This window comes from Panicum virgatum, chromosome 9N (assembly GCF_016808335.1).
Source record: "Panicum virgatum strain AP13 chromosome 9N, P.virgatum_v5, whole genome shotgun sequence".
NCBI classification, from domain to species: Eukaryota; Viridiplantae; Streptophyta; class Magnoliopsida; order Poales; family Poaceae; genus Panicum; species Panicum virgatum.
Window position 1 is genome coordinate 22,196,929 of NC_053153.1, and position 59,876 is coordinate 22,256,804.

General features: G+C 48.1%; 6 protein-coding genes across 6 annotated transcripts; 2 read left to right on the forward strand and 4 right to left on the reverse strand.

The window, feature by feature from the left end:
- Positions 1 to 9,141: 9,141 nt before the first annotated feature.
- Positions 9,142 to 10,197, reverse strand: LOC120688853 (BTB/POZ and MATH domain-containing protein 5-like). Its single transcript, XM_039971213.1, has 2 exons — positions 9,459 to 10,197; positions 9,142 to 9,239 (listed from the first exon to the last, which is right to left on the reverse strand). The coding sequence occupies exons 1-2, from the start codon at positions 10,195 to 10,197 to the stop codon at positions 9,142 to 9,144; spliced, it is 837 nt and encodes a 278-aa protein (XP_039827147.1).
- A 4,204-nt stretch (positions 10,198 to 14,401) lies between these two features.
- On the forward strand, positions 14,402 to 15,840 carry LOC120688854. The gene is made up of 4 exons (XM_039971214.1): positions 14,402 to 14,627; positions 14,714 to 14,935; positions 15,034 to 15,126; positions 15,212 to 15,840. The coding sequence occupies exons 1-4, from the start codon at positions 14,402 to 14,404 to the stop codon at positions 15,562 to 15,564; spliced, it is 894 nt and encodes a 297-aa protein (XP_039827148.1). The 3' UTR covers positions 15,565 to 15,840.
- A 1,495-nt stretch (positions 15,841 to 17,335) lies between these two features.
- Positions 17,336 to 17,936, reverse strand: LOC120689716 (BTB/POZ and MATH domain-containing protein 1-like). The gene has a single exon (XM_039972100.1). The coding sequence runs from the start codon at positions 17,911 to 17,913 to the stop codon at positions 17,344 to 17,346; it is 570 nt and encodes a 189-aa protein (XP_039828034.1). The 5' UTR covers positions 17,914 to 17,936; the 3' UTR covers positions 17,336 to 17,343.
- Positions 17,927 to 18,432, reverse strand: LOC120688855. Its single transcript, XM_039971215.1, has 2 exons — positions 18,016 to 18,432; positions 17,927 to 17,959 (listed from the first exon to the last, which is right to left on the reverse strand). The coding sequence occupies exons 1-2, from the start codon at positions 18,430 to 18,432 to the stop codon at positions 17,927 to 17,929; spliced, it is 450 nt and encodes a 149-aa protein (XP_039827149.1).
- Positions 18,433 to 30,051: 11,619 nt separating this feature from the next.
- Positions 30,052 to 30,519, forward strand: LOC120688856 (BTB/POZ and MATH domain-containing protein 1-like). Its single transcript, XM_039971216.1, has one exon. It carries the CDS (start codon positions 30,052 to 30,054, stop codon positions 30,517 to 30,519), a length of 468 nt encoding a protein of 155 aa, XP_039827150.1.
- A 13,684-nt stretch (positions 30,520 to 44,203) lies between these two features.
- LOC120691225 (probable protein arginine N-methyltransferase 6.2) lies at positions 44,204 to 49,920 on the reverse strand. The gene is made up of 13 exons (XM_039974246.1): positions 49,667 to 49,920; positions 49,007 to 49,072; positions 48,816 to 48,884; positions 47,377 to 47,412; positions 46,711 to 46,776; positions 46,417 to 46,485; positions 46,240 to 46,317; positions 46,067 to 46,145; positions 45,860 to 45,954; positions 45,596 to 45,680; positions 44,989 to 45,182; positions 44,751 to 44,869; positions 44,204 to 44,636 (listed from the first exon to the last, which is right to left on the reverse strand). The coding sequence occupies exons 1-13, from the start codon at positions 49,874 to 49,876 to the stop codon at positions 44,594 to 44,596; spliced, it is 1,209 nt and encodes a 402-aa protein (XP_039830180.1). The 5' UTR covers positions 49,877 to 49,920; the 3' UTR covers positions 44,204 to 44,593.
- Positions 49,921 to 59,876: the final 9,956 nt, after the last annotated feature.

Here is a 59,876-nt window from a genome sequence, read left to right on the forward strand (position 1 = left end):
GCTCATACATTCATGTCGAATCTAACGATTCTTCGTGGTCCACTTTTGTAGGTTGTCAAGGAATGGCTTGCCGTGCTCTGATGATTGGCTCACCAAGATGCAGCCGTGGGTGGACCAATGGGAACAGGCAGACGAGCACTTGGTCCATCCAACAGGACCACACACAGACAGCTCCTTTAGGTCTTACCTCACCTGGTACTTACCCCGGACTCGGGCTCGTCTGGTTTATGTTGACACTCACCCGTAGTCACACCAGGCGAGGCCTCAGGATGGCTATGCCTGGCACCACGTGGAGGCACTAGCTGGCGCGGTGAGTCTTTTGATCATATTTGCATATATATATTAATATTCATAAGATAATTCATGTGTTTCTAACTGTTCCTTTACTGAATGGATGCAGTTTCGCCTTTGTAACATGATGGAGACGGACTGCTCGACTTACCTGACGAGGGTACGTGCCGGATCCCCAATGACCCAGTTTGAGCAGACACAGGCATGGTTGAGGCAGCGTGACCAGTTGCGTCAGGTAGTGCACAACTTGGGAAGCCGTGTGCAGTACGAAGACAGCCACGGGTCGTCCCAGTCCTCGTCCTCGTTCCCGTGTCCGTCGACCGTGCACGGGCCGACGTCGCAGTTCTTCCCAAGCGCAGGTAACGTACATATCTCTTTAAAATTAGATCAAGTGTTCCTATATATTTACTAATATCACAAACAGGATACGATCTAGCTACTGCGTTCGGCCATATTGGAATGTTTAGAGGGACAGCACCAGTTGGCGGACCGTATCCAGGGATGGTACCGGGGCCACAGATACCGGACTACACAGGTTAGTTTATGTTTCGTATTTCGGTTTCTACATGTCATGACGAAAGACACGAGGGAACGCTAACATCTGCATTTTATGCGTAGGATTCTACCCCGATGCGGGCGCCGGACCTTCTTCTTCCTCCTTTCGACCAGATAACGAGGGTTTCACCTTAGACGACCTCGGCAGCTTGACTCCAGAAGAGCCTACCGCCCAAGGTGACCCCGATGTCTTGGGGTATTCACAGCTTGGAGGAGCACCACTTGGGATCTCTCAGCAGCAGACACCGCAGCCCCATGCGCGTCCTGAGCGACAGGTGAGGTCTCCGGATGTTCTCACCTACTCCGAGGGCCATGTCCGTGCCCAGCAGAGGGCTAAGAGGGTCCGACGCCCTAGGGGTGGTTAGATATATGTGATGTTTGTATCTCTGATGTTTATTTGTAATAAGATAGCTGTGGACCGCTTATTTGTATCCGATGTTTATGATTGTACTAGTTTACTTGTCATTTGTTTCTATAGATACTATTGATGTGAACTTGTTATGTTTGTGGGTTCCATAATGCTCGTGAAATAAGGGAAGTTCTTGCGAATTTTTTCCGTGATTTAATGAAGGACAAGTTAGGTGCGGTAGGAGTTAGCGGCCGAGATCCTGCCGACGATGATGATGACTACATGGTCGAATAGCTCAAAATAGGAACCATAGTGTATCTAGCTGCGAGTACGAGATCACAGGTTGCCACTGCTCAGCACGGCGATCACGGGTTTCCCAAATGTCGCATTCTTTGCCCAGACATACGTGACAAAAGACGACAACCCAATAGCAGTGCCCTACCACCTTTTCAAAAAGATGTGACAACACGGCAACCACACCAGCTCACCTTCAAAGCAGTCTCTCTGGCGAGGACGACGGACCTGTCATTCTACAGCGAAGGTCTGTGGCGTGTAGTGGGGAAGGCGGCATCTAGGCGCGATCGATCGAGCGGCAGCAATGCAGTACTGTGAGTCAGCATGCACAGAGATGCATCGAGTAGTCATTTCGAGAATCGAATCTAGCCTTTTCAGTGTTAGGTCATCTAGCCTCTTCACTGTGTTGTCATGTAGGCTTTTTAGGTGCATTTACACTCCACACTCCGGGTATCAGACCATTGTGCGCCTATAAATACTCCGAAGTTTGTGAACTCCCAGCAGCACTCAAACACCAAAGCTCATTGTATACCCAATGTCTGGAGGTGGGTCTAGCGGGAAGAATTACTACGGTTTTGGGAAAGGAAAAGGGGGAAGAAAGGGAGACCCCATAATATGGGAGGGACCTCTTGGACCCGATTCCTTTCCGGAACCAGTGTTTGAGTTTCCGCCACAGCAAAAGAGTGAATTTACCAATGAAACTCCTCTTCGACAGTACGATAACCGTAGAGAACCGTGGTCAAAATGCAGACATGGTGAGGACTGCTTAGTGCAGATGTGCACCGACGGGATGGATGGCGGTCGGCGTTTCCTTAAATGTCCACACGCATGGGTAATACTCGGTTGTTTCATTTCTTTTTCTTCAATGAGACACCTTACATGAAATTTGTTTTGCAGTCTTCCGATGCTTCAGAAAACTGTGGTTTTACTAGGTGGGTCGATCCTGCACCAATTGATTCTGTTCAGGAGTTCATCGAGTACCTACAGATAAAGATCTTTGATCTAGAATGCAAGGTGAACCATTATGAGGAAGTGAGCGAGGGTAACAAAGATGATGAAGTTGATGATATCAGCAATGCTGCCGGCTCACAGGATGAACCATGCACTATTCCTTACTGCAACTGCCCTTGTCACAAGAAGAAGGGCCCTGCGCCTCCGGCACCACCGCGTGCACCACCTGCAATGGGTGGATACTGCGGAGAAGGCTCAACGCAGTTTGCTACGTGGGGGGTACGGCTACTAGGACTACCCTAGTGCTAGTGACATGCTGCATCGTTGTGTTTGTTCTGTTTTTTTTAAAATTACCTAAGGCATGTTAGGTTAGTCCGGAATCTGTTTACCGTAGTTTGCAATGGGTTCTGCCATGCCACTGCATGTGTGATGTGTGTTTCATTATCGTTGTATTATGATGTAAAATTTAATGGTTCACATTATGTAATGCATTTTTTAGTTCTTATTTCTTATCGTTATATTAATTAAATGTGTGCTTTTTAGTATTCTAGTGACATGAAAAGCTCCTAGGGCCATGTCCGTGCCCAGCCGAGGGCTAAGAGGGTCCGACGCCCTAGGGGTGGTTACTTATATCTGATGTTTGCATCTCTGATGTTTATTTGTAATGAGATAGCTGTGGGCCGCTTATTTATACACTTCAATGTTCGCCTCTGATCACTCTCGTATTTTCCATTACATACAATAGATGGTATGTTTATACATCGATGCTCCATTACGACTAAGTACGATTCAAACTAGACATTATGTACATGTCCAGTGAATGCAAAGTTAGGTACGAGACATACAAACAAGCATAATACAACATTAACAATACTAAATGCGAATACATCTTAAACCGATGAACATCATATGTTATAGATCATGACATGAAATCATCTAGGTCGTCATCCCATTTGACAGATGGTGGTGCTGCAGGTGGTGTAGTATGGCTCGACGAACCTCTTGCCTTTCCCTTTCTCTCTTTTCTGGATCTACGTTCATGTACAGGGGGAGGAACATCATGTGTTGGAGGCCATGGTTTGGGGGGCATGAAGTCATCCATGTCGTCATCCCAGTTAACACAAGTTTGTGCTGCAGGTGGTGCAACATGACTTGACGAACCTCTTGCCTTTCCCTTTGTCTCTTTTCTAATTCTAGGTTCATGTAAAGGGGGAGGAACATCATGTGTTGGAGGCCATGGTTTGGGGGGCATGAAGTCATCCATGTCGTATTCCCAGTTAACACAAGTTGGTGGTTGAGGTGCTGAAGCATGACTCGACGAACCTCCGGGCATCTGTTCTTGCGCAGGCCAAGTACTATCACCCGAAGATCTTATCCACCTCCTTCGTCTAGTTTGCGGCATAAGTCCACCGAAGATACATACCAATTTACGGAAATTTGGTATCGTTTTGTTAATCAACTCCGTGTCCTCGGGGTAATCCTAGCATATAATTAAAAAACAATGTTACTGTTTCATAAATATGGATTCGAAATGACGGATGGGATTACAACTGAATGAGAGTTACCTTAATGTGCATCTCATGCACCTCTGGCCGCATCCATATCTTACAAGAACTTTGTAAGAATCCAATGATATTAGGATGATTCGCAAGTTCACATACTCTCATGTATATCTTCCGACGTTCTAGCAGGTGTCCCTTTACATCTTGCATCGTAATACCTCGAAATAATGTGAAATCTTTAAACTCTACTACTTTGGACAACACCATCTCTATCGTACCATCCGCTAACGGATCCAACTTCTTACTGATAACAAGATGGGTCATGATATCAAGTATTATACTAGATTTTTCTTCGGTCCATGAAAATCCTCCACAATTGGAGGCAGCCATTGCCTTATGCTGCAATATCAATAAGGTACTTTCATAATTCTATTGTTACATGATGCATTAGCGCACTTTTAATTTTACTTATTCGGAATGCAGAGGTCCTGGGCGCATGCGCAGGTTAGACGCGCATATCCTGAGTTTGTTTCGGAGCTCCACATGCTGACGCCCGAGGACGTTGTCTGGGAGCCTTACAGCCCAGAGGCTGTGGCTACCCGTGCACCAGCAGGCCTGTCTTCGCACTGCTCCGCGAATGCGAGCCTGTGGCTTACTACCGCCGTCTTGGTTTATGACATCGCGGTTGAGGCATATTGCCCATGGAGAGTCAGGAGACAGTTTGGGCAGCGCCAGGAGTTTCCGGTGCCCACCGCGTTGGAGCGTGTCAGTCGCCAGGACCACAGGTAATTATGAATGAAGTTGGCTCATACATTCATGTCGAATCTAACGATTCTTCGTGGTCCACTTTTGTAGGTTGTCAAGGAATGGCTTGCCGTGCTCTGATGATTGGCTCAAGATACCGGGTTACCTGGACACGGTTGAGCGTGGTTGGCGTTGCCCAAACAACATCACTGATCCTTTCCAGCGCGTGGATCTGCTCCTGAAGAACACAGCCAGGGAACTCCAAAGCTGGAGCCAACGACGCATTGGGCAGATCAAGCTGCAGCTTCTTGTAGCCAAGGAGCTGGTCCTCAGGTTCGATTGCGCGCAGGATCGGCGACAACTCTCCAGCGAGGAACACCAATTAAGGAAAGAGCTGAAGTGCAAGTGCCTCGGGCTAGCCTCCTTGGAGCGGACTATCGCGAGACTGCGCTCCAGAATCACATACCTTCGTGAGGGTGGTGCCAACACAAAGCTGTTCCACCTGCAAGCAAGCCACAGAACCAAGAGGAAGTTCATCGCGAAGCTCGAGGATGATTCCGGATTGGCAACCTCACACGATGAGAAGGCTGACATGCTGTTTCGCCATTTTTCCAGGATTTTAGGTGTGGATCCACAACGTTGTGCCACACTGAATCTTCAGTATTTAGGAATCCAGCCGGCCAATCTCGACCACTTAGAGTACCCCTTCTCTGAGGAGGAGGTTTGGCAGACGATCAAGTCTCTACCGGCCGACAAGTCGCCGGGGCCTGATGGGTTCACCGCAGAATTCTACAAATATGCTTGGCCTATCATCAAGACCGACATACTGGCTGCGTTCGGAGCTTTCTACCTCACCAACAGGACGCAACTGCAGCGGCTGAATGGGGCCCTGATCACTCTTCGGCCAAAGTGCCAAGACCCGAAGCGGCCAAGTGACTACCAGCCAATTAGCTTGATCCACAGTTTTGCTAAACTGGCCGCCAAGTGCCTGGCCAACAGATTGGCACCTGAGCTAGACAATCTGGTGGGGGTTAACCAGAGTGCTTTCATCAAGAGGCGTTCCATTCATGACAACTTCAAATTCGTGGAACAAGTGGCACGATTGTTGCACAGGAAGCGAAAGCCGACCCTTTTGTTGAAGCTTGACATCTCCAAGGCGTTCGACACCGTGTCATGGCCATTCCTGCTGTAGGTTCTGCAATGTTTGGGATTTGGCACACGTTGGAGAGACTGGATCGCCTCCCTCGTCTCAACTGCTTCGACAAGAGTCATACTAAATGGCGATCCAGGGAGGCTGATTTGCAATGCGAGGGGTTTGCGGCAAGGCGATCCGCTTTCACCTTTGCTCTTCATTCTCGTGATGGAGATGCTTCAGCGCCTTTTCATGAAAACAGCGGCACTTGATGTCCTGGTCCCACCAGCAAATCAGGTTATTCAGCACCAATGCTCTCTCTATGCTGATGATGTTGTGCTCTTCATCTCCCCAACTGCACAAGATTTGGTCACCACAAGGGAGGTTCTGGCCTTGTTTGGAGAAGCATCCGGTCTACACACAAACCTGCAGAAGAGCCTGATCGCTCCCATAGCGTGCAGCGATAGCGACGTTGCACTGGCTAGCAGCCTACTCCCAGCTGGGATATCTAGCTTTCCTATAAGATATCTCGGTCTCCCTCTCACCATTGGACGGCTGCGCAAATCACACCTGCAGCCCTTGGTGGATCGCATTGCTGCATACATTCCGACTTGGAAGGCATCACTGATGAACAAAGCAGGGCGGCTAACTTTGGTGAAGGTCACAATGTCCGCTGCTTGTGTGCACACTCTGATCTCACTCAAGGTCCCAGATTGGGTTTTCCAGGAAATCGACAAGAGGAGGCGCGGTTTTCTCTGGGCCGGCAAGGAAAAAGCAACTGGAGGTCAGTGCCTGGTTGCTTGGCCGATTGTCTGTTTACCGACAGAACTCGGAGGTTTGGGAGTTGTCAACCTCCGATTTGCTGCCTACGCCCTGTGGCTAAGATGGATTTGGCTCAAACGGACTGATGCTAACAGACCTTGGAAAAACTTGAGCCTTGACTTCGGTAATGATCCTGAGGTAAAAGCAATGTTCAATGCCTCTATTGACATCGAAATTGGAGATGGCTGCCTCACTTTGTTATGGTCAGATCATTGGCTCGGCCAGAACTCACCCTGTCTGATCGCGCCTGAACTTTGCAACCTCGTCAGACCGAGGTTCAGGAACTCAAGGACAGTGGCGGCGGCGCTGAGCGACAAGCGCTGGATTCAGGACATTACAGGGACCCTCACAGCTCAATCACTTTCTGAGTACCTTATCCTCTGGCAAATCGTTGAAGCAGTTGAGCTGAGGGTGGGGGTCGAGGACATCATCAGGTGGAAGTGGACTACAGATGCTACTTATTCTGCCCGATCAGCTTACCTAGCGTTTTTCCAAGGCACCATCCACTTTGAGGGAGCAAAGCCGATTTGGAAAACTTGGGCGCCACAAAAGGTGAAATTCTTTATGTGGTTGGCAGTCAGACAACGCATCTGGACCTCAGACAGGAGACACCATCGTGGGCTGACGAGCGATGCAATGTGCCGGCTGTGCGACCAAGAAGAGGAGACGGCTGACCATCTGCTCTGCACCTGCAGCTTTACCCGGCAGGTTTGGCATACCCTGCTCTCGTTCTTGGGATCCAAAACTCGCCGTCTCCTGCCGGCCTCAACTTTTTGGAGTGGTGGCTCCTCCTGCGGCAAGGGCTGTCGAAAGAACATAAGAAGGGGCTAGACACTGCTGTAATGCTAGTGTCTTGGATGATTTGGAAAGAGCGCAACGCCAGGGTCTTCCATGGCACCCAGCAGAGCTTGAGTCAGCTTGTTCAAGGAATTCTCGAAGAGGGAAGCAATTGGATTCGAGCTGGTGCAAGCAAGCTTGCGGGGGTAGGTTGGCCTCACCAGTTGAGAACGAGTAGTTTTATTCCTGGGTAGGCTGCTTTTTCATGAGCCTCTCGGTTGTATTGTAGTGCCGTATAGTCTTATTTTTGCTTGTTGAGGTGTGCGTGCGCCCCTTATGGCCCGCGCTGTAAAAAAAAACTCATTTCTTTTCTTCTTAATGCAATGATACGCAGCTCTCCTGCGTATTCTCGAAAAAAATGTGCATTTATCTAAGGTGGTCCACTATCTAAGATGCCACTTTTTCGGACGCTGTTGGAAGTAACTCGGGTTACTGCAAGTCGATTAGTCACATAAGTCCCTTTCCATATCTTCTTCTTCCACCCCTCTTCTTCCTCCTACGCCTCTTCTTCCTCCTATCTCCCCCGCCTCTTATCCACAGCAACGACCGTCATCGGCTACCGCCGCCACCCCACCCGCCCACCCACCACCCACCGTCTCATCACCGCAGCCACGATCTTCTTCTTACCCCCGCCGCCAGCCACCGCTGCCCCGACCTTCCCTCTCATAGCCGCCAACTGAGGAAAGTCGTCCCCAACCTCGGCTACCCGAAATCCTAAGGCCGCCGCCAGTGGTATCTTGATGGCGCGACGAGCGGTGGCGGCAGTGGGTCGTTGTTGGGTCCTGTGCGACGAGTCGACTACCACCCGGCACCCGCGCACGTGATCCCTAACATTTGCAAAAAAAATTTTGGGCTTTCCTAGTATGTCGGAATTGTAGTCTAAGACTGCGAGAGTAGATATCACTTATTTCTAGATGATGAAATACTTTATGCGCCCCGAAATTGGCAAATGGCTCACTTGATGGACCTGGGCTGCAATTCAAACTAAAGGGCTTGGTCCATTATGTGGGCTGTTCCAAAGCCCAGGCAGCAATTATCTTCTTGTTTGAGACTTTCTCTTTCTTTCTTTCTTTTCTTTTTCTTTTTGTTCCTCCCGAGTTTTGCAACTGGTAACCGACGATGGTTTATCCTGCATCTGCTGCTACTCCGACTGACGATGGTTTTCCCTTGTGAATACGAGGAAACTTTTTTTTAGGCGAAATACGAGGAAACTCTTTGGCTGTCCTGTACGATTCCTGATTAATTGTTGGTGCTCACTGTTCAGTTTTGTTCAAGGTGCGGGCTAATGTTCAGTTTTTCTTTGTTATATTATTATAGGAGAGGATGTGAAGTCGTGAAAGACATCCACTTAATTAGTAATAGTTTTCATTCAAGGAATTAACGTTGCACGTCATTGCCTATCACGGTAGTAGCATATTATGCTCGTGTAAATGTATATTAACTAAATGCACAACAGATTACCAGCAGCCCAAGCTTGAAGGATTAAAAATCACGTGAGTTCAGATTCAAAAGTAACAGTAAATCTCGCGCCATTCAGATCAATATCAGAAAAAGAGTGTAACGAGAGAATCAATAAATGCACTGTGCATGCTGTTCTTAGTGACTTGCAAATAAATGTTTGGTAATAATGAGCCAAAGGCTAGTGCCCTAACTTTTCATGTGTATCAACGGGCAGCCAACTTGGAGATCAAGTCCTTCAAGAGAGCAGGGCAGCTCTTAACAAGATGCTCAAAGCCATCGGTCGCCATGACCGCGTTCAGTGCCCGGGGGCATTTCAGAAAGTCCACACAGGCCTCCCTGAGCCAATGGCAGCGGTGCTGCTGAGCAAACAGCAACATGGCTACAGCCGTGTCGACCTGTACGAGCCTGCAAAGTTTCTCCTCGCAGATCGGCCTCAACCTCGGCACGCCGTACCTGCCCGCCGCCTCCAACAAACGCTGGGCCATGAAAACACCGTCTTGCCCTGGCTCCTCCGGCAGCGAATCGGTGTACACGAAGTGCAGCAGGGCCTCGAACACCTGAGGCGCCACATCGTCGATCCTTACGCACGCCGCCGCGGCCGTGCCGGCGGAGAGCTTCGCCTTCAGCACCGGAGAACGGGCTGCAACGACGCTCCTGTGAGCGCTGAACGTCTCGCCGGCGACCTGGAACGTGACGTCGGCGCCTTCTCCCGACGCGAGGAGGTCCCCGAGATGCCGGCGCAGGTCGGACGGCGGCGCATCCGGCCTGGCCTCGGTGTGCCACTGCCACCGGACGGAGACGTCGCACCTGATCCTGAAGCATTCGTCCACGAGGTGCCCCGACGCCTCCAGGAAGTCCCTGGGGATGAAAGCAGGGACGCCGTGCCGGGCGCCGGCGGCCGAGTACTCGTTGAGGCCTGTGGCGTGGGTGCACGACGGCACCGGTCTCCCCGCCTGGTCGAGCAGGTGGAAGGTGGCCTCCGCGTAGGCGGGCTCCGGGATGCTGTCGTCGAGGACGAGGAAGAGGGAGATGTAGAGGGCGGCGTCCCCGTCTCCGTCGTCCTGGTCGTCTGCTGCGCCGCGAGGGTAGTACCAGATGCACCACGCGCGGCCCCCGACGCTGAAAGATTGGGACGGGATGGACTCGCCGGCGAAGAGCGCCTTGGTGTGCGAGTAGCCCTCGATGTGCAGCAGGTGGCGCCCGGTCGACCTGGCCCCTACGGCGGCCGAGGCGGCGGTGTAATTGTCCACCGTCGGCATGGCGCGTGGCGGGGGATTTTGACGAGATGAGTTGGGACAGCGGCGACGACTCATGAGCAGCTATGGAGACTTGCTAGGGCAGCTGGTGTTGCCTGCTGATGGGCTGGGCCACTGTCCCGGCCCTGCCTGGTGGGCCAACCGCCGATCCTCGCGCTCGGTCGAGCCACCCAAATACCCAATTGATGCTGGACAGGGCCCATGCTCTTCCCGAGGATGGTGATTTTTATTTTATATTTTATGAATTTTTAAAATATATATCCAACCAAAAAATTTGCAGATATATACCACTACCGCCAAATAAATTGGCTATAGCCAGACGAAACGACGGTAGCTACACTGTAGTAACCTTACCACCAGTTCATCCAGCGGATTTTCCCTAGCTTGGACAGCCTATTTTCAAAAAATCATAACTATATGAACTCGGATGAAAATAAATTTTATATGAAAAATGTAGACCTCGATGAGATCTACAACACTAAGTTTAAATGTTTTTCATCTGGAACCATATTAGGGCTCAAATAATCGATATAAATTTTATATCTAAAATTTAAATTTTGGTCTAAACACCTCACTGCCCATATATAAAAATATTAATTAATTTATATGAACTTTATGTAGATAAACTTTATACAACCATTATAGATCTCGACAAGATCTATAACTTTGTAGTTCAATTTTCTTTTATTCGGAGCCATTTTGATGCTCAAATAATTGACACAAGTTTTAGATCCAAAATTAAATTTTCCATCAAAAGCTTTTATTTTTTATTTGAGCCCCGGCTCCGAATGAAAACAATTTGAACTAAAAAGTTGTAAATCTCATCGAGATATACAATTTACATGAAAAGATTATTTTCATCTAAGTTTATATAAATTAGTTATGATTTTTTTGAAAATAAGCTGCCCAGGCCACAGAAATTTTGCCGAATGAACCGGCGGTAAGGTTGCTACATTATACCTACCGCCGTTTCATCCGGCTATAGCCAATTCATTTGGCAGCAGTGGTATAGATCTACAATTTTTTGGTTGGATGTTTATTTTTTGAAAATTCATAAAATAAAAATTTAAAAAAATTAAAAAAAATCGAGGATGGTTGGCGACTCACTCGCCGCTCGGTTCAGGGGCGCTACTCGCAGCGCGTCACAGAAGTGGAGACGGACCAGCCCAGGTCCACCTCACGGGCTATACTTGCATAGGCCGCAAAATGGCGATCCATCGCCTGAACGCTCCGCGCGCCGCTCTTGGGCTGGATGTTTGTTTATTGAGTCCAATACCGCTTGAACGGAGCAACAGCCCACATGAGCCAATCTACTGCTACGTTTTATGGTGTTGTTTTGAAGATTTTGTCATCCCAAAGATAATGATGTAATCGGAATTTAATTTGGATGTATATTTTAAGGTTTATAGATTTTTTTAATTTGAAATCTCTTTGCATGGGGCTGATGTCAGTGATGGCACCCCTCATCCCTATAGGCGATGGTTCCAAGAACCATTACATGGAGCAATACATAGTCACGCCCCAACCAAGATTTTCTCAAAAGGTATTTTAAAAATCTCGGTGGTCACCGGTAAACGGGAATATCGGATATATCGGTTCTATATCATTCTTTTTGTTCAGACAATCATGTACATCAGTTCTATATCATTTTAGATAAAAAAGCAAATGTACACATACTATAAACTACCAATTCAATGATATTTATATGAATAGTCCAGTCCTAAATATTAAAAGTCCACCATAGTGCCAAATATTATATAATATCAATGCACAATCCAAAATACAACAAGCAGCACCATAATGGGTTAGGAACGGGTTTTTATTGTGTTCCAATTGCTTGGCGGGCTCGCACAACATTAGAGCCCAATTTTTAGCGCGCACAATTTCAAAATGCCAAAAATTTTGGACGGTACCAGCAAAATACCGGGCACCACCGGTAGACGGGAGATTTCGGAAATTTCGGAATTTCTCGGCCGGTAGAGAAAACCCTGGCCCCAACTCCTTTGGCTTTGTGGCGTCGCTCCGGCGGTCTCCGCGCGCCCCCTCCACTGCGGCCATTGCTAATTTTGTCGTAGCTCCACGCCCCTACCACCATCCCTGCTCGCTCGCCATCTCCCACCGTCCCGACGGCCGGTGCCGGCCCTCCTCACTGTCGTCTCAACCCCACAGCCACTCCGATAGCCTCCGGTGATCCTCTCTAGCTCTAGCAGCCTCCAGCGACGACGACTGCGCGAGGTTGCCAGAGTGATAGTGGGCTGTGCTTTGATTTTTTTTAATTGCACAATACAACTCAGACCTCATAATACACATACACTCACTGCATATGTATGCAAACCATACCTCTATGAGTATATAGGAAGACTGAGCTGGTAAATCTTCGAAATTGACCAAGTCACCACATACGTTTCTCTGTCGACAGGAACGTTGCCTATCACTGATAATGTCGTTAAATCCTATAATATTCACTCACACGGGGAGTCGAACCGACCTAAGGTGCTACCAAGAGACTCTTGTAATCACTAGGCTACATGCGCTTTCACGTCCTCTAGTTCTTTTATAAGCTTCTCATGATAGATTAAACGGTTGTTACATGTACAGTGATTCTGTTTTTATGGGTTTTAGGCTTCTAGCAGAGTTAGATGTTTGTGCCAAGTAATGCAGTAATTTTATGTGATGATGGGAGAGTAATTTGACTCAGTTGCGTCCTCTGTTTTGACTTAACAATCATCATAGAAAATATTGGTTTCAGTCTTTCAGAATTATTTTGTTCCTGCAACCTTTGATGATATATGTGTGTGATGGTAAATTCTCCCGGTTGATGGTTTATCTTCCTATAACTAAACTGTAAACGGTGTCGGATATGTTTTCCCAGGAAGACGTTGTTTTTATTTGCCATGCTGTTAAACTGAAACTGCATAAATGGTGTTTCGGTTGTTTCTCTCAGCCTCTGAAAACAGAAGCACAACTACCATAATTTCCCCTTTTTTATGTCAGTATAACCGTGCAAATGAAATTCGAGGTCCTCCTATTACTGAATTTACCAAAGAAAGTGTATGCTCGTATAAGGACTGCTCAAATTCCTGAAGAACATTCCTTTCTTTATTGACGGTGTTTACAATTCAAGACCTGTTCCTCAATCCTCATCAGCAAGGTGTGCATTGCATTGCTCTCAATTCCATCGGGGCAAATATAAAAAAATCCCATTGGGACTTCGATAAGAGCTGATATTAGACATAACTGAATTTGATGCCTGATAATTCTGTAACTTTTAATAGCCAGTTATATTGGTTCATTAAGTGCAGAGCTTGTTTGTATTTTCTAGGAATTCTGTAGCTCTAAATAGCTCACGCATCGCTTTGAATAACCAGGTAGCTCTTGACCTATTATGAAAGGTATATCTACAATTCGGGAATTTCTGAGATCAGACTACTTCTCATGACAAAAAAGGACAGGCTGATTTGAAATACCATTTATATTTGCATTGGACAGAGATCAGATTTTATTTGAATGTAGTCTGTCCACTTTGGCAGTATTTGGATCATGTTTCTTTTTAATAAGCAGGGAGGGGGGACCCCTACCAGAAATTTCTCAATCCATATATTCGAGAAAACTGCGTTTATGGCTCAAGGTAATTCAGGTTCTTGATGTTGGCGACGTTGTTTTTGCTCTTCATTCAGCTAACCTGACAGGGAGAAAGGCCCATGAATGAATACAAGTTGGACACCTTTCAGTAGAAGTTGCAAAGCGTGCAGCCCATGAATGAATGCAGGTTTCTGGCCTGTTTGAATAGAAGTTGCTAAGCAGGCTCCCTTGTGACCCATCGGTCGAACACCGGCAGCCCAGCAGGCTCCGATCCCTCCCAAAATCGATTTCGCCTGCACGCGGCGCCAACCGCCTCGCCGCAAACGGCAACACCAGTTCTGGCCTTCTATAAAGCCTCGTCTCCCACCGTCGTCGTCATCGCAGCGCCTCCCCCCTTCCTATTCCTTCTCCTTCTCCCGCTTGGTAGACGCAAAGAAGACGAAGGTGTTCGAGCTCGACCGATCGCAAGCCCCCACGCCGTCGGCGACGGTGAGAGGAGTCTAAGGGGGCGAGATGGCCGACCAGGACCCCAGGGACAACAAGGGCAAGCGGAAGGCGAACGAGTACGAGGACGGCGAGTCGTCGGCCGTCCTGAGGAGGGAGGCGAGGGAGCTGACAAGGCAGGATGGCAGCGGGGACGGCAACCTGCCCATGGGAGGACCAGGACCAGGTGTGCGCCCGAGAAAACCCGAGCCCCGCCTTGTTTCTTGCTTCCCGGCCTCTTCTTGCTGTTCTGAGTTGTGGTTCGTTTCTTGGTTTCGCTGCAGGGATCCCCGCCCAGGACGCCCCTCACCTCGCACCGGTCGTCAACCCGCCGCACGGCCACCTGATGGGAGGACAGCACCACGGAGGTGGGTTGGGTGCCCAAGAAAACTGACTTGCGCCGCCTTGTTTTGCGCTGTTCTGAGTTGTGGTTCGTTTCTTGGTTTCGCTGCAGGGATCCCCGCCCAGGACGTCCCCCGCCTCGCACCGGTCGTCAACCAGCCGCACGGCCTCCCGACGGGACAGCAGTCCAGCGATGCGCCCGGAGGTCGCGGCTCAGGTCCCCACGGTCTTCCATGGCAGGCGCCGACCTTGCGGAACTTGCAGCTTCCGCCGCCCCCCTTGTGCCCGACGTGCAACAGCTTTCCTTGCATCTGTCATCCGATGCGATTCCGAGGTGTGTTCCTGACAATATCGAGCGCGCCTTCGTCCTTGATTCCTTTTTTATTTTGCAGTTTCTGAGTTCTGAATTTCAGATTACTTGGTTTGTTTCAGGCAAGAATCCACCGCCGGCGCAGCCAATTTCTCGGAAGGCGATGGACTGGGGCGAAAGAATGGCGGCGAGAACTGGGAAACTGACGTTCCGAGGTGGGTGCCCAAGAAATCCGACGCGCGCCTTCTTCTTGCGCTGTTCTGACTTCTGAGCTCTGGTTCGTTTCCTGGTTTGCTGCAGATGACAGCGTTCCAGCGAGCACGGACCTTCCGCCTCCTCAACAGCACCCGCAACCTCCTCCACCCGTCGGTGCCGGCGTGCAGCAGCTCCAGTATCAGCCCGCGGTCGGCGACCACCCGGTGGGGCAGCACGGTGAGGCGCCCGGAGGGGACGCCGCCCAACTCGAGCATCCGGTGCTCCCCGCCGACCAGCCCGGTCACGGCCCCAACGATGAATTCGACATCTGCTCGGGCTGCGAAGAGCGTCCGGCGGCGGTGCGGCCTCAACCACGGTGGCATGTCTGCCTGTGCTCTCACTGCGTCTCACTCGGCGTCAAGTGTGTGGTGTGCACCTACAATCTGCCTGTGCTCTAATTGCGTCTCACTCGGCGTCTAACTCCAGGTTTCTGTCTGAAGATTGCGTCGTCAATGATAGGTTTCTGTGGTTTTGGAACTGATTAGGCTAGGCAGTGGTTACGTTCCTGAAGTAATTAGCTCTTTCAGATGCTTTTTTTTTTGTTTCTGTCAGAGTTAATATGTTTGCGATGCAATATCGTTTGGGGGAATGCAGAGGTTAGGTGATTTTTATGGATGCACTTGTCTCTTTGGATTCTCTTTTTTCACATACTAAATCATCATCGGTCAATGCCATATGTGTGTGTGATTTTGATTTCTGATCAGCTAACTTCCTTAAGACTGTGAATTCGCTTATTGTCAGTCTGTCACTAAAAAGAGAAGCACAGTTATGATACTTGTTGCAATATGTCACTGGAATTGAACAACTGATATGTAACTGACATCTGTTTTTTCTGACTGAAGGTGATTTTTGGTTGTTTTGAATTGGGTTTCAAGAAGTCTCATATTCTCATCTCATGTCCCCTCTCTGACTGAATTACAAAAGTCATTCTGAATGTTTTTTGACAGACCAGTAGGCTCAAAATTTGTAGGCCTGCTACAGTCTGGGAGACCGATTGCAATTCATCTTATGTTTCTCTGAGATTTTTTAGAACAGATTAAGCAGTTGTTACGCCTGTGCAGTGATGCTGTTTTCTGGTGTGTTTTTAGACTGCTAGCAGAGTTAAGACACTTTGTGCTGTAGCACTGGATAATGCAGTGTTTTGATGCATTCTACTAACAATTGTGAAAGCTGTGAGATTAGTTGACTCATTTGTGTCCTCTGTTTGACATAAATCATGCCTTGCAACTTAATCCAAAAAAAGAATCATGCCTTGCAACTTAATCCAAAAATTGCAAACGTGTCTGGTTGTGATTTCTGAATGCCAAGGGTTAATTTCCTTCTGATTGTACTGCATGTGCCATGTGGTTTCCAATTATTTTTTTGAAAACAAGTTTCCAGTTATAAAATAGTCTGTTTCTTCCACGGAATAGAGGATCAGAGTGATGTATTCATCATTGTGATACAGTATTTTGGTTGTTTGGCAGTTTGAGAAGATAGCCTCTGAAATGAGAAGCACAATTACCGTAATGGCAATTTTATGTCAGTGTTAATTGCATTTGGCTGTGGTTGGGTTGCCTGGAGGTGAAGAGGTCCCATACTCCCATTTCATGCCCCTCTTTACTGAATTCCAGAGCCCCGGTTCCGTCTTTGTTGGGAATGTCAAGTCTGAAGAATTGCAGTTACTGAAGAACGGTAGTACAGTAAGTTCAGCGAAGCTCCAAGACCAAGTCGCCGTTGCTGTGAACTTGTTGCCGACTTAGGACGTGCACAGGAACTTGTTGCTGTGAATCCCGTCGAATAACAGAGGAGGAAATGTATAAAATGTACATAACATAAGCCGAGATATCAAACAACATTTGTTTTCTAATTTCGTTCACCTATATGAATTCTAGGGGCAGAAAAGTATGAAGCATGAAGTTGAATTGTTTGGTGGTTTAAGTTGTATATATTGAACTAAAAACCAGATGAATGCCTATTCTGATGTTGCACATGTAGAGCACGATCATTTGTCATCCAATAGATGATTAAAAAAACTTCAAAACCGCTGCAGACAGTCGAAGCTTCAGGTTTAACACGGTTCAAATATATAATATCTTTCAAGAAAAGAGCAAGGAGACAAAGTAGATAACGAGAACACGCGTTGATCCATTACTGAAACCGCCGGCTAGGGTCCTTGACAGTCTTTTGATCATGTCTCAGCGGGCAGCGAGTTCGGAGATTAACTCCCTCAAAAGAGCAGGGAAGCTTCTGATCAGATGCTCAAAGCCACTGGTTGCCATGACCGCTTCCAGGGATTGAGTAGATTTAAGGAACTGAATGCAAGCCACCTTAAGCCTGTCACAGCAATGCTGTTCAGCCAGCACCAACGTGTTTGCAACTGTGTTCATGTCTAAGCACCCGCATAATTTTTCCTCACAAATCATCTTGAGCCTCTGCAAGGCGTACCTGTCTGCCGCTTCCAACAAATGTTGAGCCATGAGAGCCTCTTCTTGCCCAGTCATGTCCGGCAGTGCATCAGTGTAAATGAAATGCAGCAAGGCACCGAACGCCTGGGGCTCGATATCATCAATCCGTACGCAAACCCCTGTGCCGATGCTCTCTCTCATGGCGCCGAAGAGCTGTGCCTTGAAGACCGGCGACCGAGCCGCCAGGATACACCTGTGCGCGCTGAACGTCTCGCCGGCGACCTGGAACGTGACGTCGGCGCCGTCCTTGGCCACGAGGAGGGCGCCGAGATAGTGGTGCAAGTTGGACGGTGGCGCCATGGACAGGGTCGTGTCAGTGGACGCCCAAGCAGATCCCCTCTTCTCCCTGCGGAACTGCTTCAGGACCGTGACGTCGCACCGGAGCCTGAAGCAGTCGTTCACGACGAGGTTCGGCGACGCCTCCATGGCCGCCTTCTCGATGACGACGGCGACAGCCGGGGCGGCGGGGAGCGAGAAGTCACGCCAGCCTACACTCTGGGTGCAGGCCGGCTCCTCGTTCCCGGCCTGGTCGAGCAGAACGAACCTTGCTCGCGCGCACACGGGGGAAGGGATGGTGTCGACGAGGATGAGCCCGACGCCTATGTGGCCGGGGTACCTTACGTCCAGGGGACACGGGCTCGGGACGTAGCGGAGGAGCCACGTCCGGCCCCCGACGGTGAAAGATTGGGAGTCCGCGGGCGCGGTCTCGTCGGGGCGCAGCAGCAGCTCCTTGGCGCGCGAGTAGCCCTCGATGTGGAGGAGGTGGCTCCCGGTCACGCTGCTGCCGATGATGGCCGAGGCGGAGTCGCACGTCGGCATGCCGGCGAGAGCTTTGGCGACCGGCGGCAGCGTCGGCGATGGCGACGGCGACGGCGGCGCTCTTCTCGACTCAACTATAGAAACTTGCTAGGGCTGCGGCCGATGGATTGGGCCGCTACTACGCCCAGTCCGGCCTGGTGGGCCAACCGCTGATCCTTCCCCGTGCCTGCCTTGCCTTGCCTTGCCGGTTCAGGGCTTCAGGGAGACGGGCAGGGTCACGCACGGTGCCTGCTTCTCCTCGCGATCATGGACGCTCCTCAGCCCCACGATGGGCATCAACAGCACCCGCGACGTCCTCCACCCGTCGGTGCCGGCGTGCGGCTGCCACCGCAGGCGAATCCTGTGCCCGGCGCCGACGGCCAGCCCGTGGTACCGTGGGGGCGGGGCGCCACGGGACTCTTCCTGCATGAGCCCATGCCAGTCCCCGAGGACCTCAGGTGCGCGTCCTGCCGTGCCTATCCGGGATGGTTGGCGATCCACTCGCCGCAGCATGTCTGCCTGTGCGACATCTGCCGCTTCTACGGCGTCGTGTGCCGGGTTTGCGCCTCCGTTCAGGCGGCGGCTCCGCAAGGGGGCTTCTAATTCTAGACCTGCCCGTCGCAAAGGGCTTCTAATTCTTTGAACAGAATAAGCAGCGGTTACGTTCCTACAGTAATTGCCACTTTATGATGGGTTTTTTAGGCTTCTATAAGCAGATGAGCTAGTATGTTTGCGCTGTAGCTTGTGGATAATCAGATAATGCAGTAGTTTCGAACTTTCTATGCATACAGCTACTATGTGATGCTATGGAGACTAATTTGACTATGTTGCATCCTCTGTTTTTGCATAACAATCATCTTCCGAATATTCTAATTTGACAAGTATGTTGTTCCTACATCCTCTGATGATATATGCTTGTGATTGTGAATTCTTTTGCCTCAAAGTTTTTTTTTCTTGTAACTGAACCTGAACTAGGCACTGAGTAATGGTTCATCTCTCTCCTCTGGCGAGCCCCCAGGGCTTCCCGCCGCCGGCCTCGTCGCCGATGACGAACCCCTGACAGGGAGCCGCTGCTACGCGCTTCATCAGGGTTGCGGACACGCCTCACGTGTCCGATTCGTCCCCGACAGGAGGGCCCGATCTCGGACCCCATGGCGGGACGCGTGGCACCATCTCAGGTGCAGGGGAGCCTCGTCTCCCTCCACCGACTCCTGGGCCATGGGAGTCAGCGAGACGACATCTCTGCAAGGGAGGTAAGGCTACCTCCAACGGTGCCCTGTAAACCACCCCCCACCCCACGTAGGGGGAGCTTTGGGGGGAAATCCGATCCAACGGTTCCCCCCAAAGCTCCCCGTATATACAGGGGGAGTTGAAACTCCCCCCATATATAAGGTGAGTTTCAACTCCCCCTATATCTCTAATCACACCGTTTCTTCGCGATATTAATCATGTTTGAGCCCCGTAACATGATGATAATGCGTATTATGACAGTATAAATACTGTATGATTTTTTTTAAATTCAAAAACGATAAATAAATAGTTAGTTAATGAGTGATAGTATATAGAGGGAATAGATATGGGGGGAATGGTTGGAGAGAAGGAGTTATAGGGAGAGGAATCTTTTGGAGGGAGGTAGTAAAATATAGTAAATAGTACGTTTGGGGGGAGTTGGATGGGGGGAATGGTTGGAGATAGCCTAATCCACCTCCACCCCCACACCCGTCTCCCCCCCTTTGCTGTTCTCCAACCTCCCTTCCAAACCCTAACCCCTCTCCTCAGGCGAGCCCTCTGCGCTCGTCGCAGGGGATTAACCCGCAACCAGCTGATCTGAAGAAAAACCCTATGTGTTCTTCATCCAGAGTTGTTAATCCTGTTCTGGAAGATCGCCTTCAGCATCTCTGGAATAGGAGTGATTCCGTTGGGGCTTTGTTCTCAAATCTCAGTTCCTACACCTTCGCTACCAAATTCGGTTCCCCTTCGTGGTTCCAATTCGGTGTGGTGGTCAACTCTAGGAGGGGATTAGCGTTCTTTTGTTGAAGTAGTCCGCGGGAAGAACTCTGCGATGGCAGGCGGAGGCCCTTTTGGTGCGCCACATGTGCCCGGAGGTCGTGGTCCGACTGGGCGCCATCCAGATTTGAGAGGAAGTAATGCTCAAAGGCCTGGACGTGAGAGTAGTTTCTTCAGATCTGAGAACAACTCGTACCAAGGGCGACGCCCCATGGAACATGACAACTTCAGAGAAGGTAGGACCTTTTCATCTGTCTGGCGACCAAGAGGACGGGGTAGGAATAACTTCCAATCCTTTCCCCGGGATTCATCCTTTGACCTCAGGGAGAATCTCAAACACAATAGGAAATCTGATGAGAGTGCCAATCTGATGCATGAAGATGAAAATCTCAGTGAGGAAAATATTCAGGCTGACCCTGCTAAGATGGATACTAAGGATAAGAGCAAAATTGAGCAAGAGAAAATGGATGAATCAGTGTTCATAGATAAGAAGGATAGTGCAAAGCCACCTCCGAAAAATTCCTCTAATGCTCTGGGTTGTAATAGATGTGGCAAATTTGGTCACAAATATGAAGATTGCCTGAAACCTATGATATGTGGTAGATGTAAAAGAAAGGGTCATGTTCCAAGAGTTTGCACTGAAGTAATGCCTTGGGACTGCATAGCACCTTTTGTCGGTTTTGCTGCACCTGGACAAGGATTTCATTTAATCCAAAATGAAGGTCATGAGGAAAGTGGGAAAAAAACCTTCAATTGTGCTCTTATTAGAATTATTAGTGATGATGTGTCAGCAAAACAACTAGAATTGGAATTTAAAGCTCAAGCTGGACCACAGTCGACTTGGAGGTGGTTTGCAAAAAAGATAAATGAAAATTTGTACCAAATGAGATTCCCTACTGCAAAAAAGGTGGATGATCTATCCTTTTTCCTAGGGATGCAAATGGCAACTGTACCTGGTGCTTCATTTAAGGTGGAGAAATGGAATCCAAATGCTGGTGCTAAAGGAGCTTTGGAAATTGTTTGGTTTAGAATTTTTGGACTGCCAATGGAATTGAGAACTGAAAGAAAAGCAAGTTTTGTGGCATCTTGTGTAGGTTTACCTTTAGAAGTTGACCAAGTAAACTTGAAAAGATGGGAATATGTGAGAGTTAAAATTGGCTGCAGAGATATGAGAAAGGTACCTGCAATAGTGGAATGTCTACTAGATTTATATTTCTATGATTTCACTTTTGTCAGAGAGGTCCCCTCAGAAGTTGCCGGTACTTCTACTGGAAATAAGTGGACAAGAAGTACTGACATATGTGAAGAAGATAGCCCTTCCCCAAAAAAAACCCAAATGGGGTGAGAGGTCTCACCATAATGAAATCTCAAACCCACAATCCAACACTTTTGTTGCTGGAAATCAAACAGTGAGCTAAGAGAAAGGTAAAGAGGTAGCAAAAGAACAAATGGTCACCATCTCTGAAGATAACCTAAGGAAAGAAGAATTGCAGATGGCAGATTCTACAACAATAATTTATCCTCACATGGGTGATGCTGGTCCTCAAGATGGTGGAGTTGTCAAGGATACATCAGCAGGAAATAACAAGGATAAAGGGAATAGCGAAGAAGATAGTGAGGATCAAGGTCTTAAAATTGATGACATTATTTCAGCAGAGGGAGATCATCTCATTTTTGGAGATTTCTCAAGCAATGAAGTTAGAAGTCTCTGTTCTGTGCAACTCAAAGAAAATAAATCAGCAGTCATTAATGAATATGGGTCAAACATGATCAAGTCCAAGATGGATCCCCTGGTTGTAATTGAAGCCAAGAATGCTCTTGCAGTTGGAGAATATTCTGAACTGACACACTCTGAGCTTATGATTGACACAATGCATACTGCTACCACTGTTCCAGAAATTACCCCTGAAGAAGGTCAGCACATCCTTGAAAATACAGAGAAAGATTTAGAGGACACCCAAGATGATCAGGAAGAGAACATATCTTACTCCCAGGAGATTGAGAGGGACTTTGCCAGTATTACTGATCCTAATTTGAAATCAGACAAGGATCAGGAGGAGCCTATTGTCAGCTCTTCTGAATTGCTTGATTGGGGGACATCCCAGGAGGATAGTCAACAGCTGGAGGAGGATGTACAGCTTAGTCAAGTTGGCACAGAGTTGAATACTGCTGGCCCTGTGACTTCAGAGTCTGCCCATGCCTCTCACAGGGAGGATGCTGCTGCTATCAGACAGAGTGAGAGATTGAGGAATCAAACTTCATATGTGAAAGTGATCTAGGCCCCTAAGTGGGTTTTGGTGTTAATGACAAAACACATGTGCATTTAATTGTGTAATTGAGCGCGTGTGCAGGTGGTGAGTTTGTACAAGTTAGGATGTACGACCCCTCAAAAAGGAAATGAAAAAGCGGAGTTTAAAGGATACTCATGGAATTAGATTTTATATTTGAATTTTGAGTATAGGAACGCCGTACTATCAAGAGGGACTTGATTCAAGGGCTTTGATTTGAAACTAGTGCTCAAGAGAACCTAGACAAACACTTGTGAGCCACAAAACAACTCAAATGAGCAAAAACCGGAGTTTTTCCCCTGCCATACACGGATACTCCGGGTATAGGGCCGGATACTCCGGACCCCGTTGCCCGGAGTGTCCGGGCTCTGTTCAAAGTATGAAAACCTAGGGTTGCCCGGAGTCTCCGGGCATATACCCGGAGTCTCCGGGTACCCCTTCGCCCAATGGCTCTTTTGAGGCTGAAGAGTATATATACCCCCTCCATACCCTTTCAGCCTCCTCTCTTGCCACTTGACGAGCTGAACTCAAACCTAAGCCAAAAAGAGCTCTCTCACTCTCCTTTCTCCATTCTTGAGTGATTCCCTTGAGGGATTTGAGCGATTCCCTTGAGCGATTTGAGTGAGAAGCAAGCAAGAGCAAGGATTAGTGCTAGTGAGCCTCATTTCCATCTCTTGAGCACTTGGTTTTGGTCAAGCCCGCGGATTCAAGTTTGTTACTCTTGGAGCCTTGTGCTCCTAGACGGCTAGGCGTGCTTGTGATTGCTCAACCAAGATTGTGAGCTGCACAAGAAGTTTGTAATCTCCATTCCTCTCCAAGGAATCCATAGTAAGTAACCTTGGGCTTGAGAGGTGATCTCGCCCTTGGAAGAGGAGCATAGGAGTTCTTGAGCACCGTCTCTCGAATCCTTCCTCAACGGAGACGTAGCACCTTCGGGTGTGAACTTCGGGAAACAAATCCTTGTCTCCTTCGTGTTAGTTTACTTGATTTCATTGCCCTTTGCTTGTGAGACTTCATTTCTAGGGTTTGAGCTCGATCTACTCACTCACGAGTTTCTAGTGAACTTTGTTTGTTGGATATCAACCTTAAGGAACCCCTGGTACTCATTCTCTAGCTCGATCTACTTTTCCATCAGAGTTTCTTGCAGTTTCATTTCAGGTCGTTCAAATCCGGAGACTCCGGATATTGCTCCGGATACTCAGGACCACCAAACCCGGAGTATCCGGGCATATACCCGGAGTATCCGGGCTAGTCTGTGTCTGACATTTTTGTTAAGTGTTTTAAATTACAGATTGCCTATTCACTCCCCCCCTCTATGCATCTTAAGATCCTTTCAATATGGCCTGAAAATTGTTGAAAAAGCTTCTCATCTTCAAAAAAAGAAAAACCTAGTAGGTAATCTTACTAACTCTCAGAACTCCTTTACAGTTCTTAATGATCATGAATTACTCTTTAGACCTAATAAAATGGGAATTAAAGTTGATTATTTAAATGATGAATCCTTTGATATTTTAAGAGACCTTGAAAGAGCTAGAGTAAATCTAAAAGAGAAGAATGACAAATGTACTAATATACCTCTTACTGAAGAGGTTGCTTGTCTCCCCTCTGTGGAGATGAAATTTTTGGATTGGAAATCTGACAATTCTGATAATGATGGCTTTCATTTGGTCTCAAGCAGGAAAAAAAAGAAGAAATAATAAGCAGAAAGTTAAAAATCAAGTGCTGAAATCAAGGAAAGGCCTCCACTCAGTGAGTGAGGCCTCTACCCCTGAAGGAGGTATATCCAAGACTCGCTCTGGATATAACCTCAGGAAATGGAGAAACAATAAAAAAAACATAGTTACCATGATAGATCTCTTTTAGAATTGTAGAGGGGTGTCAAAAAAAGGGATGTCAGTGATAGTTAAGGATATCTTGGCTGATAATGTGGTTGACTTTGTTGGCCTACAAGAGACCATGAAAAAAACTTATTCTGATGCTTTTTTTAGGAAGATAGACCCGAGCAAGAAATATGCTTGGCATTGGATCCCTTCAGAAGGAAAGTCTGGAGGAATTTTATGTGGAGTGAACTTCGAGAAATTTGATGTTATTCATTTTTCTGAGGGCAACTTCTCTCTTTCTGCTACTGTGCAATGCAAAAAAAAAGAGAAAAAGAAGCTCCTTTTGGTCTCAATATATGGCCCTGCTCATGATGAGAACAAGGAGGAATTCATTACTAAACTATCTCAGATTTGCCATAAGAGAAGCTGTCCTATGTTAATGGGAGGTGATTTCAATATTATGAGATATAGCTCAGATAAGAATAAACCTTTCTCTCCTAACAAGTACTCAGATCTCTTCAATTGGATGATTAATACTTATGAGTTAAGAGATCTGAATTTAAATGGAGAAAATTACACTTGGTCTAATAATCAAGATTTCCCTACTCTTGAAAGACTTGATAGGATATTAATGTCTGAAGATTGGGAAAATTTATTTCCCCTCTCTACTTTAAAGAAAATACCCAGAGAGTTTTCAGATCACAACCCTCTGTTGTTGTGTACTGATCAGGAAAGAACCAAGAGCTCAAAACCTTTTTGTTTTGAGAATGCTTGGTTAAAACACCATGATTTCTTGCCCAAAATTAAGGAAATTTGGGAGAAACACTTGAGATGCAATAGTGCTGTTGACAGATGGTGCATCAAAATAGATAGAGTGAAAAAATTCCTCAAAGGGTGGGGACAGAGTCTGAGAGGTCACAGTAAGAAATACAGAGGTATCCTACAAGAGGAACTACTTAATTTGGAAAAATTGGAAGAAGATGGTCCACTCCCAAGTCATCTTTTAGAAAGGAAAACGTTCATTCAAACAGAAATGCTCAGATTGTGTGAAGAAGAGGAGGCCTACTGGCATAAGAGGTCTAACATGAACTGGTTGCTTAAAGGTGACCTGAATACAGATTATTTTCATAGAGTGGCTAATGGCAAGAAAAGAAAAAAATCATATCTTCAGTCTTAGACAAGATGACAAAATAATTGAAGGTGATGAAAACATTTTACAAATAGCAACTGATTACTTTAAATCCTTATTTGGTCCCTTTGATAGCCCTATTTGGAAAATGGACCCGTCTTGCTGGTCCCCTGAAGAAAAAGTGTCTCAAGAGGAAAGTGAACAACTCAATAGTAAATTCTTTGAGGAGGAAATCAAGAATGTTGTATTCTCTATGGAGAAAAATACAGCTCCTGGCCCTGATCACATCCCTGTGGAGTTCTTTCAAACCTGTTGGGAGATAATCAAACAAGATCTGATGTTTATGTTTGAGGACTTTGAGAACTTGAGTTTGGACATAGGAAGATTAAACTATGGTACTATAACCCTCCTCCCTAAGATTAAAGAGGCAAACAAGATCCAGTAATAGACCCATTTGCTTACTCAATGTAGTATATAAAATCTTTACCAAAACTCTAATGCTCAGGCTGGAGAAGATTTTGGAGAGAATCCTAAACAGATGCTAGACAGCGTTCTTAAAGGGCAAAAATATGATGGAGGGGGTTCTGAGCCTTCATGAGATACTCCATGATACCAAAGTCAAGAAAAAAGGAGGGCTCATACTGAAACTGGATTTCGAAAAGACCTATGACAAACTGAATTGGGAGTTCCTATTAGATGGCCTCACTCAAAGAGGCTTTCCACAGAAATGTTGTAGCTGGATTAAAGCAGTTCTGACAAGTGGAACTCTATCAGTTAAAGCAAATGATAAAATAGGCCCATACTTCAAAAGTGGTAAGAGAGTCAGACAAGGGGACCCTCTGTCTCCCCTGCTGCTCAACATTGCAGCTGTCTCATTAGCCAAAATGATCTCTATGGGCCAAAGAAACAGCTTGATCAGAGGACTAATTCCTGAGTATATTCAGAATGGGGTGGCACTGCTACAATATGCAGATGACACTATTCTATGCCTTCAGGACGATTTGGACAATGCACAAAATATGAAATTCCTTCTTTATTTATATGAAGGAATGTCAGGCTTAAAAATCAATTTCGATAAGAGTGAAGTGATAATGGTAGACCAGGATCCAGAGAAATCTTCCATTTTCTCAAAAATGTTCAACTGCTCTATTGGGAAGTGGCCAATAAAATACTTGGGAGTCCCTGTTTCTGGCTCTCACTTAAGAGTGGCAGACTGGATACCTCTGGTAGAGAAAATCAATAAAAGATTAGATGGATGGAAAGGGAGTTCTCTTTCCCTTGCTGGAAGATTAACACTCCTGAATGCATGCCTGAGCAGTATCCCTATATACTGCATGTCAATGTCCCTGCTTCACAAAACCATCATCAAAAAGATTGATGTGATAAGGAAAAGGTTCTTCTGGCAAGGTGGAGGGACTAAAAGGAAATACCACCTAGTCAAGTGGTCCAGGATTTGTCAAACAAAAGAGAAAGGTGGATTACGTGTAAAAGACCTAAGAAAAATGAACATCAGCAAACTATGCAAATGGTGGTGGAAAATAGAAAAGGGAGAAGGCTTATGGCAGGAGATAGTGAGACAAAAATACTTGCAAAATCCTTGTATAGCTCAGCTGAAAAAAGGCAATCCAATTCACCTTTTTGGAATGATCTCCTCTCAATCAGATCATACTTTTTGAAAGGTAGAATGATAAAGGTCGGCAATGGATCTAGGACTGACTTCTGGCAGGACTCTTGGTGTGGGAGCATCCCCTTAAAAGATCAATTTCTAGCTCTTTTCGAGATTTGTAATGAACAAGTGTTAACTGTAGAAAAGGCTTTGCAACACAATTGGAGATTAACATTCAGGCGCTGGCTTGATATTGGGCTACAAGAACAATGGAGAACTTTGAGAGACAGGCTATTTTCCTGTGCTCTAAATAATGAAGAGGATTTACCAGTTTGGAAATGGGAGAAGTCAGGAGCTTACTCTGTCAAATCTATGTATTCTCACCTTTGCCATGACGAAATTGGTCTAGAGTGCAAAGTTATCTGGAAAGCAAAATTACCCTTGAAAATCAAAATATGGATGTGGCTCATAAATCACAATGCAATTCTAACAAAAAGATAATTTAACCAAAAGAAATTGGTCGGGGGATAGTAGCTGCGCCTTCTGTAATGAGGCTGAAACAATCCCTCACTTATTCTTTGATTGCACAATGGCAAAATATATTTGGAGTTTGGTTGCTTATGTCTTGGGTGCTGGATGTCGACCCACTTCCTTCGGACAATTCTGGATTTGGATACAAAATGTGATGAAAGAAAAGAAATTTTTTCATATGGTTGGTCTATTTGCTATTTGCTGGGTGATTTGGCTCGCCAGAAATAAATTTTCTTTTGAAGGGAAGCGGACCCGATCTCCTACTGAGATCATATGCTCAGCAAGTTCGTTCATTTCTTACTGGGCAGATCTTCAAAAGTAGAGTGACAAGGAATGCCTGGAAACCGGTGCCGAAATCCTCAAGACGGCGGCTCTGCATTTCCATCAACAGCGTCAAGACAACAGTTGCCTGATGCTACCTTGCTGAGGACGTTAGGAGGAGGAGCTGCTTCACCACCACCTCTGTGGCTGTCCCCGAGTCTAAGCTTTAGTATAGTCCTGCTGCTTCTTTTGGCGAGGCTCTGTTGCTATGTCTGTGGCTTGCTAGAACTCTTGTTAGTTGGTGGATGTTTCTGGCTACGTATCTCGTACTTAGTACCCGGACCTTGTGACACTCTACGTGACTTTTGACGTTGTAATTTCGTTGCTCTTGGTAATGAAATTCGGGCTCGCCCACGTCGAAAAAAAAACTGAACCTGAACTGTATAGGGCGAATCCAGCCAATAATCCAGCCAATATATGAAGAGGGGATTATCTCCCTTCTCTTCTTCCTCCTCTTCTTCTTCATTCTTTTTTCACAAAAATGGAGGGGGCTTAGGGGGTGTCCATTGATCTAGTCCCCCTAGCAGCCCTTAAGATCTGCCATTGGAACTGTATATCATGTTGGATTCTCTTATTATATGATTATTATCACTGAAAGGAGGAACATACTGTTTTTATGTGCCATGTGGTTATACTGAAACTGCGTAAATAATATTTTGGTTGCTTGTATCAGCCTCTGAAAAGAGAAGCACAGCTACCATAATTTCCCTTTTATGTCAGTGTAACCGTATAACTGAAATTTGAGGTCCTACAGTCACAATTCATGCCCGTCTTTCAATTTACCAAAGAAAATGTATGCTAGTATTAAGAATGGTCAAATTCCTAAAGAACTTTCCTTTCTATTAGTGACATAATTTCAACTGAAAATCCTCTGTCAAATATCATTTTCCTCATAGGATGGATGCACATTGCGTTCCCATTCAGACTTTGATTGTGCAAATTATTGCCTCTTTGTGATTGGTTTTTTAGGATTCTGTCAGAGTTTGTACGTTTGCAATGTAGTAGCATTTTGGTTCCTACAGCGGTTAGGCGATTTTGATACATGTAATTGTCTCGTTCAGATTCTTTGTTTTGGCATAAATCATCATCGGCCAACGTTGGTCTCAAAAGGATCTTTTACTGCACTCTGTCTGTGATGTTATATGTGTATGATTGTGATTTCTGACCAGCTAATTTCCTTGTGAATGCATAGCTGAATTCACTTACTGTCAGCCTGTCAATGAAAAGAGAAGCACATTTGAGATAAATATTTGCCACGTTATGTAGGGTGCAAATTGGTGACCCTTAGGTGCACCTCCAACCCTCTTTAGTTCAAAGTTTTGTACTAATTTTTCAAAATGAGATGTGATTTTGAAGAAGTAGTACAAAATTTTGAACTAAAGAGGATTGGAGATGCACCTAAGGAACACTAATTGACACCCCTAACGTTATGTCACTGTAGCTGCGCTGCTGATGTGCAACTGCAACTGGTATCTGTTTGTTTGCCCGAAGGTATTTTGTTGATTGTTTTGGATTGGAGGAGCGGACGTCCTATATTAATCTTATATGTTTTTAGACAAATACATCACTTTGATCCTCTATTCAGTGGAAAAACATCCTATGTTATAATTGGAAACCATATGCAGTACAATCAGAAGGAAATTAACCCTCAGCGTTCAGAAATCACAACCAAACATGTTTGCAAGGTATGATTTTTTTTTGGATTAAGTTGCAAGGTATGATTTATGTCAAACAGAGGACACAAATGAGCCAAGTAATCTCACAGCTTTCACAATTGTTAGTAGAATGCATCAAAACACTGCATTATCCAGTGCTACAGCACGAAGTGTCTTCACTCTGCTAGTAGAAGTCTAAAAACACACCAGAAAACGGCATCACTGCACAGGCCCTGCACAGGCCCTGTCCAGCATCAATTGGTGGCTTCGCAATGGTATGCTAATGGGCCGCGCGTGGTGCATCTGGAGGCCGTGGAGGCCGTGGCACACCGAGGCCAGGCCGGATGCGCCGCCGTCCGACCTGCGCTGGCATCTCGGGGACCTCCTCGCGTCGGGAGAAGGCGCCGACGTCACGTTCCGGGTCGCCGGCGAGACGTTCAGCGCGCACAGGAGCGTCGTTGCAGCCCGTTCACCGGTGCTGAAGGCGAAGCTCTCCGCCGGCACGGCCGCGGCGTGCGTAAGGATCGACGATGTGGCGCCTCAGGTGTTCGAGGTCCTGCTGCACTTCGTGTACACCGATTCGCTGGCGGAGGAGCCAGGGCAAGACGGTGTTTTCATGGCCCAGCGTTTGTTGGAGGCGGCGGGCAGGTACGGCGGGCCGAGGTTGAGGCCGATCTGCGAGGAGAAACTTTGCAGGCTCGTAGAGGTCGACACGGCTGTAGCCATGTTGCTGTTTGCCCCCGGGCACTGAACGCGGTCATGGCGACCGATGGCTTCGAGCGTCTTGTTAAGAGCTGCCCTGCTCTCTTGAAGGATTTGATCTCCAAGTTGGCTGCCCGTTGATATACATGAAAAGTTAGAACACTTAGTCATTGGCTCATTACCAAACATTTATTTGCAAGTCACTAAGAACAGCACAGTGCATCTATAATCTATTGATAGTTTGGGTACAGTATTTTACTGTGATCTTGATTTGAATGGCGTGAGATTTACAATTACATTTGAATCTGAAGTCACCTGATTTTTAATCCTTTAAGAGCAATGCTTGATTAGTCGATAAAAAGCTTGTGCCGCTACTAGTCTGTGTTGTACATTTAGTTAGTTTGCATTTACACGAGCATAATAATATGCTATTACCATGATAGGCAACGATGTGCAACGTTAATTCCTTGAATGAAAACTATTACTAAGTGGATGTCTTTCATGACTTCTACATCCTCTCGTATAATAATATAACAAAGAAAAAAAACTGAACATTAGGTCGCACCTTGAACAAATTAAACTGAACAGCGAACACCACAATTTCCTCATATCACCAGTCACAAGGGAAAGCCATCATCATTCAAAGTAGCGGCAGATGCAGGTCAAACCAGCATGGCATGCTCATACCGACTCGGCCGGTTACCCGTTGCAAAACTCGGCAAAAAGAAAACGGAAACACAGAGAAAGAGAGCAAAACTTCGCAAAAGAAAGAGAAAAGAAAGAGAAGGAAAGAGAATGTCTCAATCAAGAAGATAATTGCTGGCTGGGCTTTGGGAGAGCCCACATAGGCACATACTGAGTACCAAGCCCACATAGGCACATACTGGGTACCAAGCCCGTTAGTTTGAATTGCAGCCCAGGGTCCGTCAAGTAAGCAATTCGCCAATTTCGGCACGCGTAAAGTATATCATCATTACCATCATCTAAAATTATGTGATATCTACGCCGTCTTAGTACAATTCGGACATACCACAAAAGTCCACACAAAGTGGGATCTTAGATACTGGACCACATTAGATAAATACGGGGAACTCAACCACACAATGCGGAGGAACACACGACACAGACAGAAAGAGACCAAACCGGGTGAGTTGAGTTGTTGAGTTTCCCGGATTGACGTCCCAATACAACCCGGTGAGTTTTGTTTTCTGTTTCTTTTTCTTTTTTCCTGGCTACGACCTTCCAGGGCCGTAGTCTTGTACTTTTCTTCTATATCAATGAAACGCGCATTATCTTGTGTGGTTCGTTCAAAAAAACATTAGATAAATACACATGACAAGTGGCATGTGGTCAAATTTGATTTCACATCCTTCATTATATGCATGCATGTTACGTCTAATTAAATGGACGAGTGGATTATTCAATACTAAACTTTAGCACTTTTGAATATTAGTATTTGGATCCAAAAACCCTCGAGTAAAAGCATGGTACGGTTTATTTACATTAGTACTAATCCGTCTAAAAATTATACTTACAATATTAGGAAGTTATACAGCAAGCTGAGGACGCGGACGGCCCACATGCCTTGGCCCATCGTGGAGTAGTCCCTCCATCTAAATTATTAGACCCCTCTCAAAAAAAATTAAATTATTAGACGTTTTGATTTTTTAGATATAATATTTTTACTATACATTTAGATATATATTATATCTATGTGTAATGTATCTGTAAAAATCAAAACAACGTAAACTTACAGTATTGCTAATACTCCCTCTGTTCCAAATTATAAGTCATTCCAAAAATCTTAGATTGTCAAAATTTTCTAAATTTGATCAAATTTATACAACAAGATAATAATATTTACGATACCAATTAAGTATCATTAGATTCTTTATTAGTTATATTTTTATAGTATACCTATTTGATGTCATAAATCTTTGTATTTCTCTTTATAATTTTGGTCAAATTTTGAAATTATTTGACTCTTCAAAATTCTTGGAATGACTTATAATTTAGAACAGAGGGAGTATTAGGTAGCATTCCCGCTCTGCTCTTGTTCCGAATCTCCGATCCTACGCGAGAGATCGGAGTCCGCCCCTCCATGCATGGCATGTCGCTGTCGCCTCGCCGGCGACGATGGAATCAACGGCTGGTTGCATTGCCTTGGCAGGAGAGCTGCCCGCCGGGTCAGTCGGAGGGATCGACGGGCACTGCACGCCAATGGACCAGAAGTAGGAATCCAATAGCAGTCAGCCGAGATGTAATCTCGGCAGTCCCGGGCTCCAGTCCCGGCGACGCAACGGCATTGGCATGTTTATGGCTGGGTACGGGTTTTGGTCATCAGGAATTGGTGGATGCAATTGCATGCCTTGGATAACGGGGACACGAGATCCATTCATGTCAAGACTCAAGATATCGCTAACGGAGAGCTAAACTTCAGCACTGTCACATCAAAAAATCTTGTTATTTACAAGTACTGAATAAATTCTACTTACCAAATTAATTGGAGAACCTGCGAGCTAATTCGTGAGACCAATAAAAGTAATTACTTCATAATTAGCAGATGTTTACTGTAGTATTACTTTAGTAAATTAAATTTATTAGATTTGTCCCGCAAATTAGCATCCATCAGTGAACAAATTTATAATTAAATTTTATTTAATATTTTTAAATAGTAAGATTTTTTTTAACGTGACACGGATAAAGTCTAACCATGAGAAGCAAAACAAGGAAGATGGGTATTGGGTTTCCCGAGTCAAGCCACACCAGTAGAATTGCAGGAAGATGGGTGTTGGGTCAGTCCGACTCCGTGCTGCGAGTGAGATCATGCATATCTTTTGCCGTCCTGCTGCGCCTGTACGTGTCGCACTGTTCCGCATCATCTCCCGGCAGGGCTGGTCGTCGTCTGGGCCTGGCGGTCTGCCCCGCCATGCATGGCCGCTGGCCGGTAGCTGAAGTAAGGATGGATTGGGATCCGACATGAAATGGGATCCGAATGTCATTTTTTATTATATTTTAATTCGGATACGAATACGAATGCGAATTTCATCGGATACGAATACAAAACGGATAGTTTGAATCTGGATTCGAATCTGGTTACCTTCTCGATTTGAAACATAAAGCTATCACAAGTATTAGTTTATTTTGTCAACAATTTTATAGTAGATCAAAATCTTTATACAAGTAGGGAGTAAACGATTAGAAGATAGCTAATAAAAAAAAGAATATAATTATCTATGTATAGCTTTTATATTAAATATATAATACTAATTTTAAATTTAAAATAAATAAATAAATAAATACTTAATAACTAAGATATATAAAAAAAATATTTTATCATTAAATAAATAAATAATTTGACTCGTATAAATAATTTTAATCATGAAATAAATATATTAAATAGCTAAAGTTAATTTTTATATCATTACTAATTTTAATAAATATATTAATAGTTATCTAGCTTTCTAAATAATTTAAATAGTGTACATCATTAAGTAATTAGGTATAAAGATAAGTTTAAAATTGTCTCACTAGTCACTTTTTATTTGCGGATACGAATGGATACGGATGTGATCGGATATTTCTCGAATACGAATATGGAATCGTATAGAGAAAAGTTCTCAAAGTCGGATTCGGATACATCCTTATGACATCCATATTAAAATCGAATACGAATACGAATATCCATATTTATATTTTAAGCGGATACAAATACAGATAATTCGGATGTTCAGCCATCCAGATCCATCCTTAAGGCTATCTCCAACAATGCCAACCCAAATATGAGACCCATTTCATCATATGGGTCATCTACATCAAAATGCCCACTAACCCAAATCGTCCTTTCTCCAACAGCCAACACCCAGCGGCCAACCCAAATCGTGGGAGCGACGGCCGGGCGGAGCTCGTCCGCGCGCCCGCCTGTGATGAGGAGCGGCGGCCGGGCGGAGCTCGCCCGCGTCCTCGGGTGGAGTCGGGGCGGCGCTCGTGGGAGCGGCGGCCGGGCGGAGCTCGTCTGCGTGCTCGCCTGCGACGAGGAGTGGCGGCCGGGCGGAGGTCGCCAGCATGCTCGCATCGGGCCGGGGCGGCGTTCGCCTGGGACGCGGCAGGGCGGCGCTCGTGGGAGCGGCGGCCGGGTGTAAGGATCGATGGACCAAGAGGGGGGTGAATTGGGTCTTTTTCAAATTTCTAAGATAGTTAAAACAACCTTAAACTATGCAATGCTAGTAAGGCTCAATTCAACAACCGGCTAAACAAAGCAAACTACACAAGCTAACAAAGATATGAAACTAAGCAAGGTAGAGCTAAGCTATGATCTCTAAGGTCAAGCACATGAAAGATTGCATGAAAGTAAGTGCTTGAAATGAGAGAGAGTGCAAGAGACAACCGGATTTTTTTCCGTGGTGTCGATGTGTTGGCACACACCCCTAATCCACATTGTGACACTCACTAAGAGTCTTGTCACCTCCCATGTCACCGAGACTTGGGCGCTCACTAAGAGTCTCCGTTCACCATCCCGGCGTGGTGGAGCTCAAACCACGTACAATCCTCTTCTCCGGGCTCCCACAATCCTTGGCAAGCTCCGCGAGAAACACCTCGATCACCAAGATCGCCTAGGTGATGCCAATCACCAAGAGTAACAAGCTAGGGCCTTCACTTGAGCAAGAACCGATCACCAAGAACGGATGCACACAAGCTTCTCTCTACTCAAGTCCTTAGTCTTGCTTCTTGATTGATTGGATGAACAAGTATGTGAAAGATAAAGCTCAAGGTGGCTCTTGACTATATTATTAGTGTTTTGATGTTGCCTGGTGTCAAGAGTGGCAAAATGACCCATTGGAGGGTGTCGGTACCCTGCAGCTGGGGTACCCACTCCTACTGTGCCAAGACTCGCGTAGTTATCCGTAACTACGCCCTAAGGAGCTGAGCAGCCGGACTCCTGGGTTCCGACTCCATCTCACCGGACCAATGGTCCCGGACCCGCTTCCCGTTCGGGGACGGGTCCGGTGTCACCACGTGTCCCAGAGGTGGAAATGCTCAGCACCTGTGGCCGCGGACCCGGACCCCCGCAGGCGGGTCCGGGACCTCCACGTGCCATCCGGACCCCCGCAGGCGGGTCCGGGACCTCCACGTGCCATCCGGACTCCCGCAGATGTGTCCGGGACCTCCACGTGCCTATCCGGACCCCCCGTGAGCTCTCAGCTCAGCTAGCTGCTCGGGAGGGGTCCGGAGCCGCCACGTGTCACGCAGACGCGGGCACGGGCGCAAGCCTTCCGCTGGAAGCTCCCTCACCCACCCACATTAAGTGCGAGTGGTTGAGGCAGGCTCTGCTGCCGCTGGGCACGGGGCATCTTTTGTCAGTCCACACTGTGGATCGCCAGTTACCGAGGCGACTCGTCAGTTACCAAGTGCACGCTGCTACAGTGGACTGAGTCAGTAGTTCGGCGCTTCATCATGACCTCGACGCGCGGCTGCAGAGGCTAGACTCTACTCTGACAGGACAACTCAAGACCATCCCTGGTCAGAAGCTACGCACGGAAGCCGACGACAAGATCTCCGGATCTGAGGCATTGAAGGCCAAAGTGTAGTTTATAATACATCGCCGGGTCCACATGTCGGGGCCCCGCTCAGTGTACGTGCTCCCCTTGGACATATAAAAGGGAGAGCACGCCCGCTAGAAAACAAGTTCACACGGGCTCGAAGGAGAAGGACACACAAGCTCTCGCAACCTTCTCACTCTCGTGGGAAGGCAATACAACACACAGTGGACGTAGGGTATTACGCTCCGGCGGCCCGAACCACTCTAAATCCTGCTGTGTTCATCGTGTTCTTGAGTGAGATCTAACTGGGACTAGCTAACCCCCGAGTACACACCCTCTGGGCTAGGGCGGGTGCCTTCCGCCACCCGGCTGTGGTTTGCAGCACCACGACATTTGGCGCGCCAAGTAGGGGCGCTTTAGCTAGTTTGAGCTCATCTCTTGTCCATCTCCATGGCTCGGGTGGTTGAGCACTCCCACCACCACGACGACGTGGAGATGGCGGAGGGTGTGGCGTCATCCGCGCCACACGCCTCTCGCCTTCCTGCGCCAGGGGCAACCGTGCCCGTGCAGCAGCCACCGTCGGCAGCGGCGCACGCTGCACGTCGGCAAGAGTCAGGGCGCCCGTCAAGGGCCCCCTCACAAGCTGCGAGCGCCGGAGCGACAAATCCTAGCTCGCAGCATACCTCACTCATGTGAGGAAGCCCGCTCCGGCGGAAAGCCGACTCCGGTCGCACCAAGCCCTCTCCGGCTGAAAGCCGACTCCAGTCGCACCAAGCCCGCTCCGGCGAAAAGCCCACTCCGGTCGCACTAAGCCGACTCTGGTGGCTCTCTCCGGCGGAAAGCCGACTCCGGTCGCACCCCCGACTCTACATCTCTGTAAGTCCTACCCTTAGAGGCCCAGCAGGGAATAAAATATTTTTCTTTGTAACTAGGTAGTACTTCCGTGTGGTCCAGTCCGGTGAGCCTCCCCCGTGGAGGGGTCCGGACCTCTGTGAACCAGGTTCAGGGAAGTGTACTCACCCTCTGGGGAGGTCCGGAGCCGTGTAGCCGCTTAGCCTGGTTCCGTACCCTAAGTCTGCATGCTCTACCTCCCTAGGGCGAGTATCGTAGTACCTAAGACTGGGGGCCCGGAGGTCCGGACAGCTCCGGCCTCATAAACCCGTGTTCTGGCTTACATCGCACATCTTATGTACATCTAGTTATAAAGGAAAAGTTTATTCTCAGTTCGCCTCTAAGGATGTTACATTCCAATTTCAATTTACGCATTCTGGTTGCGCTAACCCCCACGTGGCTTCTTACTCTTGTGCGGTGATTGTGGTCCGAATTGAGTTGGCTAGTTAGTGACTTAGCTCGAGACCCCTCATGGAATAGAGGGGTTCAGACCCCTGGGAACCTGCAGGTTCAGGGAAGCGCACTCATTCTCCGGGGAGGTCTGGAGCCGTGTAGCCGCTTAGCCTGGTTCCGTACCCTAAGCCTGCACGCACCACCTCCTGTGAATGAGTGCCGTAGTACCTAGGACTGGGAACCTGGAGGTCCGGACTTTCTCTTAACCTAAAGGCCGGCCCCTTGAGCTCCGTTCACTGAACCTAGCTGTCTATCTCAAAGGATTACAGCCAACAGGATTTGGGACCCGTGGGCACGCTACTAAGCATCTACCTCGAGTCATGTGCAGGTCCAAACGTAATGATGCAGCAGGTGACCCAAAGGATGGACGATGCAGGACAAGACCCTTGCGGCACGCACCGTTGGGCGCCAGAAGCAGCCAAGTTGCTCACAGTAGTGGCCCCACCTGCGGGTTCGTTGCCTCTCCCGAGGCGGGCCCGGGGGCCTCTGTCGGTACCCAGCAGCTGGGGTACCCACTCCTACTGTGCCAAGACTCGCGTAGTGATCCGTAACTACGCCCTAAGGAGCTGAGCAGCCGTACTCCTGGGTTCTGACTCCATCTCACCGGACCAACGGTCCCGGACCCGCTTCCCGTTCGGGGACAGGTCCGGTGTCACCACGTGTCCCAGAGGTGGAAATGCTCAGCACCTGTGGCCGCGGACCCGGACCCCCGCAGGCGGGTCCGGGACCTCCACGTGCCATCCGGACCCCCGCAGGCGGGTCCGGGACCTCCACGTGCCATCCGGACTCCCGCAGATGTGTCCGGGACCTCCACGTGCCTATCCGGACCCCCCGTAAGCTCTCGGCTCAGCTAGCTGCTCGGGAGGGGTCCGGAGCCGCCACGTGTCACGCAGACGCGGGCACGGGCGCAAGCCTTCCGCTGGAAGCTCCCTCACCCACCCACATTAAGTGCGAGTGGTTGAGGCAGGCTCTGCTGCCGCTGGGCACGGGGCAGCTTTTGTCAGTCCACACTGTGGATCGCCAGTTACCGAGGCGACTCGTCAGTTACCAAGTGCACGCTGCTACAGTGGACTGAGTCAGTAGTTCGGCGCTTCATCATGACCTCGACGCGCGGCTGCAGAGGCTAGACTCTACTCTGACAGGACAACTCAAGACCATCCCTGGTCAGAAGCTACGCACGGAAGCCGACGATAAGATCTCCGGATCTGAGGCATTGAAGGCCAAAGTGTAGTTTATAATACATCGCCGGGTCCACATTTTGGGGCCCTCTCAGTGTACGTGCTCCCCTTGGACATATAAAAGGGAGAGCACGCTCGCTAGAACACAAGTTCACATGGGCTCGAAGGAGAAGGACACACAAGCTCTCGCAACCTTCTCACTCTCGTGGGAAGGCAATACAACACACAGTGGACGTAGGGTATTACGCTCCGGCGGCCCGAACCACTCTAAATCCTGCTGTGTTCATCGTGTTCTTGAGTGAGATCTAACTGGGACTAGCTAACCCCCGAGTACACACCCTCTGGGCTAGGGCGGGTGCCTTCCGCCACCCGGCTGTGGTTTGCAGCACCACGACAGAGGGGTATATATAGGCAGCTCACACGGATAGAGCCGTTGGAGGAAAAGCTGCCAGAAAACTGCGTAGCGCCGGTTAATCCGACGTACCTCCAATAGCCAGTGTCGGTTTAACCGATGAATGTAAACTGCCCATTCTGAAAACTAGCCGTTACAACTTGGGCAGATTAACCGACGTATCATCGGTTTAACCGGTGAGTGTAGTTGTCCACTGATCAACTGAAAAACCAAGTCTCTGGACAACTGCACCGACGTTAACTCAAACCTATCGTCGGTTTAACCGGTGAGTACAACTTCTGAAATCCCTGGAAAACCATCTCACTGATCAATTGCACCGACGTCTCATTTCAAACAGCGTCGGTTTAACCGGTATATAGAACTTGAAATACTCTGGAAAAACCAACTCTGGACTATTGCACCGACGTTAAATTCAAACACGTCGGTTTAACCGGTGTATTGACTTGTCCAGACTCTGCTGACTTCGTTTAACCGACGTATAGAAATTTGTGAGCGTCGGTTAAACCGGTGTTAAAGACTTTTTCTGATTTTGCCTTTTCTGATTTGAGTCTTGAATGAAATCCAAATATTCTTGACATATAAGTTGAGAACCACTTATTTGAACTTCTAGAAACCTGAGTGACTATAGTGTGCATTCATTTTTGATTGACCATGTCCATGCTCAAGTTACTTGGCTTTAACCCCTCTTAATAGTGCGATCACTACAAAACTATAAAACCTATACTAACCTAAGTGTCCTTCTCAACCTTATGACAATTAGAACTAGAAAGATCCTTAGTCTTGACATAAATATGAGTTGAATACGGAGATCACCTTTTTGGATAATGAAATTGAGGGGCCTCTTTTGTCAAATGACCAAATGAGCGATAATGATCTATTAAGCTGCACAAACTCATTAGTCACAATAATGGTTGTCATTAATCACCGAAACATACCTTGAGGGCCTAGATGCTTACACCGGGCGGAGGTCGCCTGCATGCTCGCGTGGGTCCGAGGCAGTGCTCGCCTGGGACGCGGCAGGGCGGTGCTCGTGGGAGCGGCGGCCGGGCGGAGCTCGCCGCACGCCCGCCTGCGACGGGGAGCGGCGGCCGGGCGGAGGTCGCCTGCGCGGCTGCTCGGTGACCGAGCGGAGCTCGCCCCAGCGGCTCTCGCAGCGCCGCCGCGGGCTCGTCACTGGGCCGGCCGCTCCGTGCAGTCCCGTCTCGCTACGGTCCCACCTGGCAGCGGCGGTCGCCGATTGCGTCGTGGAGAGAGGGGACGCACATTTGCGTCCCGCCTCGGCGGATAGGCAAAATGCGTTGCTTGTTTGCATGTTCTGTTGGAGGCTTGTTTTGCTACCCAAAAACACTGTATGTGACCCATTTTGGGTTTGGGTATGGTGATGGGTCGGCTGTTGGAGACAGCCTAAGCTGAGGTACTCAAGTCCGGGCGCGCGGCCGCCTGGCACCCTAGGGCCCTCCGCCCTCTCGCCGCGCCCACTCTGCCAGCCCCCCGCCATAGGGTAGCTGACTCGTAGCCGCCCTAGGCTAATGACACTTTGATAGCTAATTAAAAATATTAAATAAATACAGTGTACAAAACCAAGTTCAACCTCTGCGTTAGAAATTCTGAAAAATCTAATAAGTTTTTTGACTGTGTGATTAAAAGATAGTTACTGTGGCATCACTGTAGCCCATCATCAATTAATACCATTATTAGATTGGTCACGAAAAGTTAAACTCATCTGTGGAGAGATTTTGCGAATAAATTTTATTTAGTACTCCATACATGAAAAAAAATTCTCGATTTGCGTGTTCTAGAGAAACCAAACACGGCTAATCCCACGTTTCTAAGATCATCACATAAGCCAGAATATTATAACCCTAATCGTATGAGTACCTGCACTGCACCGATGGAAAGTGTTCTTCGCTGTCTCATTCCTCACATCCCTCGGTCTTACCCGCCTAGCCCCTAGGGTTGCGCTCTCCAAGAACGCATCACGTTTCTCTTTGAGCTTGGGAACATTTCTCCTAAAATAACTAAAAAAAATTAATTTCACCTTACTTCTAATTTATTTTAAGATAGACTTATAGTGTCTTGATTTAAGTATAATTGGTGAAATCAAATAAGTTAGAAAAAGCCCATCCGAACAGTTTTTATAGGCCAACATTCTATAGTTTTGGAATGCTTAGTGTTCGAATATTTCGGTGCAGAAAATGCCAAGAGAATAGGGGAAACGGGAAAAGAAATAAAAATGCTGTTTCCGCGTCTTGATCTGAGGCGCAACTAATTCATGGTTGCGACCCTAGGTCGCCAAAGCAACTATATGCGCCTCCCAATTCGGCGCTGGAGCAACTAACTACATCAAGATCGTCACCAACTGAGATAGCCGGATCTGTGTCTGCAGTTGCTCCCGGTCTATATTTGATCCTTACTCATGTAATTTACGTTGTGCTTACGATTTTTTAGGCACTAGATCCTATTAATCTAAATACTCAGTAAGTTTTATTTCCTACATTTAGGGCCCTCCTCCAAACAGGCCCTTAGGGCATATGGAATGGAACGAAGCAATAGGAAGATGTAAGGGTGTGTTTAGGTGGTGAAAAAGTTTGGGTTTTGATACTGTAGCATATTTCGTTGTTACTTAACAAATAATATTTAATTATGGACTAATTAGGCTTAAAAGATTCAGCTCGTGCTAATCAGTTAGACTGTGTAATTAGTTATTTTTTTAACTATATTTAATGCTTGATACATGTGTCCGAAGATTCGATACGATGGGTACTAGATTTTTTTTTTGGAACTAAACACCCCCCTAAGACCACACGAACACTTCGAAGCTGTACTTTGCATTACCATTCAAAAGCTGTGCCCGGAGATTCTGGCGGCGCTCGGCCATGGGGTAGCCCGGCGCCACGACGGCCGCCAGCCGGTCCGCAGCGAACGGCGGCGCGCGCGACGGCGCCGGCGCCGGTGCCTGCTGCGGTGCGTGGCCGTGGGCGCGGCCGATGGCAGCGCCGGCCCGGCTCTGACGCTGGTCCGCCGAGCACCCCCCGCGGAGGCTGAGCGTCGGGGACGGTGGCGGTCCGGGATCCTGGCCGCCCTGCAGCCGCTGCCGGACGCCGTCCCCGGCGACCCGGGACAGCAGGTCTCGCTCCATCATCAGGTCCCCACGCTCCACCGCGACTTGGCCGTCCAAATCCGCTACGGCTCCGGCTCCGCCACCCGCATCCCTCCCTAGTGCATCGTGGAGTCTCTCTGCCACTGCCGATGTTCAGCTTGTCGTGTGCCCCTCACTGTCTCTGGATTTCACGAAGACGCAGGGGGAAAAAACTTGTGTCGTCACGCCAGCACCCTGCGTCTGCGTGAGGCAGCGCAGTGAGCGTCAGGGAGATGCAGGAGGATGTTGACTCCAGTTCAAGAAGATGCCCTTTCTTTGCCCGAGCCTTTCTTGAGACCAGCCTTTGCTCTTTTTTTTCTTTTTGATAAGCCAACATTTGCCTTTTTGAGACACCCCAGGGGCTCTCATGCTTTGCATTGCAAATTTGCAATATTGCATGGCATCCCCTCGATTTTCTTTGGATGATAGTGAAGGCCACAAGCCTCTTCATAGCGACTAGTACAGTAGTCCTAGCGAGGGAAGAGTTCGATTAACATTGTCGACAGCCTGACACAGTTTAGGTCCTCACTAGAACAGGGCGTGGCACACAAATGGCCCTCGTCTATTTGATTTGGGATGTATATTTGTTTGGGTATAACATAAGAGAGGGAGAGTCTTTTAAAATATGCCCGTCATGATATGTGTAGCTGGTTTATTTCATATGAGAATGATTGACTCTTCTGTAAAATAACCAAGAAAAACATTGCAGATTCATTTCATGAGGTAATAGGTTTGTTTTGTAAAATATCCAAGAAAAGGGGATTACGAGTTTGTTTTGGGGGGGGGGGATAAGGTATTTTTGGTAAAGTAACCAAGATACTTGACTGCGGGTTGATTAATCGAAATTTTAAGGGTTGTCTTGCAAAAGTATTAGAGAGGGTGTCCGGACTGCAGGTTAAATTTAGATAACCTCAAGGGTTTTTTGCAACACTGCCTCTCATTTAGGTCATGTCTGGTTTCATAGGTTTAAGTGATTTGTCCCGTCATATGGCATGTTTAAACACTAATTATGAGTACTAAATATAAATTTATTTCTAAATTAATTTCATAAGTCACGACTTAATCACAAGATGAATATATTAAGTTAATATTTAAACATTCGAATTGATATTCAAATGTTTGATGTGACAGCGACTTAAAAACTCAAACTAAGATCTTAAAGATCCGCGCCGTTTCACATGCGATCCAATGGCTGTTATTTTTTTTTTGGAATTACGTGGCCATGCTGCCTGGAGCGCGACCAGATTTCAGTCTTCAAAAGAAGTCTCGTATCAGGCTTGCTCAGCTCGACACTTGCATGCCAATGCCGTTCAGTTCACCAGTTCAGGTGCCGGAAGATTATTGTTTGTTTTGGATAAAACGTCTTCTCTTTTCTCTCTCTTTTTCATTAAATTATTTCGAAGAAAACCTTTTTCTTTAAATAAGTGAGAAGTTACTGCAGTTGTCATTGCTGTAAAAAGAGTCAACTACGGAACTACCACATGTCGCTGTCTGGCCTGCACAAAGCGAGACCAGAACCACTCCAAGTCAACACGCCGTTTAGTTCGCAAAATGAAAAATTTTAGATGTCAAATCGACTGTTTGACTATATGTCGGGAAGATTTTCCGGACACTAATTAAAAACTAATTTCAGAACTCACCTGAAAACCGCGAGACGAATCTTTTGAGACCTTTGACCGCATCATTAGCACATGTGTGTTATTGTAGCACTTATGGCTAATCATGCACTAATTAGGCTCAAAAGATTCGTCTCGTCGTGTACATTTAATTTTATTTTTAACTATATTTAATGTTCCATGTATATATCCAAAGAGGAGTTAAAAATTTTTGGGCGAAATTTTTAGTAACTAAACGGGCTCTCAGTTGGGACTTGGGTTGGGAGCAAGAGATCGTACGCATCTTCCTGTCCTCCGCGCGTCTTCTCCCTGCCGGCTTGCCGCAATGCCCCTTGTCCCGAGGCAGTGTCCCGTCAGACACAGCACTCAACGGCTGAACCGCGCCCGCTTCGGCGCTTCCTCCTGCCCCCTCTGCGGCTCTCTCAGCGCAGTGTCCTACTACCCTCTTGGCGCTCTCCCAGTCGGCTTCTCCGTCAGTCCAGCCCACACAAAGCCATTCGTTCATCCGCAAAATCATAAACGTTTTTTAACACAATTCTTACAAACAATGAAACAACGAAGTGCCAGCAAATCAAATGATATATGAACTAAAATGTCAAAACAACAGGAGGGGGACCTGGACTACTCTGGTCAACATTTAGTTTTTCCTATGTCCTGTTCGTCATCAATTTGGTAAAAAGGAACACTAGAGTTTGGAGACAGGGATTTCCATATCAATCAGAGAGGCTTCCTACAAAATCCTTACACCAAATGCCACTCCGTTCTGATCTACTTGCGATCACGATGCCCCGCTGCAAGCCAGAGTGCTCCAAAATTGCAATGACCAGCAGCGAGGTTCACGATGCGCAGCAATAGATTGGAATCTATTTAGAAAGAACATTTCTTTTCCCCGTGTTATCGCATCACGGATTCTTTGACGTACCATTGATCACCAGTACTGCAAAGAAAAAAACATGAGCAGAATTCAGAGTTATATACATCAAACTTCCAAGTAACAGAAGATGACATGAGAGAACTGACTAACACGGTGCACTAGAGCAAGAAGACTCACAAATATTTCAGACAGATGTTAAGGAAGCGAGCATGTTGCTGGCTCTGAGATATGGTAACAGAACCTTCAATGTTCTGGTCTTTCTTTAGTTCTATAGGTTCAAATAAGTACAAAAGGGTCTGCAAAAAAAGTACCAGTCAATGTTGGGGTTGTTAATATTGCCGGTCCTGTGGAAATATCAAGCTAACCATAATATAAACTGAAACAGAAAGAGGTCAGTACTGCAGAAAACAATCACCTGCTGCCAATGAGTAGGGGCATCCTCTGGTGCAGTTGAGAGAACAATGGAAACATCTGTTTTTTTCTTTTTACTGCTCGGGCTAGCATTTTGGGTGTTCCCATCCAATGATTGGTTTGCTAGCTTCTTGGATTTCTGGCGAACTGGTCTGTTGAACTCAACATCGAACCAAAATGCGAAACCATGTAATGGAGCTAAAAAGGCATTAAATAAGACATGGAGAGTAAGATTAGTACACTCCCTACACATGAAAGAAACATAATCTTGAGAATTATCAAGTACATAAAAAATCAACATAACTTCCAATGACCATTTGCTAAGCAAAGGTTAAAGGCAATGCAACTGACAGATTGATTTAGAAAAGCAGCTAAGCAAGACATGACCACAGAAAAAGACCAACCAAACAATAAAACTATAGATAGAGGGTGCTTTAGATCATGACAGGGTAGCAAAAGTGCACTTGTTCCCGTTAGGAGTTTATAATTTGACTATGTGGTCTTTACTAGTCAAAATGTCAAATCATCAGCCAAGACAAATACTTGTTAAATCTATATTCATGGACCCTTTTGTCTTCTCACCATGTACAAAAGGAACTAGTACAACTTACCCTGCAGCATTGATGTAAATTTAAATGTGGCGGTAATGGTTTCAAGCTCCTGAGCTTGTATGGTATAACAGTCCACCTGTGACACCTGCTCCAGGAACCCAAGTACTTCAGCCGAAAAGATAAGCTCACTTTACACTTGGAGAGCAATAAAAGGCAATCAACATGCATTATATGCGGAGGCGTAAGAGTGATCTGTGCATAAAACGTAAGGCAAGCAGACAAGAATACATGCTTCTGCTAGAACAATTTATATTTGAGACTCACCACTGTGGGCCACGTCAATACATTCTCTCCACTAATTGTCTCAACAGATGGCTCCATGAATGCACATTGTTTTGCAAGAGGCATCATAGAGGACACTGAAGTCAAGTAAAAAAAAAAGGTAAAGTTAAGTTGTCATATTTTTGGAATCTGCTGTAGTTAAACAGAAATATTATATACTTTCAGAGAGAATGTGGCAATGCAACTCACTTTTTATACCATATACATCCCGCCAGAAGTAAACGCTATCATGATATCTCTGAGAATTTGTTATAGGTGCCATGTAAAGCTTCAACAAAAAATATATCTTGTATGTCAGCTAAAATTGTTCAGGCCAACTTCAACTACCTAGTTGCTAGATAATACTTGTCTTGAATTCATACCAATGCATGTGATGGAAGAATAAGACCTCCTGGCTTAAGCCATTTATCCCTAGCAAAAATTACACTTCCCAGCATACTCTGCATCAACAAGACTAGATTTAAAACTACACACAAACCAGCGTAAAATGAGAATGGAATTAGCTCAGTTGTCCAAACTATACAGATATTGAAAGGTACCTCATATAGAAGCATGTATCCCATCCATTCTGATACGATTACATCAACTTTTTCTTCAATAACTACATCCTGGAATTGAATATTCAAATACTCATATTGTGTATGACATTGAAGCCCCCGAAGTAGAATTGAAAAGACAATGACAAATGACAACAGGATCAAATTTCATGGATAGTAACTTATCGCTATGATCTCAAAAGCATGAGAAAATCCAAGCCTAACATTAAAGTACAATAAAGCATTAAGTATACACAAATGGCGACAAAATAGCTAAGTTTAGATAGAAACAAATACCTCAATTCGGCCGTGCAAAACCACAACTTTATCAGATAGCTCATTCTCTCTCACAATCTCCATAGCCTAGTTTAAAAGAATATTAAGGATCAACAAGAGAATTTATAGAAGCTAATACCAAAATCCAGAAAAGAGAAACTACTGATGGTTTTCAGCAAGAATGGAAATGGCAATTTTAAGGATAAGGACAAACATAGTATTTTAGAAAAAAAAGGAAAAACTCGACCATGGGGAGAATAAGTCCCCTGGCTGTCTTAAGACAGGACAGTACAGAACCCTTTAGGGATACGGAGACCTCCAAGTAACCTAGTTCTAGCCCGAGTGGGAGGGACTCTCAACTGGAGATTCTATCAACCAAGCCATTGCTCAGTTCTTCGTGCGCACTTCACTAACAATATCAGAAGGGTGGGGTGTCCTTGGTCTGTCACCCTTCCTACTGGGACCAACACGAAATGCCCGTAAACAATGACATATTTAGCTATAAGTTGTTAAGTAGGCATAAAGGAGGGCTGGGAGAATGGACCTTTTCGATACAAGGTTTATTCTCCAATTTGACAACGTAAATTAATATATCTGTGCAGCAAAAAATTACTGTATCTCAGCAATGTATGATAGTAGATGGGCAATCTCAACTGAAAGGGAAAAGAGGGGGTGAGACAGATCTACCTGTATTGCAATATCACTAGCATCGACGGCGTAAACCTGACAAGGAGATGAATTATAAATGAATAAAACTACAGAATATTTCATTTATACAAGAAAATAAATACCAAATATTGATAACTTAAGAACAATTTACAGCACTCATGCAAAAAAGAATTCATATTACACTAAATACTACATGTTTTCCCGAAAAACGAAAAGGTCAAATTTCACTATAACAAACATAAAGCTTAAAAAACCAAGACTAAGCATGAATGCTGCTAGTATTTAGTAGACATCTAGTACTAGAGATGCTCTTGTACAGATCAAATGAGCAATGAATTGAAACAACTTTGTATCTAATTAAAAATTTAAAATGAGAAAATGCACAACTTCTCAAGCCAAGAATCCGACTATTACTCTTGCATTTCAAAAAGAGTGAAGTAAATTATGTCAAAGTTCATCACACTTAATTGTCCAAGTTTATCGCACTTAATTGGCATACAACAAAGTGCAGGGCTTGGGAGGAAATCAAGTATGAAGATGATGTTTCATTTCCTGGAACAGTAGCAGTGGAAAGCAACAGTTTTGCCATGGTGAATAAAAAAATATTGTTTTGGGTCATTCCTTACATGACACCCAGAAACTGTGCCAATCCCAGATGTCATCAGTTGGGACGATGGCACGTGTGTCCAGGAACAATCTTTCACTGACACGGGCATGTCATATCTGGTATCATGACACTTTCCAGTTTCCAGTGACATGTGAAGGCTCATAAGGGAAAATACTGTTTTTGTCACCAAATTCACTTAGCCCTTGTTTAGTTGCGTAAACTTTAGGGTGTAAAGTACTGTAGCACTTTCGTTTGTATTTGGTAATTATTATCTGATCATGGGTTAACTAGGCTTAAAAGATTCGTCTCGCAAATTACAGACAAACTGTGTAATTAGTTATTTTGTTTAGCTACATTTAATACTTCATGCATGCGTTCAAAGATTCGATGTGATGGGGAATCTTGTAAAATTTTGGAATTTTGAAGGCAACTAAACAAGGGCTTACTGAGATGTGGCCTGTTCTACCTGCCAGTGCATGTGATAGAGAATGCTACATTTTAACATTAAGAACCAATATAATAATAAATTCTTGGTTCAGTTCAGCATATGACTTTCAAATGGACAATAAAGATGCAAATAACTGAATCTGGATAAATCATCATACAATTATCAATGTTTGTGTGCTAAGTGTATCAGCAAGGTGGTGGTTCCTTTGAGTACTGAAGTTCTATGTGGATGGATGGTGCAGGCACAAAAGAAACAAATATAAGGAGTGCAACAAAAAAACTATAGAGTAAGCGAGGCTGCGAGGGATACAAAGAAAATCCACCAGTTAGCGCAAAAGCATATAAGGAAATTCCCCTATGTGACAGCAATACATGTGTGCAAAGTTAATAACTAACAAGTTACCCGAGTGGCACCAGCAAAAGCACAAAATATGGAAAGAACACCAGTGCCGCAGCCCACATCCAAAACGACCTGAATATTTTCATTTTGACAGATACAATAGTTAATTGAGCTGAACAGATAGCTATATCGCATACAGTATTCCACCAAGAATATCATTCGGTCCATAAAACATATATATTCGCAGATCTTACCTTGCCTGAAATTAGATCTTGATGATGCATAATAGCATTTCTATAAGTACTAGTTCTCACATGATCCTGCAATCAGCAACCTAAAAATCAGCACAAAATTAGAAACATGATGATATATCTTTATCTAGATATCTGTTTCCTTCCTTGTTTGCCTTTTTTTTTCTTCCAGAACTTGATATTCTATGGACACTTTAAACCACCCATACAACATAAATAACAAAGAGGAACACAAATAAGAGTATTGAGTAAGTAGGCGGCAACACTTTCACATTAGGCTACATATGAAAGACAAGCATAGCAAACAATGCCACTCAGTGCGAGGCATGGTATCTTCAGTTAATGCTCTACTAATGAAGCTCACATTTGGACAGATAATCTGGTACAAGTGTTGCAGAATTTGTCAGGTGAGCACTATAGAAAGGTAGCACGGCGTTTGAGACTAGACAGCTCCAACTATGCAGACTAATATGCTAATTCAACCAAATGCAAACAATACGGCGTCCTAGACACAGGCATCAGTTCACCTATGGCGCCACGAATCCGATCCACAAAATTGCTGAACCAACTAAAACCCTAGACCCAACGACGCACTACCCAGCACAGCCGCCCAATTCGCCACCAGGCCGGAGCTAGCGAAATCGGTAGAGGGAGTGGTCTGACCTTGAGCATTTCCTCGTGGACGCCGATGTGGGAGTAGGCCTTGAAGTAGGCCATGTCATAGTCGGTACACGGCGGGGCGGCGGGGTGCGGCTGCACCGTAGAGGACCCCTGTCCAGGTGGAGCCCCGATGCCCCCGCCGCCGAGGCCTCCCCGCCGCGGCCTGCGCGGCCGTGGCAGGTGGCCGTTGCCGTCGGCACCGCCGGTAAACATGAGGGGGAAAGTTGTCGCGTCGGCGTCGCGAGTGAAGGGGGGTGGGGGGAGCGGAGAAGGCGACTAGTTTAGACTCATCGTTGGGCCTGGGCTGGTCGATGGCATCTAGCAAGAAAAAACAATCGGGCCCATTTTCGTGTTTGGGCCAACCGGTATCGGGTGGGTAGAGAGATGGCCCGTGGCTTGAAGATTTGATCAGGCAACGGACATGGGCCGAAGTGGTGGCCTTTCCACACACTGCATGTGAGAAAAAGGATGACGAAGGTGGTGGTTGATAGATTCCACTGTGCTCGTGATGGCACTCAAGGGTGACACCTTTATGTTAGCGCCTGCTGGCGGAATCATACATGAGATAAAGGATCTGATCGCGTCTAGTTTTGTTTCTTTCTCTACAGTTTATAGTTCTCGAGTCTGTAACAAAGTGGCGCATGCTCTAGCAGCGTGTGGGTATTGTTCTCCTAATGCTCACCTGTTCTACGAAGGCTTTGCCTACGGGCATGAAGACGTTGGTGGCCGTGGATCCCCTCGCGCTTAATGGAATTCACTATTTCCTATAAAATGTCATCAGACTATTAGGCAAAAACACCTCCCATTTTGTCAAAATCAACCAGATGTTCTCTCTTCTTTCTCCTCGCTGCCGTCGCCGCCATCGTCGTCATCACCATCGCTTCTTCGTCCCTCCCTCTCACCACCTCGGCGAGCAGCCTCAGCACTAGATCCGGTTGTGAGGATGCATCATCCGCGGTATTCACCACATGATACCGCAAGAAAAGCTCGCTGGCGAGGAGGAGCTCACGTTGGCATGATTAAAGATGGTAATGAGTAAAATCCGCGCGGATATCAACTTTATAAATCCGTATCCATGCTAAAATTCGCGCCCGCAACCCACTATGAGTAGAAAATGATACCAGCACCGGCTATCTGCGGATACCCGCATACCCTCGGGTACACTCGTGTACCCGCAAAATTTAAAAAAATCAAACACACAAACACATTTTAATAGCATGTAAAATGTGTTCCCTGAGGTTCTAGGGTTTGGCTGGGGCGGTAGCTCAGGTTTTATAGAGGCGCGGCTAGGGTTCACGGGCTGAAAGTTGAGGGTGGCGATGGGACACGCGGGGGAGTATGGACGTATGGCGGCATTGCGGCACTCGGCACAATGTTAGGGTTTGCTCATGGGGCGGTCAAGGCGAGGCAAAAAGGGGCGCGGCGACGTCGTGGCTGACATGAGAAGTGAGGCATGAGCGCTGGCATCGTGGTGGGTTGTTGCAGAGCGGTGCGATGTGGCACGAGGTGGCGCGAGGAAGTGCGAAGCAAGTGTGAGGCGAGGCGAGAGGTGGGAGGTAAAGATGGCAAGTGGGGCCTGCTTAACAGCGACCTTATGCGATGAAAGGGTAGGTCGAAGGGGTGTGCGTACGGGGAGGTGGTGGCGCTTTGGGCCAGCTTGGGCTGGCATGCGCACTAGGTGTTTGGGGCGCATGGGCAGGCTCAAATCCTAAACACTAAACGGTAAATAGTCGGTCACCCTTTGTTTAACAGCCTAAACGAGTTGTCATAATAACATTAAAATATACATATTTATTTAGGCAAATGTCAAATATGCTAGAAAGTCTACATATTTGCACATGTAAAAAGTAATTATTCTGCCAAATATTTTTTTGGAAAGAAATTTAAATTCCACATTATTTCATATACTTACGATGCTAATTGGTTCGGTATTGATTGTGGTAGTTGTAATCCTCCTATTGACTAAATTATGAATTAAATGATCATTTAGCTCATTTAATCATGTTTAACTTGACTCTATTTAGATGGTTCAGATGAATTTTAACGATTTTAACGAGTTTAAATGGTCTAACCGTTTAATTCACCTTTTAGGGCCTAAACGATACGAGCGACCTCTGTTTACCGTTTAAATGTTGTTTAAACAGACTAAATGACCGTTTAGGCGAACATAGGGCAGGTGACGGTGGGTGATTACCGCGAGCAGAGATTCGTGGGAACCCCCGTTTAGAGGTTCGGTTAGGGGTATAAACCGCGCAAGAATATCCCTTAAGGAAGCGGGTTGAGACGGTGGTTTTTAGACAGGTTCAGGCCGCCCGGAGAGGCGTAACACCCTACGTCCTGTGTGTGTTATGATTGGTTCTTTGACCATTCCGAGTTTGGGAGCCCATGCCCGGAATGTCTGTATGAGTTTTGGTACCGAAAGAGCCGGCCCCTTTACATGTCCTGGGATCTTTCTATTTATAGACTATGTCTGCCTTCTCTATTGCTTCTCTAACTAGTGTGAACACCCTCTTTGCATGGTCGGCGCCGTCTTCCAGGCTACCTTGCCCCTGTCAGGCAGGCAGACGTCTTGTCGGGCCCGTCGTAGCAGGCTTCTGGGGTCTTGCCAGTGTCAGAGGCGTCCCGGGGTGATCTCGGGGCGTCTCGGGATGGCTGTAGACACTGACCGGTGGGTCTTCTCATCCCGGGGTGATCCGGAGCAGCTTGGCTGGTCCTCGCGCTCCCGGGGTGTCCAAGGGACGTCCGGGGTGGCGTGATGCAGCCACGTGGCAACTTCCGGGGTCACCCCGCGGACCCTCCTGGTCCGGGGTGACACCAGTCAACCCCGAGGCGTCGCCGGGGGTGGATCTGGTTTTTTTTACCGTGGTGGAGGCGCAATAAATGGTGGTGGGTCCCGGCCACCGTTCATCTTCAAGACGATGGGACGGGTAGCTCAGGGATAAGCTATCCGCCGCCTATCGTCTTATCTTCTGAGCGCACGGCACCCCCGTAATCATGATGTTCTTTCGGGAAAGCCGCGCACCCCCTCGGTCTCTGCATGGTGTCTTCAAGGGGAAGGAAACGTCCCCCTGGGCTTCACGTGCCGGGTCAGGCCCGGCCCGCTCCAGTTGGGTGCTACCTCTGTGGGCGGATGTCCCTGGCGGGTCCCATCTTGTTTAATCGCGCATGAACCCGGGGTTATGGGGACCCGTTCCCATTACGCTGACAGTAGCCCCCGGGTCCATCGGCAACCCGCGGAGTGGGTTGGTTGTGGGCCAGGAGCCCCATTGATGCTGCGGCCTTTTCGGCTTCCCACATTGCTATCGTGGGGGGCTGTGCCGAATCCGTTGTGGGAGTTGAGGCGCCGCCGCCGCGGATCCGCCTATCGATCCGCCTCCCCTCTGCCCATAAGTACATAAGCGAAGGGGAGGACATAGCTGGCCGCTACACTGTCCTACTGCCCACAAACTCCTTTCTTGCTCTCGCCTTCATATTCCCCAGCTTCCGCCATGGCTCGCCGAGGTGCGCAGGCTAGCGGCCCATGCATTCTTGACTTCGTCCCCTCCGCGGCCAACGATGATGCCGCCATGGAGGTGGCGGCGAAGCTGGTGCCGGCGGGCACCGTGCTGCGCCGGGCCGGAGCTTACCCGGAGCTCCGCCACACTCAGGAGGTGGTGACCTTCCTCCCCTTCCTCTTGGCAGGACTGGTCCCGCCCTTCTCACCGTTCTTCATGGCGGCACGGGAGGAGTACGGCCTCCATATGGTGCACCTCACCTCCAACGCCATCCTCACGCTAGCGCTTTTTGCGCACGCGTGCGAGGCGTTCGTGGGGGTGCGCCCATCGGTGACACTCCTCTGCCACTTCTTTAGCCTGGTGAGGTTTGCATCCCTCTCCGCAGACGCTGGCGCCGCCCGCAACACCGCACCGTCGGCGGTGTCTTCTTTAGGCGGCGCGGCCCCGGCTTCTTTCCCCTTGCCTGAAAGGACAATTGGGAGAACTGGGAGCGGCAATGGCTATACATGGAAGGGGATGACACCTCTCCGCGCCTTCGTCTTCCTCAAGGCTTGCCGGCGAGCCACACTCGGTGGTCTGAGCTGCTGACGATGGGCGCAGCGTGGACGCTGGTGCTAGACCGGATCAACGTGCTCTGAGCGGCGGGCCTCACTGCGACCGTGGTGGTTGCGGACGTTTTTTGCCGCTGCGTCGCTATGCTCCAGGCCCACCCCCACCCGGTGTGGTACTACACCAGAGACGACGACGCTGGCCGTGTGGTGCGCGGCGAAGCGTCCAACCTCGACGCCAACACGGTGGCGGCGTGGCTGGAGGAGGTCTTGGAGGAGAGGGACCCAGCGATGGCTTTCCTCCCTGAGGGGGTGATGCCCCTGTGCGAGGACCCGGCGACTGCTGTCGTGATCGGCATCCTCCCGGTGACGGACGTGCGGGGGCTGGCCCAGCTGCCGCCTCCGCCTCCTCCCGGTGGAGGTGAGGGTCGTGTCTAGGCGCCCGGCGGAGGTGGTGCCTAGAGCTGAAAGTTGGGCCGTGCCGGGCCGGCACGGCACGGACTCATCGTGCTTCGGGCTGAACCGTGCCGGGCCTACAAGGCACGGAATTTTACCGGGCCGTGCCGTGCAAGGCCTAAGACCTGAAACCACGGCCCAGCACGGCCCAAAAGCACGTCGGGCCACCTTCGGGCCGTGCCAGCCCAAGCACGGCCCACGGATCATGAATACCACCATTTGAAAGGTTTTTTTTTCCATATTCTCAATCAGTAAATCATGGCATAATAAGTCTCAACAAATACATCACTCGGTTCCATTTAAAAACATACAATTATGTATTCAACTCTTTTCTCACATCAAAATAATGATCACAAAGCAAATGATAGACTATTAAAAACAAAGACAAAGACAATTTGAGGGGAACTACAAATCTATTCCTCGGCCTGCCTCATTAAAAACCTTACACCCCAGCGTGGGGCTCCCTCAGTAAGGAAAAGAGTACAGGCCGGTAAAGTTTGAGTGTCCAAAAGCAATGTCCAAAAGCGTGTGGTCCTGTGTGCGGATCCTTGACGGCGCCGCTTGCGGATCCTGCTCCATCCGCTTGCGGCGGGCGGCGCCTGTCGAGGGCTCGACCGCTCGAGGCGTCGACGGTGGGCGGCGGCCGTCGAGGGCTTCCTGCCTCCCTGGATGCGTGCTCAACGACGTCCCTTCCTCCCTGTACTTGAAGCCGGTCGACGACGTACCTGGAGGCCTGGATCTGCCATGCGCCCGCCCGACGTCCCTGGCCGCCGCCGGTGCCGCTGTGCATCGCCGCCGCCGCCGCCTGTGCCGCTGTGGCTCGATGGAGGGGAGAGCGAGTAGGGTTAGGTCGGTACTGAGCCAAGAGATTTGGGGGTTGGGGCATTGGGCAGTAATCGGGCCGAGGCCGGGCTTTTCCCATGTTTTTTCGTGCCGGGCCGGCCCAGGCACGGCCCAGGACACCGTGCCGTGCCGGGCGGCACGATGGGCCGAAATCTCAGGCACGGCCCAGCCCGCCATTCGTGCCGTGCCAGCACGGCCCAGTTGTTTTCGTGCTGGCCGGGCTTCGTGCCCAGGTTTTCGGGCCGTGCTCGTGCCAGCCCATTAAGCACGGCCCAGATTTACAGCTCTAGTGGTGCCGCCGACGCGAGCGGGGGCATGCCAGAGTCCAGTCGAGGAGGGGTTAAGCGCGCGCACGATCTCCCCCATCGAGGTGGACTCATCGTCGGGAGGTGCTTCCTCAGCTGCGGCCTCACCCTCTACTGGGGGGCGGGTGCCCGCGCCGAAGCGGCCGATGCTCTTCTCCCCAACCTGGCGGCAGGTGCGCCAAGCGGGACCCGGTGCGTCCCTACCTGGCAGTCTTCTTCTTGGCTTGCTTTCTTCTAGGGTGACACTTTGACGTGTTTCCTTTGTCTTGGACAGGAGTGCCGCCGGCAGCCCCGCGACAGGCGCCACAGCCACTGCATCGTGAGCAGGCTCTCTGGTGGGTACGCCATCCGTGCCTGTTGCGGCACCCTCCGCGCCGCTGGCCGTAGTTGACGTTGAGACCACCGACACGGGGGGCATCGGCCAACCTGGCGGCTGCGACCACAACAGACTCTCTCATGCTAGCCCTGGGGCTGGACCGCTGGAGTAGGTGGTGGTGCTCAACGCTGACGATTGGACCGGTCCCCAGGGGGCTCGGCCTATCCCGGTGGAGCAGCCCCAAGCCGCCGGGGCGGTGGTGCAGGAGGACGCGGGGGCCACGCCACCCCTAGGGGAGGCGCTGCCGGATCCCTGTCCATGGCGCAGATCGTCACCGCGATGGAGGCGGCGCTTCAGGGTCTGCGTGGGCTTCAGGTAAGCGGCATCGCGCTCGACCCCTCCCACCTGGAGGCTCTAGAGCACGACCTCCATGAGCGCGAGGTGGAGTTCCAGTGTTGCAGCGAGCAGCACCAGCTCGCCATTATTGACGCCAATTGCCAGCCGGAGGCGGCGGCGGCGGAGGAGCAGAGCCACACGGTGGAGGCAGCTGCCTTCGCCGCCATGGAGGCCGCGCTTGTGAAGAAGGAAGCGGAGGCCGTCTCTCGCACGGCGGCCCAGGACGCGTGTGCCCAAGCTCTGGCCGACTGAGAGGAGGCGGCCGCCGCGGTCAAGGATCGGGCGGCGGTCGTTGAGTAGCAGGCACGCGATCGAGTCTCGGCGGCGGTGCTGGACGCGGCCGCCAAGGTGAAGGATGCCCGGACACTCCTCGACGCCAAGCTACGGGAGGCCGCCCGCCATGTGGTGGACGCGGAGGCGATGGCCACCGATACCACCACGCGTGCTGCGGCTGCCAAGGAGAAGGCCGCCTGCCTGGAGGCGGCGGCGCAGGAGGCCACCCTTCCATGGCCCGGGGGCAGCTTCGTCGGCTTGCTGATGGAGTGCGCACTCTGGAGCACCGCTTCAAGGAGGCCTGGGCGAGGTTAAGCTCCCGCCCTGGAGTGACTTCCCCTCGGACGAGCTCAACCTCGTCTAGAGGATGGAGATCCTGGGTGATCAGCTTGGGGGGCTCGACGGCGCGTTCCGACGAGCCATCGAGGACAGCTCCCGAGCGCTGGCCACGGAGGCGGTGCAGTTCGCACTGCCGAGCCTGTGGTCCCGCGTCCCTGACCTCCCAGTGGAGGAGGTGCTGGAGGGCGTCATCCAGGGGTATGAGGATGAGGCGCGTGCCCGTACCCTTGCCGTGGTGAGGGAGGTGCTGAACACTTTCGCTCCGGCGACCGCTGGTGATCCTCCCGCCGGGGATGAAGCCGACCCGGAGGCCCAGCCCGAGGACCCTGCGGAGGGGGTGGACGCAGTAGGGCCCTCCTTAGTTTTCTTCTTTTGCTTCTGTTGGTATTCAATGCCTGTGTGCGCTTGTAATGAACTTCCTTCGTGTCGAGGTACTTTCTTTTGCGATGAGCAGCCTGGCCGGCTCATCTTAATCTTTGTCGTCGTTGATATTTCGTCGTCGTGTCGTTGGGAATCGTTCGCACGCCGTGCATCTCTCGCCGCGCTAGAGCACCCGGGGGTTTTCAGCGGCGAGGTCTGTGCCAGGATGTAAATGGTACGAATATTTCCCGACCGACCGACTGAGAGGGGTCGAATAGTGATTCGGATATTATTTTCGAATATCCGAATATTTTTTCGAATATCGGATAGGAATTCGGATACTTTATTTGGATATTGGATTCGGATACAATATGGGCAATATTCGTCGGATATTATATCCGGTCGGATAATCAGGATAGGTGATTCGAATATCAAATTCGGATAGTTTTATAATATATATTAGTAAAAAACTAATTTAATATCTAAAAATTAATAACTAATTCATTTCAAATCAGAAAAATATAAAATTGGTACCAAATTTTTTCTAAAAATATAATCTATCTAGGTCCACTACTCTGGTTTTACAATGTAAAATATATACATTAATATAAATTGAATTTGTCTATGAAAATTTATAACTAATTCATTTGAAATAAAAAAACATAAAATTAGCACCAAAATTTTCTAAAAATATAATCTACCTATTGCCACTCTATAGACGTTGAATCTTATTTATTCTTAGTCTAGTTTAAGAAGTAAAGTCAAACTTTAGCATTGATTCGAGGTTCTATTTTAATAAAATATCAATATCGTATAATAATTCAAACTCTAGTAATAAATTGATATCTCCTACATATATTATGCATGTATTAAATTAGAATGTCAATGCCGTGTAGTAGAGTGCCTAAAATGGCATGTCATCTATTGTTATAATCAAGCATGATTTTAATTCAAATCTAGCCTCCAAAATAGATGAATCGATTTGAGTGCAAGTTAGAATGTCATGTAATTGAATCTCGCTCATCTATGTAATCGTTGGAAAAGTTATTTATTAATTTGCTTTGTAAAGTATAATTTAATGAGAGTTTGGAATCTTATGATATTCGAGCATTACAACATGTGCGATATGAATAAATGTTGTCTTTATTCGATATCCGAATAAACATACATCCGTGCCCGACATGATCCGCATCTGATTCACTCCGTATTCGATACACATCTATTTGTATTCGTAACCGAAGCAATTCAAATCCGTATTTGTATCGAGACTATCCGTGTTTGAATCCGAATCCGATAGAAAATATGAAAACAAATACAATATCGACAATATCCGTCCGTATCCGATCCGTTTACATCCCTAGTGCCACTCCCCTTGACGTGACAAGGGAGTTGGGTCAAGGCGATGGCCATCGTGGCGCGCATGCCCTGGGCCCGACCTGGTGCTTGGACCCCTGTGGAGCCTATTCCCCGCTGCCAGCCCTGTTGACCAGGGCACGTGGTGGAGCCGGAGCAGTTGTCATGCTCTCCTTGCCCTGCCACTGCGCTGCCCAAGGAACTGAGCGAGGCAGAGAGCGCGCCGGAGTGGGGGCGCTTCCTGGAGACCGATGGATCCTTCCAGGGTCCCACTGGGAGACCCTAGTCGGACCACCTGGGATCCCTGCCGGGCTATAAATACCCATTCAGGGGGGCTTCTTCAAGCTCAAGTCCGTCTAGCTCCAGCCAAGAAGGGCGGAGTCACCAGACCTGAGTTCCATGGCAGGACCCCGGTGCTCCTCCCCGGAGTTGCCTAAGCGGTTGTGCTCTTCGCCGCTGGCGGAAAGCTTGGGGGTGTTGCTGCCCCATCCCTCCAGTGTAGTGGAGTTGGGTCGAAATGGCACCGTTGGCCTGGGCACCCACGGCGCTCCGCAAGCTCGGAGGAGGCGGTCCTTTGAGCTCTCCGGCGGCAGCCCAGGAGGCTCCCCTTTGCATGCGTCCCCCTCCGACTTATGTGTAGTCAAGTGGGGTCGAAGGGGGGCTTGTTTCCCGGGAAGAGGAGGATGTGCGGCTATGAGCGCTCTATCTTAGAGCACTCGCGCCCTCTGCCTTTTGCCTCTACTGCTGACAAAATCCGTAGCACACTGTTGAGGGAGCTGCCGCTCCGCTGCGTCGCCGGCTTGATGTCTTCCTCCACTGTGAGGGAGGCAGACGTTTGCAAGATTGCACGCGCAGTCGGAGCGGCGCCCTCAGGGCTGCCGCTGCTCCTGCTCGGGGACTGCTAGCCCCCGTCCAGCCGCCATCTGCTGGAGGTCTCCGTCGGCCGACGAGGGATCCTCATCTTCCCCGTTGGCTAGCGGCGTCTCCCCGAATGTTGGAGCTGGCTGTTGCTGATGCCGTCACTGGGGCCGGGCCAGTTCATGCTGTTGGCTCAGATGAGGGGCTCGGAGCCTTTCTCATCCTCCCTAGTGCGGCAATTCCTCCAACTACGCCCTGCAAAAGGGCGTAGTTTGCTTCGTCGGCTGCGCGGAGGTCGTCAAGCACCTCCGGCAGCATCTTCAGTGGGGGCCACTGCTTTGCATGCAGTTGCTCCAACATGCTAGCCTGGGATGTGTGGGGCGGAGAAAGCAGTTGTGCTTATCTCCTCCCATGTCCCGGGGCTACATGTTGGCCCCGCGGCCCTTCCTGCTCACGGTCCGGCAGGTGAGGCCTTCTTGGCCTCGCTGTAGCCCCGCTCCGACCGCGGCGTGGTGCTCCTGGCGGACCAAGAAGTCCTTCATGGCAGCTTTATGTATCCGGCTCTGCACTTGCACTGTGTACATACCGAAAAGAGTAATAAAATTCTCCTTTTTGGGAATTCTGAGACCCCGGTCGGCTTCGACCTTTTCTTTATGTGCGGAAAACTTTACT

Bases quoted from the DNA above. Each gene is read 5' to 3' on its own strand.
- LOC120688853 (XM_039971213.1), bottom strand. From the start codon at position 10,197: ATGCCGACGGTGGACAATTACACCGCCGCCTCGGCCGCCGTAGGGGCC. The intron at 9,240-9,458 runs CGCTGCCGGAGG...AATGCCCCCGGG, and splicing joins GCACTTCGTGTACACCGATT to CACTGAACGCGGTCATGGCG.
- LOC120688854 (XM_039971214.1), top strand. From the start codon at position 14,402: ATGGCAGCGGGGACGGCAACCTGCCCATGGGAGGACCAGGACCAGGTG. The intron at 14,628-14,713 runs GTGGGTTGGGTG...GTTTCGCTGCAG, and splicing joins GGGAGGACAGCACCACGGAG to GGATCCCCGCCCAGGACGTC. The intron at 15,127-15,211 runs GTGGGTGCCCAA...GGTTTGCTGCAG, and splicing joins TGGGAAACTGACGTTCCGAG to ATGACAGCGTTCCAGCGAGC.
- LOC120689716 (XM_039972100.1), bottom strand. From the start codon at position 17,913: ATGGCGCCACCGTCCAACTTGCACCACTATCTCGGCGCCCTCCTCGTG.
- LOC120688855 (XM_039971215.1), bottom strand. From the start codon at position 18,432: ATGCCGACGTGCGACTCCGCCTCGGCCATCATCGGCAGCAGCGTGACC. The intron at 17,960-18,015 runs GTGAACGACTGC...GCAGTTCCGCAG, and splicing joins AGGCGTCGCCGAACCTCGTC to GGAGAAGAGGGGATCTGCTT.
- LOC120688856 (XM_039971216.1), top strand. From the start codon at position 30,052: ATGGGCCGCGCGTGGTGCATCTGGAGGCCGTGGAGGCCGTGGCACACC.
- LOC120691225 (XM_039974246.1), bottom strand. From the start codon at position 49,876: ATGTTTACCGGCGGTGCCGACGGCAACGGCCACCTGCCACGGCCGCGC. The intron at 49,073-49,666 runs GTCAGACCACTC...TGCTGATTGCAG, and splicing joins TCCACGAGGAAATGCTCAAG to GATCATGTGAGAACTAGTAC. The intron at 44,637-44,750 runs GTGAGTCTTCTT...TTTTCTTTGCAG, and splicing joins AACATCTGTCTGAAATATTT to TACTGGTGATCAATGGTACG.